We start from the raw sequence: 64,741 nt of genomic DNA on the forward strand, positions 1-64,741 counted from the left end.
TATTGTGAGACCATACACCAAGGGAGATAACCATCCAGGTAGAGAGAGATTTAACCTATCTCAATATTCCGATTTTGCATTTGATGTTAGAATCTTACAGATGAACTAGAACCTACTTTATTTTGTCTTTTCTTTGAGGCAGCCAGCGTCCAGCTGCTGCCTATATGGCCTAAGCTGGCCTGAAACTTGGGATCCTCCTGCCTCAGCCTCCCAAGTGCTGGGACCACAGGCATTTTTCTCCCCATTTAGTATAAAAGCTTATCTGAGTTGCATTTCAAGTGCAGTACAGGCACATTTACTACTTAAAAAAAAAACTTACCGGGACTTTGTGGCAAACAAAAAGAGTGGCAGCTCACCCAGACATAGGATTCCCAAAGCAGCTTTCAGCCTATCCACTGTTTTCATTTAGCGGGGCAGAGCTGTCTACAGAAACGCTTTGATTTTAGCGCCATGATTTTGCCGGGTTTTTATAAATTACCCTTCCCTCTTCTACCACCTTGGATTTATCAGTCCAATCTGATGACGCTCCAGGGTTAGGTCAAAATCACCATTTGAGACATTTATTAAAGGCTACTTTATATACGAAAGGCCTTTTCAGGGGTTCCCCCTGGGACGGGGGACAATTTAGCTTACAGTATAGGCGCTGTCTTGTCCCTATCTGAGGACAAAGTGTCCCATCGTGATGTCTAACTCTTGCCCCCCTCCCAAAGTCTGCAGGACAGCTAAGAGCGTTTGCGGGGCTCCCCCCTCCCCCACCTCCAGACGCCGGCGGCCACAGAAAGACCGGAAGCCCAGTCTCCGGGCGTCTAACCCTTTAGCACCTCGACCGTCGCCCAGCGGCGGCGCGCCCGCCCGGTGCATTGTGGGCGTTGTAGTTCCGCAGGCCGGAACCTGTTCGCCACAAGTCTGTGACACCGCTTTTCCTCAGCTCCCCCCTCCCCCCTCCACACCTCGCAGGGCCCCTCCCCGGCCTCAAGCTGGGCCTCCCCGGCTGGGGCGCGGCGTTCCGACAAGTCAGCTGTTTCTACCCTGAGCACCAAGGCGGAAGCCCGAGGGGCGCGGGGAGGAGCTTCGCGCGCCGAGTGAACGCCCGCCTTTACGTGCTCGTTCGTCTCCCGACCGCTGCGCGCGAGCCCCGTGTCCCCGCGGTGGGCGGCAGCGGCGGCCTTGGTGCAACGCGGTGGGGGTTGGAGGGAGCCCGCGGCAGCGGCTTCAGAGAAATGGCGGAGACCGTGGCGGACACCCGCCGGCTGATCACCAAGCCGCAGAACCTGAATGACGCCTACGGGCCGCCCAGCAACTTCCTCGAGATCGATGTGAGCAACCCGCAGACTGTGGGGGTCGGCCGGGGCCGCTTCACCACCTACGAAATCAGGGTCAAGGTGAGACGCCTTTCCCCTTTCGGGAGAAACCCCTTAGTGGCCACAGCCGCCCAGGCCTGGACGTCCCGCAGTCCCGCCGGGCAGCCCGGTGGTGGGCAGGGGTCGCGATCCGTTGCCCCCTCCTCGGGCTGGGCTGGTGTCCCCTTGGACCGGAGGGCGTGGGTTGAGCGCCGCCGGCCGTTCCAGCAGCGAGCTGGCAATGACATTTGAGTTGGAAAGAAGCAGATCTTTCCAGAACACGGTCCTTCCCTGCAAAGGGAGTTCAGTGTGCCTGGGGAGGGAGGTTTGCGCAAAGTCTTCTTTCCCTGGACCCTGCCTGGAGGCGGCTTGGCCAAGCTGGCCGTTCCAGACCCTTCTCGAGCCACCAGACTAACCTAGGTTGTGCAAAACTTGATGGAGTTCACCTACGCCTGGCAGGTTTGTGCTGGGAGTGAACTGAGGTTGGAAGCGGTTGACCTTAGCGTCTGGCCTTCATCCTGCTGAAAGGCCTAGGTGTGGGGACTGTCACCTCCCTCGTTATCCAGAGCTACAACTGCTCTGTTCACTTCGGGAGCTTGCCCTCTTAATTTCGAGATTTGCACTTCACTGAATGAAGGAATCAGCTGAAGTAGAAACAGACACTTACAGTTTCATAACTAGTATTTGTTGGCAATAAGTAATTCAGATGATTTGAAAGATGCTGATTGAGAATGGCGCTTCATTTTCACCCTGTAGTGAAGAATTAAAGACCTTGCCCATGTGTGGAAGTATGTTTAAAAATTAGTTGCATTAAACCAGCCGTTAAAAAAATTCTTTTATTAAAAATTCAGCACAAGATGATTTTGGCGTTAGAGTAATCCGAATTTACACAGGTTATTGCAAACAATAAAGTGTACTGGCCTAACCATTTTTAAATGTGTGGTTCCATAGGGTTAAGCATATTCACGTTGTGAAACTTAACACGCTATTTAAAAATGATTCTTATGTAGCTAGTGTTGCTGAAAAAGAAGGTTAATCATCAAACTTTAAAATATGAAACTTAGTAATGTTATAAGTCACCCTTGCCTCCCTCTGGATGTACAAACGTGACCCATACAATGTCTTTTTGTGGGCAAACTGCAAAGTTTCAGGCTCCAGTACACCTAGGGAAGTACATTCTCAAATAAGCCAAGTCAAAAAGTGAGGTGGGGTTTTTTTTGTTTGTTTGTTTAACTTTTGGAATGATTTTGAATTGTCTTTGATATATAACAAATGGGGTTCACTGAAAAGAACTTCCTCTTTTGCCTCTGTTCACCAGCACACTTTCCTTTTTTTCCCCTGTGCTAACACAAAACTTGGGATTCCTGTTTCTAAACTTCATAGCTCATACTTCCTGTCACACAATTGAGTTGGAATCGCCTGCCTACACTTCCTCCACTTAATAACCTTGTGCTTATCTTGCTGAGTACACTATTAAATAATTTCTTTTTAAAGAAATATATCTGATACCTTATTACCAAGCAGATGATGTGACTATAATGTAAATATAAGTTTCTGGCATGGTCATTTGCATGATATAGAAAACAGTCCTTTTCAAAGTGGTTAGTAAATTAAGGAATTAGCAGATTATACACCTACTTGGCTTTTTTTTTTTTTTTTTTTTTGGTGGGATGGGATTTGAACTCAGGGCTTAACACTTGCCAAGCAGGCACTCTACAGCTTGAATAACACCTCCAGTTCACTTTACTCTGGTCATTTTGGAGATGGGGTTCTCTCAAACTATTTCCCCAGGCTAGCCTCAAACTGTAATCCTCCTGACCTCAGCCTCCCAAGTAGCTAGGATTACAGGCATGAGCCACTGGCACCTGGTTTGGTTTTTATTTTTATATAAATCAGTTCATTGCATGATAATGACTGTTATAGTCAGAAATTCAGTACTCAATAATAAAACATTATTGAGTTGTTTGGTTTTTTGTTTGTTTTTTAATTTTTATTTTATTCTTATGTGCATACACTGTTTGGGCCATTTCTCCCCCCGCCCCCCAGCAGTAACTATTTTGCCCTTATCTCTAATTTTGTTGAAGAGAGAGTATAAACAATAATAGGAAGGACCAAGGGTTTTTGCTAGTTGAGACATTATTGAATTTTTAATGCTTATGAAATGCTGTTGGAGTTTCTCTTAGTATGTAATGTATTAACATAAAATTCAAGACACCATGTACTAAGACATTAGGCCTTATTTAAGTAGTAAGTGATTTTGATAGTAATTATGGTCTTCTTTAAGGTAAATAGCCATGAGATGAGTGTGTTAATCATTTTGTAATTTTATTTGTTACTACTTTTCTAAACTGACTGTTTTCTCTTTTCCCTATTGCCTGCCTTTTGCTGTTGAATTTGCCATGTGGAAAACCATTTTATGTTTCAGAGTTTTGGCCCTTAAACTATCTTATAGTTACTGTAATTCTGGTCTTGAGAAAAATGTTCAATTTGACAGGATCTGATTGAAATTACTCTCATTCACAGGGTAATTTTATTTGGATGGTGGCACTTTAGAATGCAAGTTTCCCAATCTCCATTTATCTTTTTTGGTTTGAGAATAGTGTTTAAGACTATTAGGATCACTTGATTAGTATCTCTGGGCTTTTGAAAATAATTGGCCCAGTGTTAATGTTTTTTTTAAATTGTTCTAATGGGTAGGTACAGCAGAGAGCACCATAAATGATTAAAGGTTTAGGAAAGCTAGGGAATTATTTTGGCATATTAAAGAGGAGACTGAAAGGGAAATCCAGTCACTGTATATGAAGTTTGTGTTATAACTTTAATTTTCTGGGAATTTTAAATTATTTAAGATCTACTGTTTTACCTGGAGACAACTGTTTCAAGCAGGAATTGAGGTAAGGATCTTTGTTGAGCTTTGAGGTAGTCCTGGGTTCCATTAATAGATGTATCATTTACTAACAGAGCAAGATACAAAATCAAAGTTCCACTTCCCCTCTGAAATAGGTATGCTGATAATAGTACCTCCTTCATAGAACTAAGCACGTTAGCACATAAATCCCTTTAGCACAGTGACCAGCACATGATATGTACTCAAAACCTAGCTCCTTCTAAATATAAATAACTTCTAAATGAAAAGTCAGTTGTCAGTTACATTTTCTGTGCAATTGTGACACACACACACACATTTCTAGTTGGTTTTAGAGATGGGGGTCTTTTAAGCTATTTGCCTGGGCTGGCCTCAACAGTGATCCTCCCGATCTCAACCTCCCAAGTGGCTAGGATTACAGGCGTGAGCTACGAGTGCCCACTCCCTGCTCTTTTGTATTGGGTTACTAGGGACTCGGTTCTGTATTGTTCAGTTTAATAGATTAAGGAATCGAGGAACAAAAGGGTATCTCTCACCCAAAGCATGTTATCTAGTTATTGTAAGAGCCAGGGTTAGATTTGAAGTATTCTGGTCTGGGATCAGAATTAGTCCACAGCTGCAGCTTATTTTATTAAAAGAATAGTACACTAAAACCTTTGATCTATAGCTTAGTGTTGGGGTGCCCTCAAGTACCTGAACCCTATGAAGGAAATCCCAGTGTTGGTACCCCTGATATCTAGAAATTAACATCAGAAGGTAAGATGCACTCAGGAAAAACAGTGGAAAAGATCTTAAATAAATTCTGTGCTATGATGAGGTGACCTGAAGAAAAAGTGTTAATGATTGGCTAGTGACCCTTATAAAGGACACACCTTCTGAAAAGTGGAGAGATCTATTACTTGAGTATCTTTTGTATGCAAGACATTGTGATAGATACATAAACTTCAACCTTTGAGGTAACCTAGCAGAGTAGATAATACCCTTGCTTTGCAGATTTTGAAGCTGAGATCCCCATTGATCTTCATCCTTTGTCCTTTTCTTGTTCTTCCTACCCCCAAGCACTAGCTTTCCTTATTATTTTATGCTCCAGTCCCAATTTACTATATCTACTATCTAAGCTGAATTCTGTTGTATCCAGACTTTTTTTTGGTGTGTGTTAGGTGGGGGGTGGGGGCTGGAGTTTGAACTCAGGGCTTCATGCTTGCAAAGCAGTCGTTCTACCGTTTTACTCCAGTCCATTTTACTCTGGTTATTTTGGAGATGGGAGTCTTGAGAACTATTTGCCTGGGCTGGCCTCAAACAGTAGCCCTCCTGATCTCAGCCTCCCAAGTAGCTAGGATTACAGGCATGAGTCACCAGTGCCCAGCTGTATCCAGGACTTTTGTACACTCTTCCTCTTCTGTAAGAACAGCTTTTCTTTAGCAGGCTTACTGGGCTACTGTGCCTTACCTTACAGCACTCAGCCTTAATGTTCCATTTTTAGAGATTTTGCTGATCCCTCCACACTAGACTATGTTTACTTCAGTGTGCCTAGTAGCCCTATTAGGATTGAGTTTGTTTGTGACTTCCTGTACTTCATTGCAAGCTCCTACAAACTCATAATAGCCTTCACTCAACATCTGACACTGTGCTTGGCACATAATGGACAATTAGGATTAAATGAAGTTTAGAAAAGTTAACTTGCCTAAGGTCTCAGCTATTTATGGCAAACCTGGGATTTAAATCTAGATTTTCTGACCTGCATAGTCCACACTTTTTCCTCGCTCTCACTGAACATTCAGATCACTTAGCATTTGAGACATTTGAGATTCTCTTAATTGCATAGGATGAGGTTTAGGCAGTGGTAGTTTAAAAAGCACCCCAGTTGATACTTTCTGATATGTAGCCAGAATTTTTCCTCATATGCACTGTGCTCTCTTTCCCACTAAGAAATACAGGCAGTAGAGAAGTATGAGAAAAACATATAGACCATTGTTGGTAGCTTTGAGTAGGGCTAAAAAAAAGGGGGCAGATTCTGAAATAGTAATAATAAATACATAAAAGCAAAAAATAGCAGATCCTGACAGCAAAGAGGAGCATCAGTGATACTTGTCAATGATACAAAACTGATTTCGGAGGGGAAGCAATTTAAATATGAAGAGGTTGGCTGAAAACATGCCAACCTCTCTATCTTAAGTTTTTGGGAAGAAGGAGAAGGAGGCATGGACCATATTCAGCTAAGCCAGATCTTTTTGCCCCTTTCTTATCATATCCGTGTCTGCTACATTCTTGCATGTTCATAAAAGTAAGCCAGAAGTCAAGAAAAGATATATATATATATATATATATATGTAAGCAGTTTTTCTTGGCCAGAAGTCAAATAATTATTTTTCTTTTTTATGGGGAGGGGGGACAATACTGTGGTTTGAACTCAGGGCCTCATGCTTGCTAGGCAGGAGATGGTCTACAACTTGAACCACTCCACCAGCCCAAGAATATATTTTATAAACATTGCCATCCTGTACATTCTAAAAATGCTTAACTTTTAGCTATCTAGGTGATTCTTTGTAATAGAGGTTTTCCTTTTCTGCTCACCTCCATAGTCATGCTCCCATCCCTGAAAAAGGTAACTAGACTCATGATTAGATACTTATACTGCTTCCATGTAAGCACAGCCAGCAGTTTGTTAAACATCAGATTAAGAAAGATAGTGTCCAAGGAAGTCTTCAAATGACTGCTGATTTTCTTTTCTTTTTTTATTGAGATGGGGGTCTCACTATATAGCCTAAGCTGCTGGCCTCAAACTCTTGAACTTCTGCCTCAGCCTTCCAAGTGCTGGAATTATAGGTGTGCTCCACCACATTTGTCTTAGTAGGATATTAGTGCATAGCTTTGTTGCCTTGGATTATTACTTACTCATTTATTTTTGGCTACGTTAGGGTCTGAACTCAGGGCCTCACACTTGCTAGACAGGTGCTCTTCCTGCTTTCCCTCTTGAGCCATTTCACCAGTCCTGTTTTAGTGATTTTTTTTTTTTTTTTTCCTGAGAAGGGTCTTAGGAACTGTTTGCCAGGGGCTGGCTTCAAACTGCAATCCTGCTGATCTCTGCCTCCTGTCTAGTTAGAATTACAGGTGTGAGCAACTGACACTTGAGGCTCAGTTTTTTACATGGAATTTGTGTTCTGCTATTCATTATGGACAGTCACAAAGATTTTCAATTTATCAATCTTGTTTTCTCACTTGAAGCCTTGTATGCATGCTTTGAATGCCATGTAGAGAAAATTAGTACTGATAAAATTAATAGGCAACTGATTCTGGTATTTTAGGTGAGGTTGGTCAACAAACCAGTGGCATAAATGAAGATAATGTGTGACAAAATTGATTGCAATTAGTCCTAGCTGAGGTCATTGTTTATTTTGTAGCCCACAGTTTATTTTGTATATTACCATTTACTGTTTTATGTTCTTATGTGTCAACCTCCCACATAATATGACAGTATGCCAATACAGAAATGATTTTTTAGTATTTAAATTTGTATTGGTTGAAGTATCAGCATAGATAATTTTAATGTCTGGATTGTAAAAAGTAGTTCAGTTGAAAATTGAAAAACTGCACTGAGGGAGACTGAGGCAGGAGTGTTGCAAGATTGAAGCCAGCCTGGACTACATAGTGTGACCCTGACTCCAAAAAAAAAAAAAGTTCAGTTGACTTCTTATTATGGTTGTTATTTTGAGACAGGTTCTCACTCAGGTTGGCCTTGAACTTGTTAGTCCTACTGCCTCTGCCTCTGAAGTGCTAGGATTACAGGATGGGCCACTATGTCTGACACAGTTAAGCTAAAATAAATTTCAATTATGGAGCTTTTTCTTAGACATAAGTATATGATTTTGGGGGGGGCGTACTGGGGCTTGAATTCAGAGCCACAACTTGAGCCACTACACCAGCCCTTTTTTGTGATGGGTTTTTTCCAGATAGGGTCTCATGACCTATTCGTCTGGATTGGCTTCAAACCAAGATCCTCCTTATCTCTACCTCCTTAGTAGCTAGGATTACAGGCGTGAGCCACTGGCACCACCTGGCGAAATTTTTTTTTTTTTTTTTTTGTGGTACTGGAGTTTGAACTCAAGGCCTCACTCTTGCTAGGTAGGTGCTCTACTACTTGAGTCATTCCACCAGTTCAGTACATGATTTTTTTTTTATTATTCATATGTGCATACAATGCTTGGGTCATTTCTCCCCCCTGCCCCCACCCCCTCCCTTACAACCCACTCCATCCCCTCCTTCCCCCCCCCCCAATACCTGGCAGGAACTATTTTGCCCTTATCTCTAATTTTGTTGAAGAGAGAGTATAAGCAATAATAGGAAGGAACAAGGGTTTTTGCTAGTTGAGATAAGGATAGCTATACGGAGAGTTGACTCACATTGATTTCCTGTACATGTGTGTTGCCTTCTAGGTTAATTCTTCTTGATCTAACCTATTCTCTAGTTCCTGGTCCCCTTCTCCTGTTGGCCTCAGTTGCTTTTAAGGTATCTGCTTTAGTTTCTCTGCGTTGAGGGCAACAAATGCTAACTGATTTTTTAGGTGTCTTACCTATCCTCATATCTCCCTTGTGTGCTCTCGCTTTTATCATGTGCTCAAAGTCCAATCCCCTTGTTGTGTTTGCCCTAGATCTAATGTCTGCATATGAGGGAGAACATACGATTTTTGGTCTTTTGGGCCAGGCTAACCTCACTCAAACTGATGTTCTCCAATTCCATCCATTTACCAGTGAATGATAACAATTCGTTCTTCATGGCTGCATAAAATTCCATCGTGTATAGATACCACATTTTCTTGATCCACTCGTCAGTAGTGGGGCATCTTGGCTGTTTCCATAACTTGGCTATTGTGAATAGTGCTGCAATAAACATGGGTGTGCAGGTGCCTCTGGAGTAACCTGTGTCACAGTCTTTTGGGTATATCCCCAAGAGTAATAATGCTGGATCAAATGGTAGATCAATGTTTAGCTTTTTAAGTAGCCTCCAAATTTTTTTCAAGAGAGGTTATACTAGTTTACATTCCCACCAACAGTGTAAGAGGGTTCCTTTTTCCCTGCATCCTCGCCAACACCTGTTGTTGGTGGTGTTACTATTGATGGCTTTTCTAACAGGGGTGAGGTGGAATCTTAGTGTGGTTTTAATTTGCATTTCCTTTATTGCTAGAGATGGTGAGCAATTTTTCATGTGTTTTTTGGCCATTTGAATTTCTTCTTTTGAGAAAGTTCTGTTTAGTTCACTTGCCCATTTCTTTATTGGTTCATTAGTTTTGGGAGCATTTAGTTTTTTTAAGTTCCCTATGTATTCTGGTTATTAGTCCTTTGTCTGATGTGTAGCTGGCAAATATTTTCTCCCACTCTGTGGTTGTTCTCTTCAGTTTAGAGACCATTTCTCTTGTTCAGCAGAAGCTTTTTAGTTTTATGAGGTCCCATTTATCTATGCTATCTCTTAGTTGCTGTGCTGCTGGGGTTCCATTGAGAAAGTTCTTACCTATACCTACTAATTCCAGAGTATTTCCTACTCTTTCCTGTATCAACTTTAGAGTTTGTGGTCTGTTATTAAGATCCTTGATCCATTTTGAGTTAATATTGGTGTAGGGTGATATACATGGATCTAGTTTCAGTTTTTTGCAGACTGCTAACCAGTTTTCCCAGTAGTTTTTGTTGAAGAGGCTGCTTTTTCTCCATCGTATATTTTTAGCGCCTTTGTCAAAGACAAGTTGGTTATAGTTGTATGGCTTCATATCTGGGTCCTCTATTCTGTTCCACTGGTCTTCATGTCTGTTTTTGTGCCAGTATCATGCTGTTTTTATTGTTATTGCTTTGTTATATAGTTTGAAGTCAGGTATCATGATAACCTCCAGCATTGTTCTTTTGACTAAGTATTGCTTTGGCTATTTGTGCCCTCTTGTGTTTCCATATAAATTTCACCGTAGATTTTTCAGTCTCTTTAATGAATGTCATTGGGATTTTGATGGGAATTGTGTTAAACATGTAGATTACTTTTGGGAGTATAGACATTTTTACTATGTTGATTCTACCAATCCATGAGCATGGGCGATCTCTCCACTTTCTATAGTCTTCCTCAATCTCTTTCTTCAGAAGTGTATAGTTTTCCTTGTAGAGGTCGTTCACATCCTTTGTTAGGTTTATACCTAGGTGTTTGATTTTTTTTGAGGCTATTATAAATGGAATTGTTTTCATATATTCTTTTTCAATTGTTCATTACTAGTGTATAGAAATGCTAATGATTTTTCTATGTTGATTTTATATCCTGTTACCTTGCTATAGCTATTGATGGTGTCTAGGAGCTTCTCAGTAGAGTTTTTTGGGTCTTTAAGGTATAGGATCATGTCATCTGCAAATAGGAATATTTTGACAGTTTCTTTACCTATTTGTATTCCTTTTCTTCCTTCTTCTTGCCTAATTGCTCTGGCTAGGAATTCCAGTACTATGTTGAATAGGAGTGGAGATAGTGGGCAACCTTGTCTAGTTCCTGATTTTAGAGGGAGTGGTTTCAGTTTTTCTCCATTAAGTATAATGCTGGCTGTAGGTTTGTCATATATAGCTTTCATAATGTTGAGGTACTGTCCTTCTGTTCCTAGTTTTCTTAGAGCTTTTATCATGAAATGGTGTTGGGTCTTATCAAAGGCTTTTTCTGCATCTATTGAGATGATCAAGTGGTTTTTGTCTTTGCTTCTGTTAATGTGGTTAATTATGTTGATTGATTTTCATATGTTGAACCACCCCTCCATTCCTGGGATGAAGCCTACTTGGTCGTGGTGAATGATCTTTTTGATGTGTTATTGAATTCGGTTTGCCATTAGTTTGTTGAGGATTTTTGCATCAGTGTTCATTAAGGAGATTGGCCTATAGTTCTCCTTTTTGGAGATGTCTTTGCCTGGTTTTGGGATAAGTGTAATACTGGCTTCATAAAATGTGTTAGGCAGTTTTCCTTCCCTTTCATGATTTTTTTTTTATCTGCAGTCTATCCCCCAGTTTCTCTCAAGACATCTAATCTTTTTTTTTCCTCCTAACTAAATTTCTTTTTTTTTTTTTTTTTTTGCCAGTACCGCAGTTTGAATGCACAGCCTTGAGCTTGCTAGACAGGAGCTCTTCCTCTTGAGCCACTCTGCCAGCCCTGTTTTGTGTTGAGTGTTTTCTAGATAGGGCCTCGAGAACTATTTGCCTGGGCTCGCTTTGAACCTTGATCCTCCTGATGTCTGCCTCCTGAGTAGCTAGGATTACTAAATTTCTTTTTGGATTTGCTCACTTAACTTTGGGTAGCTCTTTTGGGCCAGTTGCTTGATTGAGCACTTTGAATTATAAGTTTAATAAAACGTGGTTGCTGCGTCCATGAAGTTCACACCAACCTGAAACAGCAGTAGAAGATCTCTCTGATCAGTTTTCTCCCAAACCATCCAGTAAATGAACATTTATGAACTCTAGTTATACCAGAAGCTGTACTAGATGTTTGGCTAATAGATGAATAAGATACTCCTAGCCCTTAGAAGCTCACAGACTAAAGGTGGGGAAAGAGAGAAATTCAATTCCAATGTGGTAGTACTTGGTAAAAATATGTATAATGTACAGTGGGAAAACCTGCATCTAAGGGCTAGGACTGTACTAGGCAGAGGGAGCATGTTTCTTTTCTGTTCTTCACTGCCAGTATCTGGTGTCAAAGATCTGCAAAAGTCACACAATATAATACTAGATCCCGACTGCTTTATATCCCAGGACCCCTTGTTACTATCTGACTTAACATTTCTCTCTTCCTCTTTAATCAGTTTATACTTGTTTTAAGCATCTCCTGAGCATCTGCTATCTTTAGGCAGTATGGTGGGCAGTATTCCTTTGTGTTTTCTCTAATATGGTTATCTTATTGTCTCTTGGAAAGTATAGTGGCTCTTACTTCCAGTTGAATCTAATCATAAATGTAGGCAAGTTGCTTTTTTGTTGTTGTTTTTTGGAGCTGAAGCTCAAAACCAGGGCCTCAGAGCACCTGTTTTGCAGGCGCAAAGCCCTGAGTTCAAACCCCAAGCCCACCATAAAACAAAATAAAAACCAGGGCCTTTTCACAAAGTATGATTTATCACTGAGCTCTGTATCCCTACCCCCAGCTGAAAATTCTTTTTTTTTGAGATAGTTGTGTGTCTGATGCTGGCCTCAAACTCACAATCCTCCTGCCTCAGCCTCCCAAGTGCTAGAATTACAGCATGTACTATCATGCCCAACTCAGTTTGCAAATTCCTACTGAACTATAATCACTTCCTGTTTCAGTATAATTATACTTTATGATATAGCTTAGACACTCTGATCTGCTCCTTCTCACACTCAACTCTAATGATCTTCCCTTGTTCCTCTTGCTAAAAGCTAGTCCAAATGTATGTGCATAGTACAGGCTTATGTTCTCTATGAACAATATTGTCTCAGTTAGCAAGGTACAGCAAACCACCCTAAAACTTACTGGCTACAGCAGTGAGCCTTCTCTGTGCTGGCTGGGTAGTTTCTCTGTGGGTTGTGATCTTTGCCTACTTTCAGCTGGAGACGTTAACATGTTTGGCATTTTATGCTGTCTGCCCTCTGGGACACCTCATTCTCTTCTGTATGTCCTCTCTTTCTCCAGTAGGCTAGACTGATTTCTTTATGTGACAGTCCTTAGAATAACATTCCCAGAGGATGAAGGTGGAAGCTACAATGCCTCTTCAATTTTAGGCTCTGAAACTTCATCATTTCTGTCATATTTCATTAGCCAAAACATGTCATAAGGCTAATCTAGATTTGAAGGGTGGAATACTAGACTCCATCCTGTGTTTTTTGTTACTGTTTTTTCTTTGTGGTGCTGGGTATCAAACCCAGCCTTGAACTCACACATGCTAAGCACACTATCACTGAGCTACTTCCCCAGCTCCATAGACTTCACCTCTTGACAGAGGGACTTTCAGAGAATCTGTAGCGATGTTTATCTAACACATGGTAGAATCTCCAAATGCCACAGTTGTTCATGGCGACTATGACTTGGGTGACTATGGTTAGAAGAATAATGACTCCCCAAAAATGTTCATGTTCTTATATGCAGAAACTGTGAATGTGTTACTTACTTGGAAAACTGACTTTGCAGATGTGACAAAGTAAAGGATCTGGAGATGGGGAAATTGTCTTTAATTATCCAAGTAGGCTCAATATAATTACAAAGATCCTTAAACGTTCTCCTCTAGCCTCCAGAAGAAAAGCAGCCTCACTGCTACCTTAATTTAGGTTAATGAGACCTATTTTGGACTTCTCTAAAACTACAAGATAAAACTTGTATTATTTTAAGCTGTTAAGTCTATTATAATTTTTACAGCAGCAGTGGGAAACAACACAATGGTTATGCTTCTGTTCTAAAGGTCATTTCCAACAGAAGATACTCTAAACTCACTGCAAGAGAATAAGAGTCAGTAGGGACTGGGGGTGAACTTGACTCTGAACCTTGATCATAAGGTCACAGCTTTATTGTATAGCCTTCTCCCCATCAGTGTCTAGCACCATTGGCATTTACGCTTTTCTTCCTAGTCGACCAACATGTTTGCCCAAAGGTGAAAAAACATGTTTCCTTATGAAAAAGTTGAATTTCTTTCTTAGTAGGCAGTAGAGAATTGTTTTTCCAAAATAAAGACAAAAACTACCAAAAGACAAGACTAATTGACTCTCCAACTCAAAATTACCAATGGTAATAGAGCTGAATGAGGTGGCACATACCTGTTGGCCTGTTACTCCGGAGGCTGAGTGACCCAGGAATTGCCAACCTGGGCAATATAGCAAGACCCCCATCTCAAAATCAAAGATAAAACACTGAATATGAGAGAATCATATAATCTTTGTCTCACATACCCTTCCCCATCCCCCCCAACCAGTAATCTTTGGTAGTTTTTAATCCTTGCTGTTGAGATCTGGTACCCTTAGAGAACGAACTTCTGAAGCTGGACAAGTGTAAAATTTTGGGTATTAGGTGATGAGTACTTTAGGATAATGGCTTTCGATTAAAATTTAACTTAGAAAAGATTTCAAACTTGATTGTCATGCCTTTGAACCACCATAATTCCAAGCAAAGTTTTAAAAACAATAGTATCTTCCATTCACTGCACACATTAGGAGAAAAGAACTTTGACTTTGCTCCTTGTGATTCTAAGTCTTAAAGTCTAAAATATAAGTATTTCAGGCAGTAAATATGTAATTACACAATTTTTTCCTGAACTTTAGGCAGTCGTTTAAGATGAGTAAGTTGTTTTAAAGTGTCCACATCATGCTGTGCATGGCTGTAGTCCAGCACTTGAGAGGCTGAGGCAGGAGGATCATGAGTTCCCTACTAGCCTTGGTTACATAGTGAGACCCTGTCTCAAAACAACAAAAACACCACATTATTTGTGGCAGGATAAAATTTAAAAATCTGACTTAATGAAAAATGATGAAGTGTACAAAAAAATATGTATCAAGTGCATGAGAAGTCCAGAGTTTCTGTGTATAGAAAGTTTAAGAATGTCAAAGATGGCGGGGGGTGGGGACAATAAAGAAAACCAAAAGAATGTCAGAGCTAAGTGAGCTTTATAGAAGAATTAGAATTATATAGAATTTGATAAAATAGTCATGAAACTAAGAAAAGTTTTATAGGTGAAATAGGCCATCAGGCATAAATACAGTTAGCTCAGGTATAAACATTAGTTAGGCCTAGTACAGTACTTACTGATCACATGTAGGTATGTAAATTGAAGTGTCAGACTCAAACTACCAGATATCTGTTTGTCCAGTCTCCTTGGATTTGAAGTAGACTTGTTTGAGTTGTCTTCGTTGATTATAAGTGATGTTGGCTGTGAAACATACAGGATGGAGGGACTGATGTACACAAGATCTTTTATCCTGAGTTTCTTTGACCTAATTGCTCCAGTTTCAGTGTGTTTTTAATTATTGGTTGGTCACTGTTACCCTTGTCCCAACTTCAGGGTTGATTTCACACACACATATCCCTTTCTCTAACTGTTCAAGGTAAAGAGAAAAAAAAAAAGTTTGCTTAATCCAACCCCAGATCAGGTACTTATTTTCTCTTTTCTCTCAAGAGTTGTACTATGTAGCCTGGGTTGACCTCAAACTCCCTATCCTGCTTCAGCCTCTGAAATGCTAGGATTTAGGAGTGGGGCATGGCTCAAGTGGTAGAGCACTTGTTTAGCAATTATGAGGCCCTGAGTTCAATCCCCAGTACCACCAAAAAGAAAAAAATCCAGACCAAATGCTGGCATTACAGCTGTACGCCACCGTGCTTAGCTTGATACCTACGTGTATTTTGGGGGTGGGGTGGCAGTACTTTTTTGTGTGAGACTGGGGTTTGAACTCAGGGCTTCATGCTTGCAAAGCAGATGCTGTACTGCTTGAGTCATATCTCCAGTCCCTTTTGCTCTGGTTGTTTTAGAGGTAGAATCTCTTGAACTATTTGCCCAGGCTAGCCTCTAGCGTCAGTCCTCCTGATCTCAGCCATCTATGAAGCTAGTAATACATGTGTGAATCACCAGCACCCAGTAATACTTTTACATTCTTGATAGGAACATTTTATTACATTAGGGAAAATTACTTTATTTATTTTTGGTGGTACTGGGGTTTGAACTCAGGACTTTGAGCTTGCTAGGCAGACAGTTTTGGTAGAGTCATGCCTCCGGCTCTTTTTGCTTTGTTATTTTAGAGATAGGGTCTTCCTTTTTGCCCAGGCCAACCTGGACTGTATTCTTCCTATTTTAGGCTTCTTGCCTCACTGGGATGGCAGGCACACATCATCACACCCATCTTTTTTTCCACTGAAATGGGCTGCTGTAAACTTTTTTTGCCTGGGCTGGTCTGGAACCATAATACTCCTGATCTCAGCCTCCTGCTTAGCTTGGAATGACAGCTGTGCACTACCACACCCAGCTATGATAGTGGTTTTTTTTGGCGGTATTGGGTTTGAAGTCAGGGCTTCATGCTTGCTAGGAAGGTGCTCTACCACTCATGCCATTCTACCAGCCCTGTGTTTTTGTGTTGGGTGGTTTTGAGATAGGGTCTCATGAATGAACTATTTGCCCAGGTTGGTCTCGAATGTCGATCTTCCTGATTTCTGCCTCCTGAGTAGCTATTATTACAGGTGTGAGCCACCAGTACCCAGTGATAGTTTAATTTTAAGACAGGGTTTCACTACAGCGAAGCCAGCCTCAAACTCACCATCCTCCTATGTCCACCTTTCCAGCTGGGATTTGGGATTATTAGGCATGTGCCTCTATGCCTGGCTCAGCAATTTATTACTTTTTTTGTAGTAGTGAGGATGGAACCAGGGCCTTGTACATGCTAAGCAAGTGGTCTGCCACTAAAGTACATCCCTAGGCCCCAGAATATCTTTTTAGGAATAAAAAATGTAGCTGGGTGTGAGTATCTCATGCCTGTAATCCTAGTTACTGAAGAGGCAGAGATCAGGAGGATTATGGTTCAAGAGACAAATAGTTCAAGAGACTCTATAGAAAATACCCAACACAAAAAAGGGCTGGTAGAGTGGCTCAAGTGGTAAAGGTGCCTACCGAGTAAGTGTGAAGATCTGAGTTCAAGCCCCATTACCACCCACCACTCAAATAAAAAAGGATAAAAACGTATTGAGGTTTGGAGGCATGAGGATGAAAGCATGTTGCTGGCTGGCCAGGGCTAGGCGAAAACCATGCTCACCTTGCCCTACAAGTTTTCAGTCCCACCAGGCATCTAGCTACTGAGGAGGCTGAGATTGAGAGGATGTAAATTTAAGGTCAGCTCAAACTTTTTGGTGATGGGAGACTCCATCTCCAAAAAATAAAAAGAGCAAAGTGAACTGGAGGTGTGGCTCAAGTGGTAAAGCACCTGATTTGCAAGCATGAAGCCCTCAGTTCAGACCCCAGTTTCACTTAAAAAAAAAAAAAAAGTTTTCAGTCTCCTGGCTAACTTGTATCTGAGGGGGTCAAGGAGCAATTAGGAGCTGCCAGCTCTTTCAGAGCTTTGTTGGTCACTTCCTTCAAAGGGGTGGGTGTAGGATGCAAGAACCAGAATGCTGGAGGGACATCTTTGGCCTGGGCTGCATTAAGAACTTAAACACAAATTTATAGGCTGTAGTTCACTTAGAGTATAGCTTAACTAAAAGTGTACGGGGTGAGAGTAAATGGTGCCTTTCAGAGTGCACTGTAGCTTAATCCTTTCTCCTCAGTCCTGTCCAGGTTAGATGTTAAAGATGTGAAAGTGTCTGGTCCCAAACAGACATTAGTTGTTCTCCTTTCACTTCTGTTGAGAGTTCTGTGCCCTCCCAAGGTATTTTAGCTCAGATCCCCTAATTTTCTCTTCTGTACCTGTATTGCAAGTGGAAGAGGAAATACTTCCCAGATTCCTTTTCTGCCCTACTTCCTCAAAGGTTCTTGGTAAAAGCCTTAGAAGAATTCTGTTGTATTATAACATTGAAGTCTTACAACTTAAGTTCTTGTTGTAGTTTGAATGTTGATGTCCCTTAAAGTTTTAAAGGTTTGGTCCCTAGTGTAGTAGGACTTTGTGGGAGGTCCTTAAATAAACAGAGGCATGTTTCTAAAGGGGATTATATTTCCCTAGTCACTTCTTTTTCTCTGTTCCCTGGCTCATATGGTAAGTGGTTTGCTCAACAATGCATTCCCACCATCGTGTACCACCCTCACAAGAGGCCCAAAGCAATGGGCCACTCCATCTTGTAGTAGAATCTCTGAAACCTTGAGCCAAGCAGACCTTTTCTCTTTACAAATTAATTGCCTGAGGTTTTTCATTACAGTAATGGAAAGCTGGGTAATACAGTTTTCATAGAGGCAAATTTAAGATAATTTACCTATGGTTATAACATGCATGCGTGTGTTATTGGAGATTGAACCTAGTGCCTTGTGCATGCTGGGTAAGCACTCTACCACTGAGCTACATCCCTGGCCTTCACCAATAGATATTCAATTTGGATTTTAAATCAATTTCATGGGCTCAATTGGTAGAGTGCCTTCCTAGCAAGTGTGAGGTCCTGAGTTTAAACCCCAATACCACACACAAAAAAAACTCAAAACAATGCCGGGCATTGGTGGCTTACACCTGTAATCCTAGCTACTCAGGAGGCAGAGATCAGGAGGATCATGGCTCGAAGCCAGACCAAATAGTTCTCGAGACCCTATCGAAAAAACCATCACAAAAAAGGGCTAGTGGAGTGGCTCAAGGAGTAAGCCCTGTGTTCAAACCCCAGTACTTCAAAAACAAAAACAAAAAAGTGTATGCATATTTCTTTTTTTTTTTCTTTTTCTTCCTTTTTCTGGGGGATGGGGAATTTTCTTGATGGTACCATACCAGGGATTTGACTCCAAAGTCAATCCCTAGTACTAGTCAATGCTAGGCAATGGTATGGCAGAATATCTCTGACAAGTACTCCCTGGGAGACAGTGATAATGAGAGCTAAGCCTTAGGCTGACTTCCCCAAAAGCCATACAGTGACTTTAGTATATGCATGTTAGGGTTACCTTTATCATTTCTATAAGTTGTACTAAAACAGCCACTTAAGTTCTTTAATTTGTTCCATTCCTTCGCATTTATTATTTTCATAAACACCTTAAGTTGCCAAAGTTTTCAAGGTTGGCATCTTGAACAAGCTGTAAAGCAAAAAACAACTTCAATTGTAGGTTTGTTGAAATACCCTTGAGAACTACCATTTTTAGAAACATTTTTTTTGAGACAGTGTTTTTCTCCACAGTCCAGGCTGGTCTGGAGGTCACCATCCTCCTGCCTCAGCCTCCTTAGTGCTGAAATTGCAGATGTGTGCCACCATGTCCAGCTGCTCCTCCTTCCTTCCTTCTTTCCTCTCTCTCTCCCTCCCTCCCTCTCTCAGTACTGGGTTTTGAACTCAGGGCCTCATACTTGCCAGGCAGGTGTTCTACCACTTGAGCCACTCCACTAGCCCTTTGTGTGTGTGTGTGTGTGTGTGTGTGTGTGTGTGTGTGTGTGTGTGTGTGTGTGTGTGTTGGGTATTTATTTTCAAGATAGTATCTTGCAAGGGCTGTCCTTGAACCTCGATCCTCCTAATCTCTGCCTCCCATGTAGCTGGTTTATTTGTTTATTAAATAAATAAATATTTTTATTTACAGCCTGCAGCTGGTATTTCAGATTTTGTTTTGAAGGTTTTTTTTTTTTAAAGCCTGACTTCCTGGGATAGGGGAATTAACCCTGAATCAACTTAGCTGGTTAGGCACTGGTTAAAGGTTGTATATAAATACATTGAACCAGTAAAGCCTCTGCCTTTTGCCAATACATCTGTGTGTATAGATTGGGAAATGCATTCAGAGTTACAGATTTACAAGTTTGCCCCAGCTTTTATTTGGTGCTGTTCTTCATATGTCCATAGCTGTCCTTCCCTGTGAGATGCCTCATCTGCAACCATAGATGTGTAGATAACTAAGGTACCCTCCAGACTTTCCTGAGCTTGTACCCACCTTCCTGAGCTTGTACCCACCTTCCTGAGCTTGTACCCACCTTTGTGCAAGCATACAGCCTTTCAGATCACTGGAGATATAGGAGCTTATCAATGCCCACCATGACTGTGTAATTCTCCAAATTCCCTGCTATGTTCTGGCAAGTCTGCTTGCCTCAAGTTTTGAAGCTTTGGTTTGTTGCAATATTGCCCCACCAGTTATTGCCAGTAAGATCACTATTGTTTTCAGTCCCTGCATATGGAACATCTGTGTTCTACTCCCAACCCGTGAGTCCCTCCACTACCATTGGGGTGTGGTAATGACAGAGCATCTGTAGGCTAAAATACAAACCCACATTCTTCTTACCTGAGGTTCTGTAGCTTTTCCTGGGTTTTCTTTGTTTGCTTTTTGTCTTTGTTTTTGTTTTGAGACAAGTATTGCTGTGTAGCCCAGGCTGGCCTCAAACTACCTCCAGAGTAGTTGGGATTTCAGGAGTGTGCCACCATGCATGGCCAGTAGATTTTTTTTCCTTCCTTCCTTCCTTCCTTCCTTCCTTCCTTCCTTCCTTCCTTCCTTCCTTCCTTCCTCCCTCCCTCCCTCCCTCCCTCCCTCCCTCCCTCCTTCTCTCTTTCTTCTCTCACAAATTTTTTGCCTGGGCTGGCCTTGAACCGTGATCCTCCTCATCTCTGTCTCCTGAGTAGCTAGAATTATAGGCATGTGCCACCAGCCCCTGACTCTTAATGCCTTTCATGTTGTATACTTTTTAACATTCTAAGAAACATCAGTCTAATGTCTTGTCAGACTTACTTTAATATTTATAAATGTCATAGTTTAAAATCTTATTTTTGGGCCGGGGATTAGCTCAGTGGTAAAGTGCTTAAATTATGGGAAAAGAACCAGAATACCTTGCTGTCCAGCCCCACTTCAAACACTGATTACACTAACTGTTAAAGAGGATGTTGGCCAGAAAGTATTTTAAATCATGCTAACTTAATTATTTTTTGCTTGCTTTTGTTTTTTGCAGTGTTGGAATTGAACCCAGGGCCTTCTGCATGCTAGGCAAGTGCTCTACCACTGAGCTACAGCCTCAGCCCACTAACTTACTATGTATTGAAACCTTTGATGGCATGTTAGAATGCCTCTTTATGACCTATGCACTTAGCATGGCTTATTATGAGGATTCTTTGACAGAGTTACTTTGTGTTTCTATTGAAAAGATTTTTATGTTAGTGATTTAAGTAGTCAGTCTATTAGAACTATATAATCACTCTTTGTGGGGCTTTATGAATTTTTAATAAAGTATTTTAATGCCATTGCTGTCAATCTAAATTTAAAACATGCATATATGTATTGTGTTTGATCTAGTTACTCTTTTTCCCCAGTTTCTTTTTTAGTTTATCATTTTTACATTTACTTACATGTGTATACATTGTTTGTGCCACCTTCCCCCCACATTCCACCACCACCCCCAGCCCCCCAGTTACTCTTACCATAATCATTCTGACTAGAAGAGAAGGGAGTTTATTAATACATGTCTTACAGAAGTAGGATCTCATAAACATCCTTTTTCTTGTTTTTCCAAGTGATATTTCATGCTTCAAAAATAACCAGCTTCATTTTATATGAGGCAATCACTTTTATACTATCTGTTCTTAGAAGTTTATCGACTTATTTATTGTAGAGAAAGCATTCTGTCTTAAGTTATTTTAATTTTAGAATCTTGCCTTTGTTCAGAGTAGAAAAAATTGAATTCATTTTATCCCATTCTTATGAAGGCATACTTCCCTTGCTGAATAATCTAGGATGAATTAGCTCTTGGCTTTTCAGAGAACCTTGGCTACTCAGAATATAGTCAAGGGCTAATTAAGTTAATAGGCAGAAAAGAAGAAAGCAGTAAAGAGTTAAAAATACATAATAGGTCTATGTACTTTGGAGTTACCAAGTTTTTTAATTGTTGTTTTGGTGTTTTTTTTGTTTCTTTGTTTTTTGGTGGTCCTGGGGAGTTTGAACTCAGGGCTTCAGACTTACTAGACATTTACTCCACCAGCCCTAGAGTTACCAAGTTTTTATATATGAAATATCTTCTTATGATCTGCTCTTTTGGTTTAGCATAATTGTTTCAAAGTTAGATATGATCCATGCTATGAGACAAACAACCCCAAGAGTTGGTGGTAGCTTAAAACAGTAAGGATTAAATACTGGCTTCATCACAATTCTACAGTTTGGTCAGATCTTAAAAGGAACGACTTAGCTCTTTGCTACTGGGATATCTGCTGAGGCAATGGAACTGGGCTAGAGGATTTATTTCCAAGATGTCTCCATCATGCAGAAGGCTAGAAATCAGCTGGGGCTGCTGATCAAGGTCCTTAGTTCTAGTTACGTGGATAACTAGACTAATTACGTGGATAACTAGACTAATTACAATAATAGTGACTAGGCTCCTAGAGAGAACTTTATGAACAAATGTTCCAAGAAGACAGGCCCCACTGCACAAGTGTTTGCTACTATACCATTGAACAAACGCAGTCACATGGCCAAACTGATGTGGAAAAAGATACAGAAAAGTATTTGAGATGATTTTTTTTTTTTAAACTCAGGGCTTTGTGCTTGCAAAGCATGCACTCTGTTGCTGGAGCCACACCTATAGTCCATTTTGCTCTGGTTATTTCTGGAGGAGTCTGGAGAACTATTTGCCTGAGCTGGTCTCAAACCACAGTCCTCCTGATCTCAGTCTCCAAAGTAGCAAGGACTACAGGTGTGAGCCATTGGCACTCGGCTATAAGATGATTTTTGTCAGCATATATTAATTGCACAAAATAATGTGTTTGGTTATTTTTTTTTTTGGTGGTACTGGAGTTTGAACTCAGCACCTCATGCTTGCTAGGCAGGTGCTCTGCCAGCCCCAGTTTGTTTAGTGGTTTTTTTTTTTCAGTGGTGTGGGGTTTGATCTCAGGGCCTACACCTTGAACCACTCTACCAGCCATTTTTCATGATAAGGTTTTGCAAACTATTTGCCTGGGCTGGCTTCAAATGGAGACCCTTCTGATGTCTTGCCTCCAGAAGCTAGGATTACAGGTGTGAGCCCCTGGCGCTCGGCCATTTGTTTAGTTTTTTATGTCTTCTGGATACTCCCCTATCGAATGAATAGCTGGCAAAGATTTTTTTGCATTCCATAGGCTGTCTCTTCACTCTAGTAATTTATTTGATACAGGGTCTCGTTGTGTACCTAAAGCTGGCCTCAAACTCATAGTCTTCTTGCCTCAGCCTTTCCCTAGTGCTGAGATTATAGGCATGTGACACCTCACTCACTCTAAAAATATGTCTTTTGTTTTCAGTATAGTTCATAAGTACTGTACTACTGGTACTACTACATATGTAGACATTTAGAATATACTTACTGATTAGAGCCTCTTTTAAAAATTATTTTATTGTGTGCATTTAAAGTGTAAACATGATGTTACAGATACGTGCATATCATAAAATACTTACAGTAATAAAAGAAATTAAAATGTCTATTACTTGATCCAGATGTGTTGATACATGCCTATAGTCACAGCTACTCAGGAGGCTGAGGTAGGAGAATCACTTGAACCCAGGAGTTCAGGGCCAACTTCAGAAACTCAGTAAGATCCTATCTCAATTAAAGCAAAAAGAAATGTAGTATATCACATAGTTATTTATCACACACACACGAGCAGTTATAACCTACTTATGTAATAAAAATTCTGAATGCTGTGCACTGTTACTAACATGTTGCATGATGGATCATTCAGTTAGTTCATCCTATATATTTGCTACTTTGTATTCTTTGATCTGAATCTCATTGATTTTCCTTTCATCCTTACCCTTATAACCATTTTTTAAAAATTCTGTGTCTCTTTATATATTTTTTAGATGTCACATCTAAATGAAGTCATAACAATATTTTTCTGTATTTGGCTATGCCACTTAGCATAATACCCTCCAAAGTCAGTCTGTGTGATAGCAAACTGCAGGATGGCCTTTTTTTAAAGCCAGTACTATTTCATTGTGTATCTATCTCCTTTTTCTTTTTTAGTAAAAGTAATAGCAAACTTTATTAGGAAAGAAATGTAGTGTAACAGAATTAAAGTAGGGATAGTTGGGGAAAAGGGAGAGAAACATTTCCTGCTCCCCACGACAGGAAATGGGAGTAGAGACTCCTGCATTTTTTTTTAATACCACAGTTTCCTTATCCATTTTTCCACTAATGGACACTGTTTCTACGTCTTTTCTATTGTTAATAAATGCTGCAGTGAACATGGATATAGATATCTTTAAGGGATGGCAATTTTATTTCTGATGAGTATATGTGCAGGTGGGATGGATGGGTAGGGTAGTTCTATTTAAAAAAAATTTTTTTTATGGTACTGGAGTTTGAACTCAGGGCCTCACACTTGCTAGGCAGGCACTGTACCACTTGTGCCACTCCATCAACCCGTTTTTAATTTCTTTAGAAATCTTTATACTGTCACTCTTGCTAATACTTGTTGTGGCCTTTTTGGTAATTACTATCCTAAAAGGCATGAGTGGTTTTAATTTGCATTTCCCTGATGATTAGTGATGCTGAGTACCTTCTTATATACCTCTTGGCAATTTCTTTGGAGAAATGTCTATTCAAGGCCTATGTCTTTTCTTTTTTTCTTTCTTTTTTTTTTTTTGGTGCATGCTAGTCAGTCTGCCACTGGGCTACATCACCAGCCAACCTTTGTCTATTTTTCTAATCTGGTTATATGTATTCTCAACATTGAGCTGTACAAGTTCTTTATAAATCTTGGCTAGCCCCAAGATTTATACATTTTTTTTCCAATCAGCAGGTTGCCTTTTCATTTTTATTGATTGTTCCCCTTGCTATGCAAAAACTTCAAAGTTGGATATAGTCCTATTTATTTTTGCTTTTGTAACCTGAGCTTTTGGTGATGCCCAAGAAATCATTGCCAAGGCCAATATCAAGAAGCTTTACCCCTAGATTTCCTTCCTTCCTTCCTTTTTTTTTCTCCCTCCTTCTTTCCTTCCTTCCTCCCTCCTTATATTCCTCCCTCCCTCCGTCCCTTGACAGGATCTTGCCCAGGCTAGCCTTGAGCCCAAGATCCTCTTGCCTCATCCTCCTGAGTGCTGGGATTACAGACCTGCACTACCACACCCAGCTCCAAATTTTCTTTTAGACATTTTATAGTTTCAGGCCTTACTTGTAGATCTATCCATTTTGAGTTGGCTTTTGTGTGTGATGTAAAATGTGGGTCCAGTTTCATTCTTTTACATGTGGCAATCCAGTTTTCCTAGCATCATTTATTAAAGACACTTTTTCCCATTGTATCTTCTTTGTGCCCTTGTCAAAAATGAGTTTAGTAGTTGGCCACGTATGTTTGAATTTATTTCCATTGCACTGATTTGTCTTTTTTTTTTTTTTTGTCCTGGGGTTTGAACTCAAGGCCTCCTGCTTGCTAGGCACTACACTTTAGCTGGGACCATAGATGAGCTCTTGCTCCTGGCTGTGGGTCCATTTTTGTTGTTATTGTATTTATTTTGGTGGGACTGGGGTTTGAACTCAGGGCTGCATGCTTACAAAGCAGGTTCTCTACCACTTGAGCTATACCTCCAGTCTGTTTTGCTCCAATTATTTTGGAGGTGGAATCATGAACTATTTGCCCAGGCTGGCCTCACACTGTTCTTCCTGATCTCAGCCTCCCAAGTAGCTAGGGATATGGGCATGAGCCATTGACAGCCAGCTTTGTGTGTCTGTTTTTAATGCTAGTACCATGCTGTTTAGGAGTTTTTTGTTTTGGTGTTTGGTTTTGTTTTCTTTGTTTGTTGGAGATAGGGTCATGCTATGGAGCCCAAGCTATTCTCAACCTCAGGATCCTTTTTGCCACAGCCTCCTGAGTGCTGGGATTACAACCTTTACCACCACATCCAGTCTCATCAAGTGTTTTGCTTACTATAGCATTGTAATACATTTTATTTTTATTTTTTTGGCAGTTCTGGGATTTGAACTCAGAGCTTCATGCTTGCTAGGCCCGTGCTCTACCATTTGAGCCATTCCACCAATCTTGTAATACATTGTAAATCAGGAAGTGTTGTGCCTCCCATTCGCCTTCCTCCCTCCTTAGACTGTGTTGGCTCTTCAGGGTCTTTTGTGATTCCATATGCCTTTTAGGATTGTTAAATAGAGCTACTTAAGTAGTATTCTTTCACAGGTTTCCACACCTGTTTACTTATAATTAGTTAGCATTCCATTCCCAGATCAGTATTCTTATGGTACTAGTTCCAGCCCACTCTCTTTACCAAGGTAAAGTACTATTGCCCATATCCGTGTCAGCTAAGCTACAATAACTTGGTGACCATACAGATTCCTGAGCCCTTTCCCTGTTCACCATTTGCTAAGACTAGGGCAAATTATTCTCAGTTCTGGCTGCACTTCTTAGAATCACTTAAAAATGCTGAGTTTAGATTCTACCCTAGAGCAATTGAATGAGATTTTAGGCACTTGAGGGGTGATTCTTAGGATTAAGCAAGTTGAAAAGACATATGTTAGTTTTACACTTTTAAAATTATCCAAAAAAGCCAGGTGCCAGTGGCTCACACCTGTAATCCTAGCTACACAGGAGGCAGAGATCAGGAGGATCAAGGTTCAAAGCCAGACAGGGCAAATAGTTCATGAGACCCTATCTTAGAAATACACAACACAAAAGAAAAGAGTGCTGTAGAGTGACTCAAGTGGTAGAGTGCCTAGTTAGCAAGAATGAGGCCCTGAATTCAAACCCTAGTACTACAAATAAATAAATAAATATAAAATAAAAATATGCAAAAAAGAGCCTAGGCAATTAATAGGTATGTTAATAGGCATATTTATTTCAGCATAAGCTTATGGGATTATGTAAATGTTCATAAATTTATGAATGGATTTTCCTTTGTAATGGAATATTGTACAATGTTGTTAAAGGTTGCTCATTGAAAACCTTGAGTGAGCTCACAAATGAGTCTTGTTGCTAATTCACAAATGAAGACTATGGACAAAGTAGTAAGAGTATATGGAATTACTTGGTTTATCATTAAACTAGTCTGAATAACTTCCTTGCCTTCTGGAAATTATACCATAAAGAATACTTCTTTTAAAATAAGGAGGAATTGTATCACTGGAACACCATGTCCTTATTTTTTTTAAAAAGAAAGGAAGAAACTGTATACTTTGGCTTGGTGACAATCTACATTTCAAAGGTTCTTCAGACTAAAAGCTTATTCTTCGTTTAAATGACTTCTCCCCAGCCATATTTAGGAGTTCATCTAGGTTATAAACCATATCTCCAGTTATTCATGCTGTTTCAGATTGAGTAAAATAAGTATCAAAAGTACTGAAGGGAGCGGTAATAGCTTAAGTACTTCTCAGTTTATCCTTTATCTATAGATGTAGATATTTGGAGAAATGCAACTATTCCATGAGAACTGTAGAGGGGCATCCATTTACATCTCTTAGGATTGGTTAAATAGAGTATGGCCTATTGAGTATACTTTTGATGTTGTTGCCAGTCTCTTTTTCAAATGTACATGTGACACTATCTGAAGAAATACTAGAAACACCTAGCAAACATTCTTCTAATATCTATTGTTAGGCTATATTCAGGTGATTGCGTTTGAAGCTTGGTTTTCTGCTTGGCTCTCAGTGATAGTCAGGTTACATACAGGGTACCTGTGAGCTGCTGACTTTAATAGGTCACCCTGTGTAGTGTATAAGAACTATCTTTTTGGAGACCAAAGAGCAGAGGCTGTTTCCTCTGCTTAGACTTAAAGGGAACACTTGTTTTAGAGTTTCATATCATGGTTTCAAAAACCTCTTTTTTAGGGCTGGCAGAGTGGCTTAAGTGGTAGAGCGCCTTGCCTAGCAGTGTGAGGCCCTAAGTTTGAGCCCCAATACCATAAAAAAAAAAACCTGTTTTTAGTATATAATGTCCACTTGGATTCCTGGTGTTCTTACCCTGTGTGATTAGTATACTTTTTTGTGGAAAATGGCTGACTTCTCTTTTATATAAGTAGCAATTTAAGAGTATCAGGCATACAGACATCTCTTACAACATTTCATAAGACATTTTTCTGACTCTCCCAGGATCTTGTAATTAGTCCATCACTTTTTCATGAGCTAAGCAAAATGTAACATCTTGCAAATATAGAGGCAGGATACTGCTGGGTGTGTGCATCCCTGTAATTCCAGCACTCTGAAGGCTAAGGCAGGAGGATCTCGAGTTCAAGGCCAGACTGGGCTACATAGCAAGACTGTCTCAATGAAAGAAAGAAAAAGAGAGAGAAGAAAAGGCAAAATACACAGAAGCGTAAGGATTGACCTGAATTTTTTTCTAAGGCAAGTACAAATATCTATCCCTTCTTTGTAACCAACTAGACTATAAACCATCTTCATATTCTGTTTAATAAATTGGTAGATTGTGAATATAATACATATCTGCATATTCACACTATATTTGGTATTTAACAGCAAATGGCTTTTTTTTTTGCAAGAAACTAGTCTCTGTTAATGATTAAAATAAGGCAGATTGGGTTAGTAGTGTAATTCAGTGGTAAAACACATGCTTAGCATGCTCAAGGTCCTGGGTTCGGTCCTTAATACTAAAAAAATAAAATAAAAATAGAAGAAGCAGAAAAGAAACAAGTAAAAAGCAAAGTTCACCTACATATTTGATTTCCCCAAAAAGCAGATTTTATCTCAGTACTAGGAATTGAACCCAGGTCCTTAAGTACTCTTCAAGTGAACTGTTCCCCCAGCCCCATAAAGCAGAACTGTCCTCTGACAGTTTTGTAAGACTCTTTTAAGTCTTTTTTTTTGCGGTACTGTAGTTTGAACTCAGGGCCTCACATTTGCTAGGTAGACACTCTACCCACTTGAGCCACTTGACCAGCCCTTTTTGTGTCTCTTATTTTCAAGATAGGGTCTCTCAAACTACTACTCCAGGTTGGCTTCAAACTACAAGATTCCTGATCATTGCTTCCTGAGTAGCTAGGATTATAGGCGTGAACACTGGTGCCCTGCTGAAGGGCAGGTTTTGGAAAAAGAAAAAAGAACTACAAAGGGAAAGATGGGCTGGGAGTGTGGCTTAGAGGCAGAGTACTCGTGTAGCATGTATAAACACATCTCTCCCTCCCCCAAAAATGGGGAAAAAAAGGAGAATCTGTCAGACCATATCTTAACCAAGTGATCCAATAATGGAACAAACTGTCATCACTTGTCTTCTGCTGTGATGCTCTGAGAAGGTATTAACATTCTTGCCAAAAATGTATAATGTGGAACTACTCATGAGGAAACAAACTTAAATGCAGAATGTAGTTCAAATAGCTAACCTGGACGCAAAAAAAAAAAAAACAACAAAGTCAGCATCTTGAAGGACAGAAAGACAGAGGTCTATTCTAGATTGAGGGTGAGTAAAGAGTTGAGCAGATTTTTGTGTGTGTGTGTGAGATAGGATCCCACTGTGTAGCCCTGACTGGACTTAAAGTTTTTGTAGCTCCTGAACTCCTGATCCTCCAGCCTAGCCCTCCAGATGCTGGCATGTGCCACCAGTACTTAATTGCTTTTTTTTTCTTTTCTTCTCTTCTATTTTTCTCTCTCTCTCTCTCTCTCTCTCTCTCTCTCTCTCTCTCTCTCTCTCTCTCTCCCCCCCTCCCTCCCTCCCCCCCCTCCTTCCCTCCCTCCCTCCCCCTCCCTCCCTCCCTTGGTTTTTGGTTTGGTTTTGCAGGACTGGCTTGGACTCAGGGCCTTCACCTTGAGCCACTCCTCCAGCCCTTTTTGTGATGGGTATTTTCAAGATAGGGTCTAGTAAACTGTTTGTCCAGGCTGGCTGGCTTTGAACCGTGATCCTCCTGATCTCTGCCTCCTGAGTAGCTAGGATTACAGGTATGAGTCACTGCCACCTGGCTCTTTTTTTTTTTTTTTTGGTAAATTTAGCACTTGATTTTATTACAAAGAAGAAAACACAAATGATTTGCCTATTTATCATAATTGGCTGTTAGTCACTAGGAACTGAACCTTAAGTAGCTTAAGTTCTAGGCAGAATATTTCAATGCACACATATTTATTTATAAGTTACTAGCTTTGTTACTTGTACATCTTAGTAAAGCAGTAGGTCTTAACAAGTCACGTCCAACAGCCATTTTCCTCTTGTCCTCAGATCCAGTTCCAAAAGCAGTTAAGACAAACTGTTTTCCTATAATACAAAAATGGCAAGCCATGGCTATTGCAAAAGGCTTATCAAATATGTCATTATCTAATGTGGAGAAAGTAGAGGAAAGCAGAAATGTAGGGTGCTGATTAATGCTATAAACTTGTCTCATAGTATGTTCCCAGTTGCAGTATTTTAAAAATTGTAAGTAATCAAGTAAAACAGGGCCTTATATGTAAAAATGGAAAACAATCCAGAAGTTTTATTCTTTTGTGGTGAGGGGATCAAACCTCAGGCCTCATGAGACATCCCCAGTTCCAGAAGTCATCTATACAAAGATACATTGTCCCATCTCCTCCCATCACTTACCAGAAAGAAATGGGTACTTAGAAACCCAAATAGAAAACCATATAAAAATAAAAAAGCGAGCTGGCACCAGTGGCTCACACGTGTAATCCTACTTGGGAAACTTAGATCAGGAGGATCATGGTTCTAGGCCAGCCTGGGCAAATGGTTCACGTGACCCCCCCCATCTCCAAAATAACCAAAGCAAGAGGGACTGGAGGTGTGGCTCAAGTGGTAGAATGCCCGCTTTGCAAGCATGCAGCCCTGAGTTCAAACCCTAGTACCACAAAAAAGAAAAAAGTCAAGACAGAAAATTGTTAAAAAAATAAAACTTTATTTAAAATTGATTAACATTCTGTTTAAAGATGGATACCAAGCCTGGCACCAGTGGCTCACACCTATAATCCTAACTATTTGGGAAGCTGAGATCTGGAAGATAACAGTTGCAGGCCATCCTGGGCAAAAAGTTAGATCTCATTTCAACCAATAGCTGGGCACCTGTGGTACATACCAATTAGCCCAGCGATAGTGGGAAGTATAAGATAGGAGGTTCACAGTCCAGGCTGACCTGGGCAAAAAATGTAACCCTGTCTCCAAAATGACCAGAGCAAAAGGGGCTGGAGGTATGGCTTAAGCTGTAGAGTGCCTCCCTAACAAGTTCAAACTCCCATTACCACCACCACCAGAAAAAAAGATAAAATGCCTACTTGGGAGGGAGGCAGACATCAGGAGGATCATGGCTCAAGGCCAATCCAGGAAAAAAAGTTAGTAAGACTCCCTTCATCCCCCACCTAACCAACAAGCTGGTCATAGTGGCTTATCCCAGCTAAATGGGAGGTGTGTTGCTAGGATTACAGGCATGAGCTGTTGGTGACCAGCTAATTTAAAAGTTTTAAACACACACACACACAAAACTACATAAGAAGAAACAAAAACATATTTACACTGCAATTATGGTGTGCTAAGTATAATTCTTAGCAGTTTTTAAATGTATTATTTAATTATTACATCAGCTGTATGGAATAAGATTACAGTTTTATTTCAGTGTTACAAATTTATTTCAAAATAATTTTCATTTCACCTCAGAATAGCAGATATTAACTTCTAAAGCATATATTTCAATTCACAGTTTTATATTATTATCCCCACTTTATAAATGAACAAATGGAGAAGTAGTTACCTAATGAGGTGGCATTGCTAGGATTTGAACCTAGACAATCTGAGCACTTAGCCACCGTTCTAATACAAAGTATTAGTGTCTACTTGTATACCAAATGAGTTTCTGAGATACTTAAAGATAAGAAAGAGAAAATAAGAGAATTAGCATGACTACTGACTTTGATTTCTTCTCCTGAGAAAGATTAGTATGACTGCTTATCAAATTTTGTATTAAAAAAAGGCGGGGGGGGGTGGCTGACTGGAATGTAGCTCAGTGGTAGAGCACTTGCCTAACATGCTCGAAGCCCTGGGTTTGAATCTCAAAGATTCAGTCTTCAAAAGTGATTGAAGTTTCCCATTTCTTAAAGCAGGGAATGCTTTTCCTTTATGTTTTCTCTCTTTTTATTATTTTTTATTGTTATTTTTTTTTTGGTAGGACTGGGGTTTGAACTCAGTTCTTCACAATTGCTGAGCAGGTGTGTTACCACTTGAGCTACACCTCCCTTTTTTTTGGTGTGTGTGAGGGATTTCATTTATTTCCTCCCTTCTATTTGTATGGCTTTAGATAGTTTGTTCTTCTCTGCTTTCCTTTTTTTTTTCTGTTTTTGTTTTGTTTTGTCTTTTTTTTTTTTGGTGGTGGTACTGGGGTTTAAACTTGACCTTCAGGCTTGCTAAGCAGGCACTCTACCACTTGAGCCACTCCCCCAACCCTCTCTTCTTCTTTAATAACTATAAATTTCCCTCTAAGAACTGCTTGAGTTGCTTTGAGCCAGACATAGAAAGGTACCAGTTTCTAAACCTGCTGTGTATTAATCATGTGGGAACCTTTTAAAGAACCCATTCTTTTCAGTTTTTTATTTCATTGGTAAGGTAAGGTATAGAATTAGGGATTTGGTATTGACTTTTTTTGCTCTGACTTTCTAACATTAAGAATAGCATACTTAGATGTGATTTTAAAAGCTCTGTTCAGGCTGGGCATGATGGCGCATTCTGTACATCCCAGCACAACGGAGACTGAGGCAGGAGCAAGACTCTGTCTCAAAAAAAAAAAAGAACAAACCTCTTTTCAGTGTCAGATGTGAACTTTCTTGTATTCTTAGCTTCTGCCTCCCCTAATAATATGATCTCTTTTATAGTTTTCGAAAGAAATGGTATTAAATTTTAGTTACAAATTAGTATTTGGCACATAATAATTTAAAAAGGTAAATTGTGAATATGGAAAAATGATTTTATACAGACTTTATGCCAGGCAACTAACATTTTTTTTTCTTTTTTGGTGGCACTGGTGTTTGAAATCAGGGCCTCACACTTGCTACACAGGCACTTTTACCACCTTTACCACAGGAGCCACTCCAGCAGCCGGCACCCAACCTTGATAAGATACAAATAATTATAACTCTCTGTTTTTTTCTCCCTTTGCTGTGCTGGGAATGGAACCCAGGGGCTTGCACATGCTGGGCAAGTGTCCTACCACTGACGATGTCCCTGTGCTTTTTATTTCTTTTCTGTTTTGTTTTGAGACAGGGTCTTGCTACATAGCCTAAGCTAGCCTCCAACTCTCAAGTCTCCTACCTAAGCCTCCTAAATACCCAGCATCTCTGCTTTTTAAATTTTAATTTGGGTCCTAGCCATAATGGAGCTTAAAATTGTAGTACCAGGCTGCTTATAGAACTCCTATGGGAGCTATCAAGCTTACTGGAGTGTCTTTGCTTCAGATATACAATGAAACATGATTTGCAGAACTTTCATAACTCCATGACCAAAACTGAGAAATCTAAAGTCATCAACATTTACATATATATATAGAGAGAGAGAGTTTTTGGTTCTGCTTTAATAATGGACTTTATTTTTGCTTGGCTTTGGTGCTGCTTGTCTCTCATGACTGAGCTATTGTTATGTCCCACAAGAACTATTTCCTATAAATACTGAGTTTGACACTTCTGTACATTAGGAGATAAAAGTAACAGTGGTTGGGAAGAAAAATGTGACCTCTACTTTATACTGAGGTTAACTATATTTAAGTCCGATTTACATTTAATTTCCAAATTCAGCACTCTTTGTTCCTGGATAAACCTAAAGTATATTATGTGACACTCAACATAAAACCTCTAAGGAATTTTTGATAGAATCTACATTAGCAGTCTAATTCATCCATATACTTCAAGCATATTAAACCTAAGAACCAGCTAGGACCAACTGTTTTAATGCTGTTTCTCATACATACACAGTTATTGTCATGCTCTGTGCCTTTCACTTCTGTGGTAACTTCTCTGTTCTGTTTTTCTGTTCAAAGATACCACTTCTGGTGAGCACACAGATGCCTTCGTCAACCATTCAAGGCTCAGTTTAACCTTCTTGGCTTTATTCTCCATCATCTCCTGCAAGAGTTAATTACTAAATGCACTCTGTACTTGTGTCTTCTCTGTATTTACTAACACTGTTTTCACCATTCTCAGCTGTCTCCCTGTAGCTTTGTTAAAAATAATCCTGGCTAACCCAGATGTGGTGGCACACACCTGGAACCCAGCACTCAGAGACTGAGGCAGGAGGATTAAAAGCCAACTACACAGTGAGTTTGAGGCCAACCTGGACTGTCTGAGAAATAATAACAGTAATAATAATCCTGGCCACATCAATTGTCAAATTCCTTTATGCTTTTTTTCCCTTTGTGGTTTCAGGGATCAATCCAGGACCTTACCCTTGCTAGTCAAGCATTTTACCACTGTGCTAGACCACTAGCCTTTTTTGTGTTTTTGTTTTGTTATGTTTAGTTTTTGGTACTGGGATTTGAACTCAGGGCCTCACACTTGCTAGGCAGGCCCTCTACCACTTGAGCCTCTCCACCTTTTTTTTTTTTTGCAGATTGAGTATTTTTGAGATAGGGCTTCACTTCTTTTTTCACAGCTGACCTCGAACACAATCCTCCTATCTCTGCCTCCTGAGTAGCTAGCTAGGATTACAGGCGTGAGTCAGCAGCACCCAGTTTTTGTGTTATTTATAACCATATAAATTCAACTCTTTTTTTTTTTTTTTGATGGGGCTGGAGTTGGAACTCAGGGTTTCCTGCTTGCAAAGCAGACACTACCCTTGAGCCATACCTCCTCATCCCATTTTGCTCTGGTTATTTTTTGGAGATGGGGTCTTAGGAACTGTTTGCCCCAGCTGGCCTATAACCACAATCCTCTGGATTTCAGTCTCCGAAATAGCTAAGATTACAGGCATGAGACCCTATACCTGGCCTAAATTCAACTTTATATGCCTATCTTCTGACCTCCTTGGTATATTATAAGCTTCTTAAGGGTCAGGATTGCCTGTTAAATGTTTTCTCCCCTTATCTAGCACTGTTACCTTTTTATAGCTTCTTAGTAAATAATAGTTGAATTCTCACAAAGCCATAGGGAGAGAAAATATCCGTACTCTTTCTCCCTCAGACATTTTATAAGGGTTAAACAAATTGAAAGTGACACTGGCCAATCTCAAGAGTTTGTAACAATGGTGATACCTCAGTGATTGAAACAAACAGTAACAAAAAAGCTCAGCAGTTTTTTGTTTGCTTATTTTGATCAAGTAAGTTAAAGTGACCTTGTAATGGTCAGGAACAAGTTTAATAGGTAGACTTACTACTCTGAATGTAATGGGTAAGTAGTATTAGGAGTTTCTTTTTTCTTTTTTTCTCTTTTCTTCCTTTTTCTGTGGTGCTAGAAATTGGATTCAGCCTCATGCATGCTAAGCAAGCACTCTACCACTGACTTTTTGTTTTGTTTTTTTGTTTTGGTGGAACTGGGGTTTGAACTCAGGTCATTATGCTTGCAAAGCAGGTACTTTACCACTTGAGCCATACCTCCAGTCCACCACTGATTTCTTGAAATGACTTTATCAAAACTCCAATGTAGTCCTTGTATCAAAGGAGAAATCCTAAGCAGCTGAGAAAACTAAATGAATTTTCTTAAACTAACCATGATTTTTTTAAAAATATGTAATTAGTCAAACTACTAGATAATTGAAGGGAAAGGACTTCCCACTTCACTCCTTAGTTCATTAGAGCAAATCAGATATAATTATGATTGTGTCAAAAGTTCAAAAGGGAAAATGGAAGGTAAAAGAACTGAATTGGTACTTTTCCCTCAACATTGTACCTGTAAGCCTGATATGTTGTTTCAGAGATTAACTTTATAGACTTCCGTACCCAGAAGTATGAAAATTCTTTGGGACCTCTTTTCACAAACTTGATCTTAACATATTGAATAAAGAGAGCAGTTAATCCCTTTTGTAAAGTAATTTGAGAGGAGGGAATTCAAAATGTAAAATCTCACCTGCAGAAAATACTCAACTCTAAAGACCTTTCTATCTTTAGACACTTACAAAGACTTAATATTTTAATGCGGAAGGGTGAACTTGGTTAAAAAGCCAATGGGTGAAATTAGAGAAAAATAATCCAGTGCTTTCTTTCTGAGAATTATCATTCCGCTCTCCAGGGGACCTCATTTTATTCCTTGTGAGGAATGAGAATACCCCTCTGTATAGCAAGCCAGCATCTCTAAATACAAGCTTGACTTTTAGTATAATAAGAGTCTTGTTAGGTGCAATTTTGCTCTTAGTCATTAATACAATGAACAAATGTTGTGGTTACCTGGGAAGGAAAATTCAAGTGCTTTTAAACCTCTTGTGAGATTTGGTTTCATGCTTGAAACCTATACAGTTATGCCCAACAGCATCTGTGGAAGATTTCAAGCTACACAACACAGAGAGAAGTTAATACACTTTGGAAAAAATTGACACCACTATGAAATGGATTTAAGGTCCTGAGCAAAAAGCTTTTCTGCTGCTGAATGACAACTCTTTGCTAGTGGTATTCAGTTTAACAAGTAAGTGAATTTTAGAAGATGATGGGGGCATGGTCTACAAAGTAGGAAGTCAGTCTTTCCTTTAGGTAAAACTAAAACAGTTTATAGTTCTACAAATGCAAAGACTGAATTAAGTATAAAATATATCTAAAGGAATATATAGTATTAAGTGGTAGTTTTAGTAGGGCATGGCATGCATTAAATCATTTCTGTCTCCTATAAACTTTGTGATACATACTTTTTTCCTTTTTTCTTTTCCTGAGACAGGGTCTTACTATGTCACCCAGGTTGACCTTAAACTCAAGATTCTCCTACCTTAACCTCCCAGGTGCTAGAATTGGTTGTAGGGCATATACCACCATTCCTGTCTGTGATATGCACATTAAAAGTCAATTATTTGCTGGGTGCTATGGCTCAAGGCTGTAATCCTAACTACTCAGGAGACGAAGATAAGGGGATCATAGCTTGAGGCCAAACCCAGGCAAAAAGTTCATGGGACCCCATCTCAACCAATAAAAAGCTGGGCCTAGTGGTGTGTGCCTATTGTCCCAGCTACTCAGGAAACATAAATAGGAAGATCATGGTCCAAGCCACCCTAAGTATAAAAAGCAAGACCCTATTCATGAAACAACTGAAGCAAAAGTGCTGGTTGGTATGGTTTGAGTGGTAGAACACCTACTTAGCAAGTGCAAGATTCTGAGTTCAAACTCTAGTACTCTCCCTGACCCCCTCCCCCGCCAGAAAAAATCTACTCTTGATGACAAAATACAGTATCACACCACTTCTGCTAATAGTCCTTGATGGGCTTGGGGGCATAACTCAAGTGGTAGGGTGCTTTCCTGGCAATGTATAAGGGGCTGGGTTTGAAACCCAGTACTATTAAAAAAAAATTCCTTCATCATAAACCATTTTTTATTGAATTTGGTAGCACTTCTTTCTTTTTTTTTCTTCTGTGCTAGAATCGAACCCAGGGTTTCCTACATACTAGCAAACACCAAACACTGTACCACTGAGCTACATCCCCCAGCCTGATATATTTTTTTCCCACAAAGAGAAAGATAATAAAAATCTTTCTTGTTACATTGAACCTTATGGTTGGTTGGTCCCCCCACTCTGCCCCAAGTGCTGGAGACTGGACCCAGGGCCTTGCACATGTTAGGCAAGCAGAGTACTAGACATCATATTTTCAGTTCTTAAACATGTTCTCACCAGGCACCAGTTGCCTACGTCTGTTATCCTAACTACTTAGTAGGCAGAGATCAGGAGGATTGCAGTTCAAAGCTACTCCAGGCAAGTAGTTGGTGAATCTCTATCTCAAAAATGCCCAATACAAAAAGGGCTGGTAGAGTGGCTCAAGTAGTAGAGTGCCTGCCTAGCAAGTGCAAGGCCCTGAGTTCAAACCCCATTACTACCAAAAAACCAAAAAACAGAAAAACATGTTCTCTACCTGTAAAGCTCTTTATCTAGGAGGCTGGCCTACTGAACAGAACTATAATTTTAGCCTAATGCAAACTAAGAACATATTCTACAGAAGAACTATACTTCCAGCCTTTATTGCCTTCTTATGTTTTTTTCAAGATTATTTTGATTTAATTTCCTATTAGTGGTAAGAGTACAGAAATTGCAACACTATCCCTGCCCTTTTTAGCATTTTTTGAAAGTCTATTAAGAATAATGTTTGGCTGGTCATGGTCACTGGTGGGGAATAAATAGGCTGTAGAATGAAACTCAGAGAAATAGATAGTAGATGGTAGTTACCAGAGGCTGGGAAGTGGGCTACTAGTCATCAGGTAGAGTTAGATGAGAGGAATAAGTCCAGGAGGAATAAGCAGGGAGTTATAGTTAATAATTAAAATAACTAACAGAAGATTTTAAGTGATCTCATGATAAAAAATGATAAATATGTGAAGCAATGGATAAAGTAATTTTTCTGATTCAGTCATGTCACTATATGTACATACATGTATTGAAATACCACTTTGAGCTGAGTGTGGTGCACATACCTGTAATCCCAGCAGTCTGGAGGCTAACTCAGGAGGATCATGAGTTTGAGGATAGCCTGTGTTACATATAGAGACTGTATCTCAAGAAAAATTATAGGTAAAAGAAGAAAAATTGTGTGGGGTGCTGGTGGCTCATGCCTGTAATCCTAGCTACTCAGGAGGCAGAGATCAGAAGGATTGCATTTTGAAGCCAGCCTGGGCAAATAGTTCTGCGAGACCCCATCTCAAAAAACCCTTCACAAAAATAGGGCTGGTGGTGTGGCTTAAGGTGAAGGCCCTGAGTTCAAGCCCTAGTACTGCAAAAAAAAAAAAAAAATTATAGTCCTACCATATTAGGACTGTCAACTGAGGTATTAGTTAAACTTGGTAGCAGCCAGAGATAGCCTTTCTTATCTCTGCTCAATTGATATTTTTACCAAAATAATAGGGAAAAAATGACCTATCCTTATTATGGAAATAACCTCAGGCAAAATGATATTCAAAAGCATACATGTAAAGGTGTAGTTGTTTGCTTGCTTGCTCACTTGTTTGCTTGTGTGTTTGTGACAGGATCTTGCTATGTAGCCCAGGCTGGCCTCAAACTTGGAATCCTCCTGTCTCTGCCTCCTGCATGCTGGTATTATAGGCATGTAATAACATGCCTGGCTTTAAAGATGCATTTAAAAGTTGTATTCTAGTGTAAATAACTTTTAACAACCTACCTAAGTTTTGTTTTAGGAAAATGTCTTAATAGCCTCATGATTTTCTTGAGGTAGCCATACTTGTCAGTTTGACAAACATAGATTCTGCATACTTCCTTGCCACTTTCTCAAGTCTCTTTAATGCACTTCAACTAAAGAGTGACTTTTGGTTTCAGACAAATCTTCCTATTTTCAAGCTGAAGGAATCTACTGTGAGAAGAAGATACAGTGACTTTGAATGGCTTCGAAGTGAATTGGAAAGAGAGAGCAAGGTAAGAATTATTTGTAACACAACTTGAAAGCAGAACATTCCAAGTTTTAAGGTAACACCTTTCAGGAAGATTAACTTACATAAAGTAATAAAAGTAAATAGGATTTCTTTTTTCAAATGCTCAATTTCATGGGAGATAGTGGAAGAGTCAGAATTTTCCCTTAGAAATCTTCCCTTGTCTACTTTAATGGCCTTTGCTGACTGACATTTGAATAGTACTTCTTCAGTCCTTTTGCTATTACTTCCTTCCTTTCCCTTATCCTCCTCCTCCACCTTTCAACTCCATATCCTTTACCAAGTTTCTTCCTCAACGTATCTCGTGTCAATGTATTTCCGGTTTTATCATCCTACATATATAAACCATACACAAATCATAGCTTTGTAGCAGAACTGTACAAGAAGACAGTCTTACTCTAAAGAATATCAAAATATAAAATACTTATGTGACTAAAACTAGAAATATAAACCCAGCTAAAGAAAACTCTGAAACTTCACAGAAAAACAAAAGAAGAACCTTAATAGCCAGGCCTAGAGGTATACTCCTGTAATCTAATCTACTCCAGAGTCAGAGGCAGGAGGATCACTACTTGAGCTCAGGAGTTTGAGATCAACCTGGGCAACATGGCAAGACCCCATCTCAAACACACACATACACACACGCACACGCACACACACACAGAGACAACCACCAAAAAAAATAGAGAAGTGGAGGGGCGGAAGGGGGCACAGTGGCCTCAGGCCACCTTAGATAGGAGGATTGAAGTCCAAGTCCAGCCTGGGTAAAAAGTTAGCAAGATCCCATCCCAACAAACAAACCAGGTGTTGTGGTACAAGTCTGTAATAGGTCAAAGGATCGTGGTCTAAGGCTTTGCTTCCGGCAAAAATGTGAGACCCTATTGGAAACAAACAAATAAAAAAAACTCTAAGTCAAAAAGAGGTGGGAGCATGGCTTCCATGATAGAGTACCTGCTTAGCAAGCATGAGGGCGAGTTTGAACCCCAGTACCACCAAAAAATTAGTAAATAAAATAAAGACCTGCCAGAAATCATACTTTTCTGGTTTGAAATATTTACTTTTGGAGATTCATTTAGATTGCACACATTTGAGAACCCATTCTGTTTGTATGTTTTGGTACTTACAGATGGAACTCTGAATAAATTAAGGTCCCTTCTTTAATCGCACCTACATGCTATTGAGCAGGTTGGGATGGTAGGGAAGAGAAGGCAGAAAAGGCTGGGAAGATATTTAGTATGTCAGATGATGATAAGCTCTAAAAACCAAAGTTAAACTAAGAGAAATAGAAAGTGCCAGGGGAGTTCCTCTCATACAGGTTGAGCAAAGAAAGGCCTCACTTACAGGTGCCATTTTAGCAGAGACCTGAAGGAAAAAAAGTAGAATCTCCTAACTTACTTATAAATGAATAAAATTCTGATAGAAATCACATTGGCAGTGTGTTGGGGGGTGTCTTTATAAACTGACAAGCATATGAGCTTTAGAATTAAGAAAGCTCAAGAATAGCCAAAAATGTTTTCATCTTATGTTGAGCAGGCATTTGATTTTACCAGACACCGAGACCATATTTTAAGGATGTAATGATTAACACTTCAGAGGCTGGGAATATAACTCAGTGGCAGGGCACTTGTTTAGCCTTCTCAAGGCCCTAGGTTTAATCTCTGGCACCAGAAAAGCAAAACATTAAATGTGATACTACTTTAGAGTTGGCCGTATAAATTAGCAGACTACAATAGAGTTTAACAGCTGACTTGTATTTTTGTAGGGGACTTTAGTTCATAACAAAAATAAGGTTATTGGAGGCTAGGGGTGTAATTCAGTGGCAGAGCATATGTTAAGCATGTACCAGGCCCTAGGTTTAATCCCCAGCATGTAATATTGATAATACCCACCTGTGGGAAAAGGCATTCAGTAAATGGTGTTAATATCTGGCTGTGTTTAGGGAATAAAAATTTACAACTCAGCTTTGTACTAATTGCAGACAGTTAAAAGATCTTGTACAGATTTTGGGGTTTGAACTCAGGGCCTCATGCTTGCTAGGCAGGTGCTCTACCACTTGAGCCATTCCACCAGCTGAAAGATCTAAATGTATGAAACAAGTTAGGATAATTTGGGGTAATGAAGAAATCTTTAATGACCATGGGGAGGAGGAAGTGTCTTGATAGACTTTGGGTTTTGCTTAACATAAAATGTGGCACACTGGAAAGCTTAATAAACATTTTCTGAACATACACTTCACCTTTTTTTTTTGTCAGCAATAGTTTTATTGAGATATATAATTCACCTAAAGTATACAATTTTGTGTTTTTTAAATATATTCAAAGAGTTGTACAATTTTAGAACATTTATTACCCTATACAAGAAACTCTGTCCCCAGTGCCACCAAAAAAAAGATAAAAAAAGAAACCCTATATCCATTAGTAGTTACTACTAGTTTCTTCCAACCCCTCCTCATACAGCCCTAAGCAGCCATTAATCTGCTTTCTCAGTGGACTTGCCTATTCTGGACATCTGGATATGTAAATGGAAGCATAGAATATGTGATCTTTGTGTCTGGCTTCTTTCACTTTGCATGTTTTTTAGATTTATCTTATGTAACATGTATCAGTACTTGATTTCTATTTATTGCTAAAAAACCATATTATACAGCTATAACATGTTTTCTTTATCCGTTGATCTTTTTTTGCTTGTTTGCTGTGCCTAGGGATTAAACATAGGGCCTCACACATTAGGCGAGAGCTCTTCCACTCAGATACATCCCCAGTTCTGTCAGTTCATCATTTGATAGACATTTGTGTTTGTTGTTACTAGTTTTGGCTATTATGAAAAATTTATATACATGTTTTTGTCTGGGCCTGTGTTTTCATTTCTCTTGAGTATGTGCCTAGGATTGTGTTGCTGGGTCACATAACTTTTGAGGCAAGGCTTTCCTATGTAGCCCATAGCACCCTTAAGCTCCTGGGCTCAAGTGATTCTCCTGCCTCAGCTTCCTCATGAGCAGCTGGGGCTATAGGCATGTACTACTTCACCTTGTACAGTTAGGACCATTTCACATTCCCACCAGCAGGGTATAAGTGTTCTCCCTCTCTCCACATCCTCTTTATAGTTTATTATTCCTAGTGTTTATGAAGTGGTATCTCATTGTGGTTGTGATTTTCATTTGGATCATCTTTTCATGTACATACTGGCCATGTATATATCTTCTTTGGAGAAATGTTTTCTGAAATCCTTTATCTTTTTATTAAAGAGTGCTGTCTAGGATGTAAAAAAAAGAAAAAGAAAAAATTCCCAATCCTTTATCATGTATCTGATTTGCAAAAAATCTGCCAATCTGTGGGTTATTTTACTTTACATTTAATAGACTAGTTAAATGTTAGAAGTTCAGCCCCTGTGAGTTTTACTCATAAGAGCAATGTAGTCAGATTGTTACATATTTGTACTTTTAATTAAGATCTGTTGTGCTTGGCTAGAAACTAAGTAATGTTTTTGTTTACTTGTCATTACAGTTGATAGCATTTATCCTAATATGTTTTGGCTTTCAATACATTATATTCACTGGGTATCCTGTCTACTTCTCATACATGCACATACATATCCTTGGATTCATGAATTTTTTTTTTTTTCACAAAAAGCCTATTCCAACTCAGAATGATCAGCCAATTTGACTAGTCATTAGAACATTCAGCATTTCCTATTTTTGGCCATGTCTGTCACACTCAAATTTTGGTAAATCTGTCCTATATTTCCAATATCACAACATGCATGGTCCCAGGCAGCCACTGCAGAAAAGAGATGATCTAACATTACCTGTTCTTAATTTTATCTAACAAGTTTACAAATTTTTCTCTACTTCCAAAGAATCATAAATAAAAGTTTCACTCTTCTTATGTAAAAAGCTGACATCTCATATAATGGTCATCTGTTGATTTAGAAACAAGGACAGGCTTGTACTACAGTCTGTTCATCACATAGTGTAATTCTAAAGAAAAAAGGAAAATCCATTGTTTCTTATTCGAACTGTTTCTTGAGTTTTTTTCAGGTTCTGAATTTCTTCTAAACCTACAAGGTCCACATTATTGGAACTGTTTTTTTGTTTTGTATTGTTTTGTTTGAGTTTTTTTTCAGATCCTGAATTCCTTCTTAATCTATAGACTGAAGCATAGGATTGGGAACATTACTTTGGAGGCCATTCATCCTCTGATGAGACGTTCACCTCCAGCTGGGAAAAGTTACTGAGTCCCAGCCTACTCAGCCTAAAAACACTTATTGCCTAGAAAAATCAAGCAAATATCCCAGGACCATGGGCCAAAGGAAAAGAGTTATTTATGCTTTTATGGATGGAACTATATAATGTATAATGCCAAAAAAGTCAGCTGATGCTACATAAAACATTTTTGCTTCCTTTTCTTAGGAAAATGAACTTATGTGGAAAGTTTTCTCATTTTTTTCCTCTATTCCTCTGTGTTCAAAGTTGAAGGTCCATTACATGGTCTTTTTTTTTTTTTTCCCCACAGTACTGGGGTTTGAACTCAAGGCCTACACCTTGATCCACTCTGCCAGCCCTTTTTTTGTGATAGGTATTTTCAAGATAGAGTCTTCTGAACTATTTGCCTGGGCTGGCTTCAAACCATGATACACCTGATCTCTGCCTCCTGAGTAGCTAGGATTACAGGCATGAGCCACCAGCACCCTGCCCCCATTATATCTTAACTGAAAACCACATATGCCACTTTCCTTCCAGTGTTAGCCACATGAAAAGTCTTACATGCTACATTTGACTCCACAAAAGAGAATGAAAAAATGTTGTAATACTGTAGCCTCATCTTGGGAAGGTGAACAGGGTTCCATCACTGTACTCAAAGCTGTGTTTTCTTTTCCTTTTTTTACTTTTCATTTAATTTTTTATTTTGGACACAGGGTCTCATTAGGTAGCCCAGGTTGGCCATGAACTCACATGTTCCTGCCTTTACCTCCCAAGTGCTGGGATTGCAGATATGCTCCACCACGCCTGACCTGTGTTATTTCATTATCACTCTTACAATGAAATGCAAGCATACAGTTCACGGGGTTAGCTGCTGCACAATCTTTGTCCTTCCTTAGAAAGAACGAAAAACATTTAAAAATAGCCTTTGTCTAAAGCCTTCTGAGAAAGTCAGCAGTAACTTTCTTCACCAAGAGAAAAATCCCTCCTTTCAAATCCCTCCAAAAATATAGATTTATACATGTCAAAATGTGTATGTGTATAGAAACTGTGGTGGTTTATTCCCATATGAAGTCAGTCTTGGTATCTTGTCTTTATGCTTCTTTATCACATCAAAGTTTTAACTGCAAAATCAGACCTTTGTTTTTTTGTCCAATAAATTATGTCATAGAATAAGCCAGTATTTAGAAATATGGAACTTTTACTGTCTCTTTCATTTCAAATTATAAGGAATATTTGGCATGCATTGCTGCAGTCTCAACTGTGCTTATCATAAAAGTAGGCAAAACTGGAAGACATTTAAAAAAACCCTAAAATCATCCATACTCCTAGTTACTTATTCTTCTTTTTGCAACAAAAAGGAAAGAATTCACAAATACCACAACCTATATACCTGCTTCCAGTTAAACCTCATCCTTCCACTTGCAAAATAACTTCTTTATAATTAATCAAACTATAGCAAAAGATCCATATCAGCAGGCACTAGTGGCTCATACCTACAATCCTAGCTACTTGGGAGTCATAGATCAGGAAGACTGAGGTTTGAGGCCAGCCCAGGCAAATAGTTCTTGAGAACTTATTGGGATGAAAATACATATCCAAAAAAGGACTGGTGAAGTGGCTCAAATGATAGAGCACCTGCCTAGCAAGTGTGAGGCCCTGAGTTCAAACCCCAGTGTTCCCCAAAAAATCCATGTTAGTTGCTTTTTTCTTTGTGGAGAAGTCAATAGGAATTGCATTCTAACGGCTTCTCTTATGTTGAATCTGAGAGTTGGCTCCCAACTGTGGAGGTAATGTGTGGAAAGATATCCGTGTTTCAGTAGGGAAAGTGGCTGAATAAAAGAAGCAGGACTTTACCCACTCTAGAAGACAGCAGAGAAATTCTTGCCAATTCCAATATTCAGCATTTTGTTTGGAGATGAATATAAAAGCATCTGTGGTCAGGAAAATGTTCCTCCTGTGTGATAAGGTTCTTTTAAAAGTTCAGCAGATGCACTTGGCGTCTCACAGGCCAGCTGGTCTCAGGGTGCCTCTCTACAACATCTTCCTACTTCTCAGGCTTACCAACCCTGCGGTGGGCTGCTCCCACAAGCCCCCTGGAGTCATAATTTTTAAATTGATGTAAGAATTGTAATTAGATCTTTTTAGACTGCTTAGCAAAAATAATTAGATGTTGAAGAGAATCTTTGGAATCTTAGCTGGACAAGTCATTTATTACTTTGTAGGTCATTAATACTGTTGCATACAATCTTACCATCAATTTGAATGACTGTTTTGAATATTCCATTAAGATTGTATCTCTACAGAAAATAAGATAATCTTCCTCATAAATTTCATGTTAAATTCTATCCTGAAGTAAGGGTAGTCATTTACTTAATATACTGGTTCTAGATTTCTTTTTTTAATAATACATTTTTAGTTACATGTGTTCTTCCCTGCTGACCTGATAGCCATTCTGCTAGATCTCATTGATCAGGATCTCTTCTCAATTGAAAGGTCCATGTAGGTTTTAACATTTCAACTTGACAAATACTGATACAAGGGGAGAGATTCATGAATGCTAAAGCAAACTTGAAGTAAATCCTCATGTCTTAATCATTAGAGAGTAAATCTAGGGAGGCCTTGGAAAGTTTATGTTGGGCATTTGGTTTCTTGGGGTTTTTTGGGTTTTTTTTTTTTTTTTTTTTTTTTTTTTTAGTTTTTTTTTCTGTTACTTTGGTTTTTGCTGATCTGTATGAAGTTGAATTGATCTTTTACTCTACCGAATTACTGTCTTAGGATAAATCCTTCAGTGAAGAAATTATGAGTCATATGTAGTGACACATGCCTGTAATCCCACTATTTGGGAGGCTAAAACAGTTCCATGGCAGCCTGAACTATGTAATGAGACCCTCTTTCAAAAAAAAACAAAAAAACACCCAAGAAAGAAAAGAAGCTATATACATCAAGGACTTACAGTTTTAACTTGGGCTGGAGACATAGCTCAGCGGTAGAGTGCTTGCCTAGCATGTATGAGGCCCTGGGTTGTTGCACTGCCGCAACAAAAACATTTCAGCATTTGTAAAATATGTATGTAATACGTGTTAGGAAGGAATAATTACACATATATTACATAATTACTGTTTATATTTCTCTGTATTCTCTGTTTTGGTGTAAGATAAGGATCTTGCTAAATGATTGATCATTTAAGAAATATTTGAGCTTCTTCTGTTAATATGCCCATAAGAAGCCAAAGATTGGGCCTTTGATTTGAAGAATCAATAAGATAGAACTATTCTCCATCAGGAATAGTTTTGTCCCCTAGAAGACTTTGACAGTGTGTGGAGATTTTTTTAATTATCTCAACTAGGGATGCTGCTAGTATCCATTGGACAGAAGCCAGGGATGCTGCTAAATATTACACAGTGCACAAGAAAGCCTCATACACAAAGCATTAGCTGGCTTAAATGCCATTAGTGGAGCTGGAGGTGTAGCCCAGTGTAAGAACATTTGCCTAGCATGTGCAGGGCCCTGTGTTTGATCCCTACCACTACAAAACAAACAGACAAAAAAAAGATTGAGAAGCCCTAGGATAGATAAGCCATACTAACTTGTGAAATACATAGGTAGGTGCTATCTCATCAAAAAAGATATTTTAGCTTCACATAGTTCCCCAAAGGGGGGAGATGGGCATGAGCTTACCCTAGGTAAGGCTTGAAGGGAAAACTTTGAGATCTTCTGATAGTGTGGGAAGGAAGAAATGACACATTTTTGTGGAAAGACAGCAAAATAGGAAATTTGGGAAGAAAGTTGATGCTTCTTAGCTTAGTAAATAGGATAGTGGCAACAGATAAATACTGATTCTGTCATCACCTTAAACAGAAGTAGAAAACAATGAAAAATACATATTCTTATCTACCTTGTCAGAGGGAGAACGTTAACATTTGATTCCTTTGAGACTTGATTTTGGTTTCTATGGTTTCCATTGCAGTGTGGCATTATCTTCCCCAGGTAGCATCAGAAGTATCTGAGAGAGCTGAGAGAGGTGGTAACCTTGTATTTTGGTATTGAATAATTGAATGTTGTCCTTTTATACCCATTCTTTGATAAGTCCACGAGAAATACTACCTCCAAGAAAAACTGTGGGCCCTGCCTTTGAGAAGCTTTGGTCTCATGGGCTTTTCTGCATTTGGTTATCTTGCCTCCAAAACACTGAGTCTTTTTTCAGTGTTTTTTTTTTTCCCCCGAATTGTCATTTATATTGAAACAAGTTTGAGACTGAGGTGACTCTCATGCAGGGTGAATTTATACTTTGTCTTCCTGTTGAGCTTTATACATTTTCACAACCCAGTCAGCATCATCACAAACTTACTTTCTTCATGTCGTTTTAGGTTGTAGTTCCCCCACTCCCTGGAAAAGCATTTTTGCGTCAACTTCCTTTTAGAGGAGATGATGGAATATTTGATGACAATTTTATTGAGGAAAGGAAGCAAGGGCTGGAGCAGTTTATAAACAAGTAAGTGCTCTCTACTCCTCAAGGGTGTGGGTAAACACAATGTCTTAAGATGACTTTAAGTGACTTAAGAGTAATTTAGATGTTAAGTTGAATTATGATACTACTTTTCCTTTTGACCATTTCCTGGCTTTTTGTATCGTTTAAATAAAGTATCTGACAAGTTGAACACCATGTGATAAATATTAACACACTTGAGTGATTAAAATGAGTAGCGTTGACCTAAGTTTTATTATTTATTTTTCTTGGTTAATTTATGCAAAGTATATTTTAAATTATAGCATTTAGAAAATAGTTTGTGATTCTTTCTGATTTAAGGTATGTTCTAGTATGAACAATAAAATATACAATATATTTGCAGTCATTTTGTTTGATTGCAGATGGGGGTGTTACTGGCATGTTTTATATAAAAAGTTTGTGTATGTTTTTATTTTTATGGCAAAATGTTTTCTTTTGAAAATGTAAGAAGACTTAGGATTGCTTATCTTTTAGAAATGGTTGATAAGTTCCAAACCAATATTTCTAGCATTTAATTTTAGTTCCATTTGAGATACAGCTTTTTATGTAATTTTATTTTTTAAGAGTTGTGAGTTTGCTTGTTGCCTAGACTGGCCCTGAACTCCTGGGCTCAAGTGATCCTCCTGCTTCTGCCTCCTAGTAGCTGCAATGTGTGCTTCTGCACACAGCTCAAATATAGCTATTTTCAAAAAGCCAAAGTAAGAGAAAAGGTTATGCCAGAAAGGCCTCTACAATTATGCATTGGCCACATTGGCCTTGTGTAACGAATTAAGTCAAATCCTTGAGAATATGGTTGTGTAAGCTTCCACATTAACTTTTAACTAGTAATTTGAAAATCTGTGAGAGGTAAAGAAAAGGTACACAAAGCCCTTTTTGGCTATCTACCAGAGCAAGTAACCTTCATTTGTCTTTTTATGAGCACTCTGTCTTTTGGGAGAAGATAATGCTGTGCTCGATGTTTCTGATTCTGAAATAGAAGAAGTCTGGTTCCCAGTAGTTTTGTGTTTAACCAGTGCTGGAAAAATTTAAAAGCAGGCACATAAACACACCAAAATAAAAATAAGGGCTGGGATGTAGCTCAGTGGTACAGTGCTCACCTAGCATGCGTGAGGCCCTGGGTTCGATCCCAGCACCAAAAAAGAAAAGACAAAAAAAAAAAAACCTGTCCCCAAAATAAAAATAAAATCGAATAAAAACAAAAGAAAGAAAAGCCTGGATATTTGTGTTTATTGGTATCAGGACCTCTGTTGAGCTGCTTCTGTTTCTAACTCAGATCGTGCATCTGTTTTGTTTTGAGACAGGATCTCACTATGTAGCCCAGGCTGACCTCAAACTTAAGCTCCTGCTGCCTCAGTCTCCCAAATATTGGGATTATAGGCATGTACCACTGTGTAGAGCTCAGATCCTATATCTTTAAAATGGATCCTTAGAATCCAATGATGTTTTTCACTTTTAACATTAAAGTTAATTTAAGTTTCTTATGAATGCACCAACTAATGTTTAAGCAGCTAATTGGATACATCTTCCAGAAGCAGGGCAAAATTAATCTGGTGCAAAATTGTGTTTTGCAGTACTGTTTTTTAAAATCACTCTGTGAACCAAAGGAAAGGAAGTATACTATTAGTTGACAGAGAATAGTTTTATGGGTAGTCCAGAATAATACTTGTTTTTAATAAATTGCACATACTTCCTAATCTTAAACTATGTATGTCTTGACCTCTACCACCACCAGTTTTATAAAACACTGTGCTAAATTTTTACTTTTTTATTCCCAGGGTCGCTGGTCATCCTCTGGCACAGAATGAACGTTGTCTTCACATGTTTTTACAAGATGAAATAATAGATAAAAGCTATACTCCTTCTAAAATAAGACATGCCTGAACTTTGGCAAGAAGAAGCAAAAAACATGACCATTAATGATTCATATGCACCAGTGAAGAAGTTGTAACTAACTTAGCATGCTGCACCAAGACTGGTATAACTTGCCTTCGGTATACTAACACTCATATGCTCAGTTTTGTTTTGTTTTGGCAGTTGACAAGAAGTTAATTTGCTTTAGTGAGAATCCCTCATTCCAGCCTTTCTCTATGAATAGCTTTTCCTTGCTGTTTTAATGTGGCGCACACTGTAGCCTCACGAGCCGTCCCATATAATCTGCAGTGTCCTGACTAAAGTTACTGACTTGGTCTTATTCGCACAGTTTTTGTGTCATGTTTGCTTCTTGCATCTGATTAACTAGAATATTTCTCTTTCCCTTTTTAATGTGTGATGTCACTTGATCTAATTTATGTGTAGGAGCACTACACCATTCGTTTCCAGTGCCGCACACATAAGATACACACTTGTGTGCAGAACATATCTTCCTTCTGGCCTGTAATACCCTTCACATGGAAGATTAATGAGGGAAATCTTTATATTCTGTATAAAAACAAAATCAAATTTATATACTAAAATCATTTGTCTAAAAATTTAAGTTGTTTTCAAATAAAAATTAAAATGCATTTCTGATATGCACTGATTGTATTGTCTCCAGCTTGTCTTTTCTCCCTTCTAGCTTTACTACTTAAGTCACTTGTTGAGAGGGATTATTTACTAATTATATACTTCTCATTCCTGTAACTCCATTCCTCTTTAAACAGTGGTGATACCAAATATGCTGCCACCTTTTGAATGGGGGTATTTTCTTTTTAAACAATAAAAAAGCAATGCACTAAAAAAGCATTCCTTAAAGCTTATTGAGTTGTTATGAAGGACTTTGTGTACTTGAGAAATGCTTTACAATCTTAAGTCATTCTTTAAGAGGCCTTTTAAGATAAGTCAATACCATGCCTCCTATTTCTCCAAAGAATTTTTCTCCTCATCCAACTGAGTGACTTGTTTAAACTCAGCAAGGGTATAATAAGTCATCAGTTGCATGCTTTCTCTTTAATTAGGTTTAGGCTAGTGGGACACTTTATCCTTCCTAAGGGAGAAGAGCTCACTGTTGTAGCCTGAATCGTACAAATGATAAGAAACCAGAAAACACATAACTACTTGCTGCCTAACTTGTATTGTAGCCAGACCTTTGCAGCTGGAATGTGGTTTCTAGTTTGAGTCTATACAACCTCTGATGTTTTGGGGACCTATTGTGACCTGGAGTTAAAATTTCAAGATAAGGAATGATTGTCTTTCCATCCCAGAGCCATCTCCTCTGGAAATGAGTCAGAGCTTTTGGTTGATTTTGTTTTTTGGTTTCGGTTTTTTTTTGTTTTGTTTTTTTTTAGAGACAGAGTCTTGCCATTTAGCCCAGATTGACCTTAAATTTAGGATTCTTCTGCCTCCGCCCCTCCCCAGATTCTGGGATTACAGGTATGTACCACCATATCTGGCTTGAGTCAGTGCATTTGGAAGGAAACAAGCTTGGGTTTGGGCCAAACTAGGATGTTCATCAAGCAGACTGGAAATCAGAGGAAGAAGTAGAGCTGCTATAAAAGGCCAATTGTTGTTCAAATAATATTTCACAATCCCATAAAACTGGCTATTTCAATCACCCAACATGGTGGTACTTCTGTAATCCTAGGAGGATCAAGAGTTAAAGCCAGCCAGGCTCCAGTGACTCACAACTCTAATCCTAACTCCTTGGGAGGCTGAGATGGGAAGGATAGAGGTTCTTGAAACCCTCATCCCCTGAATAACCAGAGCAAAATGAACTGTAGGTATGGCTCAAGTGGTAAAGTGCCTGCTTTGCAAGAGTGCAGCCCTGAGTTCAGTGCAGGCCCAGTTCCACCAAAAGAAAAAAGAAAAGGTTTGAAACCAGTCTGGGCTACATGAGACCCTGACCCTACCTCCCCCCCCCCAAAAAAAAGGGAAGGTATAAGGCTGAACATGTAAGTTTTATTTTAATGAATTAGTAAAGTAAAATCAAAAGCTTTCAGCTTTTTTCTGTTTTTCTTTTTGCTGTACTGGAGTTTGAACTCAGGGCCTACCTATACCTTGAGCCGTTCCACCAGCCCTTTTTTGTGATGGGTTTTTGTCGAGATAGGGTCTCACAAAACTACTTCTCTAGACTGGCTTCAAATCCTCGATCCTCCTGATCGCTGCTTCCTGAGTAGCTAGGATTACAGGTGTGAGCCACCGGCAGCTGTCAGCTTTTGCTATACAGAATAGAGTAATGGTAGCTCTGCTAAACTGGATAATTTCTGTAAAGCAGTAGTTCTCAACCCCTCTTCATGCCTTCACCATCCTGGGGATATTTGTCAATGTCTGGAGATATTTTTGGTTTTCACAACTGGGAAGTGCTACTGGAATCTTAACAGTAGAAGTCAGAGTTGCAGCCAATGCACAGGACAGCCTCCCACAACAGGAAAATGTCAGTAGTACTGAAGTTTCCACTCACAGTGGAGGTTTTTTGATTTTGATCTATACAGACAAGGGAATAATATGATTTAGGATGGCTTATACTGCTCTGCTTACTTTTAGTATCTACAATAGTTTCCTAGGGATAGGCATGTTCTGAAAAGCTCAATGTTTTTACCCAGGCAAAAAGTTGCTTATTCCAGGTGTAATGTTTTTGCCTAGTGCAAGATGGTACTTTTCAGTGTTGACTTTTAGGGATCTGAGACCATGGTCTAGTAAAACTACACTTTTAACCCTCTGAAGTAAAAATGCAAGTGCTTTTAATTCTAACCACATACAAAAGGGTTCTAAAAGCCATTAGAGTCTCAACAGAATTTTATTTGCCAATGAGTTAGGAAGCAATGGGTGAATAATTGTAAGGAGGTTCACACTCTGTGTCTATTCAGCAATTAACTTGTCTCAGCTTCTGCCAGTTGTAAAGAGCCAACATCAGTGGTACCTTTAATAACTTGGAGGTGTTGAGGATAAGTATAAAATTTGTAGAACAGCATGTTTGATATGTAAAAGCTTCTTAATAGTTAACTAATGGTAGCATTGTCTAATGGCAGTTAAACCCTGTTAAGTGGCTTCTTGCCCATTTGTCATGGAAGTTCCAGGATAGGTTTATCTAGTGTTTAGTTCCCCGCTTGGACATTGTCCCCCCTCAGTAGTGGTTATGACCTGGAGGAAGGGAAAAGAGGCTAGTGAGGAGCTTCTCCTTTTTTATTACATCTGTGGTTTTTCAGGTTAGTCATTTTGATATATGGACCACTGGAGGAAAAGCCCTTCCACTTTGTAGGAGTAGGAGTGAATAGGCCCAATGAAAGGAGGAGGCTGCTTGCACCTGAGCCATTACAGACAAAATGTATTGGCGCCTTGATGGACAGATAGCTTATATACTCAGTGGGTACTGGCAGTGATTAGTACAGTATAGAAATGTTTGGACCACAAAAGAAGTTTGAAACTGTTTTAGGGGGATAGAGTGTCTCAGCTTTCAGGATTTCTGCTGTGATCTCTTGTAACAACTCTTGTGAAGTAGGTGGTATTTTCTTTTACAGATGAAAAAATAGGCTTTAACAGCTTGAGAAATGTGTTCAGTTACACAGGATGGGGATGCATTGGATTTAGATATGAGAATGTCTGACTCAAAGGTCGTGCATTGGCATACTTCCTCCCATGAGCAGGGCCTGTGGCCTTCAGTGCAGTGTTTGAACGAATGAAAAGGTGAGTTTTCAGTAGCATTTCCTGTAGCAAGACTGAACACGAGTAAGTTTGGATAGGTTTTGTTTTGCTTTTAAGTTTTGTTGCAAGTAGGTCCTTAGACATGAAGAGTTTACATACTGGAAATAAAATCTTATTTTCCTAAGCATAGTACAATTACCCTCTAAGACTGAATCAAGGACTTTGGGGGTTTTTTGTTTAATTTAAGCTTCCTAGGTAATTGAGCCAGGTTTGGGCACTGAACCTGGATACCATTTGATTTCCTAGAACTCCTAGAATATAAGTTCAGATTTGAACTTATATTAACTTATGTTTGACTACGTTAGTCTTTACAGAAAAAAAAAATCAGGAAATTGAGAAAAATGTTTATAAAATCTTGAGAAATTACTTTTGTTAATCTTGACTTATAGTAAGTGGACTTTCCTTTATTCTAGCCTTGCAAGGAAAATAAGACCTTGATTTGGTGACTAGGAAATCTCAGAAGCAGGAAGTTTTGAGATGTTCTTTGCTATCAGAGTGTCATGAACAGAAATGACCCAGTAAGCTCAGCCAACACCACTACTAAACACTTTAGATGTGCAAAGTGCTAACAGGCAAGGGATATTAAATACCGGCCCTTTCCTTAGTCTTGTTGGCACACTGCAATGAAAGAGACTCACTAATAGTATAACCAGAGTAGAATGGCAATTGTGAAAACAAGAAAGAACAGGGGAGTTTGGATGGGGGGAAGGGAATGGCTATTCAAAGTCAAGTAAACCACTCTGTTTTCAGCTCCTACGTGTAAAGAGCTTAAAAAGCTTAATAGTTGGCATCCTTGTCCTTAACAGCAAGAAAAAGGTGAACTGGGTATGTGTGGTGGTGGGGGGTGGGGAGGGTGGGAGAGGGATGTAGGCTGGTGGCGCACGCCTGTAATCCTAGCTACTCAGGAGGCAGAGATCAGGAGGATCACGGTTCAAAGCCAGCCTGGGCAAATAGTTCTCAAGACCCTGTCTTGAAAAGAAACATCACAAAAGGGGGCTGGTGGAGTGGCTCAAGGTGTAGGCTAATTTCAAACCCCAGCATCGCAAAAAAAAGTAAACTGGGCAAACAAAATCAATGACTTCTTGCACCTGTCAAAATAGAGTCTGCAGGGTAAACCACCACCCCAAAATTTGGAGGAATAAGCTCATCTAGATAGAGACACCATCTTACTGGGAGGAGAAGTGACTGCAGCTATAACCTGGTTAGGAATGCGTCCAGGGTAATGCTGATGATTGCTGGAGGCTGAGTGTGGGCTAACACAAAAGTAAGAAATTCCTGGGGATTTCTGCCTTAGAGAGATCCTTACATGTTTGTGGATTTTACCTCCAGAGACCCCATCAGATTGTCACAGTAAAGATCTAGAACAATCTTCTTGTGACTCTGACAAGGGGATAGGATGAATAATCATTGTGAAATAGTGGCCAGAACCTTATTTGTTACAAAGGCCTACTTTCCAAGGTAAAAGAATGCCAGAGCCTTATCCCAGGTGGGACAGCATTCTCCTCCCTCCAGTCTTCCTGTATTCCCTAAGGAAAAGAACAGTCAACAGGCCCAGGACTTTAAGGAAATAGATCGGAAATGCTGCAGCCAAGGAAGGACTAAAAGTTATACCACTGAGATACACTTTTGTATATCACAAGCCCACTGAAATGCTGAGATTTAATCAAGAATAGAGAGTGTCCCCTCCCACACCTTCCACTACACCAGTGGAGCTCTAGTATAATTGTTATTATGGCTGACAGTCCTTCTCTGAGGAGTAATTAGGGAAACCCAAACTTGAAAGGCTGAAACAAAGAGACTAGAAAAAGGTGAAGCCAATGACACCTAAAACTATCATAAACATTAAATAGTCCCACTCCCTAGCCAAATTGCCACACATCTTCCCACTTAAGGCCTGTTTCCTTCAGTTTGTATTACTTGGTGCAACATATCTAGCTTTCAACAAAAAATTACCAAGTCATGCCAAAAAGCAAGGAAAAACTTTTATAGAGAAAGCAGTAGAAACAGATGTGTCACAGATGTTGGAATGATCGAACAATTAAAAATAACTGATTGATATGTTAAATTTCTAATGGAAAAAGTAGGCAACATGTAAGAATAGGTGGATAATACAGAGAGATGGAAACTTAGAATTAAGAAGGAAATGGAAAAATCAAAGCCACTGTGATAAAAATGAAGAATGCCTTTGGTGAACCCATAAGTAGACTCAACATACTTTAGGAAAGAATCTGTGAATTTAAATAGAAGGCAACAAAAACTTCCCAAACTGAAATGCAAACAGGTAGAAAACAAAACATCCAAAAACGAATTGTTTTAAAAGGTACAACACACATGTAACTGAAATCCCAAAAGAGAGAGCAAAATACATTTAATGATTACATCATCAAATGCCTGAGACCTCTGATAACAAACCACAGATCCAGATCCAGGAAACTAAAAGAACACTTTTGGTTTTTTTTAAAGATGGTTTTTCACTGTTTCCCCAGGCTGGGTTCAAGAACTCCTGGACTCAAGTTGTCACCCTCCTGAGTAGCTTGGGTAGCTAGGGACTAAAGGCACATACCACCACTGCCAGCTTTAAGAAGAAGTTCTGAAAGAAGTCTGAGAAAAAAGTAAAGGAGTGCTGGCTTGATAGTTTTCAAATACCTTTCATCAGTATTCTTGAACCCAGAGGTGGTAATATTTTGTGATACCTTAACCTGAAGCTCTAATTTAAATGGAGGAAAAATTGTATTTTTATGCTTAATTTCTCTAACTGAAATTTAAGTGTTTTTTTCCATTATGAATGTAGGAGCAAACCATGGTAGAAGTATAAGCAGAACTTCCGACTGTTCACCAATTAAAAACCACAGATGGATTTGTGATACCACATTTGTTGTAGAGCTGCTTGAAAATTATTGTAGCTATCTATCAGAAAAACCCCAAGATCTTGTTTAACTTGTTAAAGAGAAGCACATATTTTAACACATGAAAAAAAATACTTTAATAAATGTGTTTCAATAAATCAGTTTGTTTTGTAATCTTACGTGTTGTATCCTTCTATGAACAGATATTTGAGTGGGATCTTTAACACACAAAAAAAGTTAAGCTGGGTGCTTGGCTCATGTCTGTAATCCTAGCTACTCAGGAGGATCCAGGTCTGAAGCTCACCTAGGCAAATAATTTGTGAGAACCTAGCTCGAAAAAACCCATCACAAGAAAGGGCTGGTGGAGTGGCTCAAGGTGTAGGCCCTGAGTTCAAACCCCAGTATGGAAAAAAATAAAGGTTAAACCCTGATGACAAAGCCCTGAACCTGGGCTGGAGGCATGGCTCAAGCAGTAGAGTGCTTATCTAGTAAGTGCAAAGCCACCAAAAAAAAAATCCCTGAACCTGCAAAGCAAAGTGGGAAAGCTCACATTTGTAATCCTAGCTACTTGGGAGGCTGAGTCACCAGGAGGATTGAAGACCAGCCCAGAAAGACCCCATCTCAAAAACAAAAGGGTTTGGGGTCATAACTCAAGTGATAGAGCACTTGCCTAGTAAGCATGAAGCCCTGGGTTAATCCCCAGTACCACCGGGAAAAAAAAACAACCCTGAATCCTGCTATGCCAGATTGAGATTGGGATGTGCTCTGAGTGGGCTGGTTGTGGAGCAGGTTCGCTTGGTGTTCAGGGCATGTGTGTTTGAGAGGAAGAGGGGGAGGAGAGTCAGAAATCGCACCGAAAGCAACCAGCCTAAGGTCTACCGAATGGCTGGCTTCAGCCTAGGCTCTTTACACGTGTTATGATGTCATTTAATTCAAAACAACCCAACCGGATAGGTACTATTCTCATTTTACCAAGAGAAGAGGTAGGACAAAGTTTACTTGTTGCTCAAGATCACAGCCAGGAAAAAGTGGGAGCCGGTCCCTAGTCCTTGTGATCCTAAAACCTGCATCTGTGCCATGGATGCTGCTCCCATACGGATGCACAGACTGCAATTCAGCCAGGGCCCAGGCCAGAGCATCTGCCCTACAGCTGAGCCTCCAGCCTCCTGGGCATGAATGCCCCTGGTGCTCGCCCAGTTGCCTTGATGCCAGGGTTGTTATCAAAGAGACCACCCTGAACAGACACTCATTAGCTTGAGCTAAAAGAAAATTGGACATTGAGGTGAATTTGGTTGTAAGACAGGAGTGGTTGTTTGCATGTTCGGTAAATCCAAACCACGTTTAACCGGTTTATTCATTGCAGTGTCTCTGAGGTGAAGAAAGTTTTCTCCTTTCAACTGCACTGGGGATTTGCTGTCTTCTTTCTGCAAAGGGATTTTCCTGGGCCTGTAATCTGAACACTTTGACCTGTGGGGTTTTTTCCCACTAGGCACAAATCTGTGAGGCTTTGACCCTTTGTGTGCTATGGAGCAGAGACAATGGCCTTCTCCTCTAGAGGACAGTAGTAATTGATGTCAGGAATTTTAATCATTTGGTTGTCACTTCCTAAGATCTTGTTGCTGTTTGCCACTGCAACCAACTCCTCAACTTGCCTCTGCTTGCTCCTTGAGAACAGACCCACCATTTGGGATTGTATTCTAGAGAAGTTTTGCTTAAGCGCATTTGAAGTTGGCAGCCTTACTTAAATGGAAGGAAGTAAGTTGGTCTCAGACAAGAGTCTGAGTTGGTGAAGTGACATTGGTAGGAGTATAAATTGGTATAGCCTCCATGGCAGGCAATTTGGCAATAACTTAAAAAAAAAAAAAACCTATACAACCAGGCACCTGGTGGCTCACCCCTGTAATCCTAGTTACTCAGGAGGCAGAGATCGGGAAGACTGAGGTTCAAAGCCAGCCCAGGCAAATAGTTCGAGAGACTGTATCTTAAAAAAAATACACAACACAAAAAAGGGGCTGTCGGAATGACTCAAGTGGTAGAGCACCTGCCTAGCAAATTTGAGGCCCTGAGTTTAAGCCCTAGCACTACCAAAAAAAAAAAAAAAAACCCAAAAAACTATAGGCCAAAGAAATCCTCTTCTAGGACTTTTTCTCACAGACATACTTTCTGTTTTGAGAAATGTTTATAGGATATAAAAATTTTTCTTTGAGATTAGTTGACTATCTGGAAGATGATGTAAAAGCCAGTAACTGGTTCCTGGTTCTGGTAGAGAGAACTTCGTGGCCCAAGGAAAGAGGTGAGAGGAAAGCATTTTACTGTATGTCCTTTAAAAAGCAAACACAAAATCCCTCTCTATTTTGGAATGATTTTAGATTTACTTTTCTGTACATCTAAAATTAAAGCTATTACAGAGAGTTCCCATACACCCCTTTACCCAGTTTCTTTTCATGCATAATCTTAGGTGCCTGTTGTGCAGTTGTTAAAACCAGGAAACCTATATTGGTACATTATTATTAACTAACTCCAAACTTGGATTTTCACTAGTTTTTCTACTACTATCTTTTCTCATTCCAGAGTCTGTCCCATGTCACATTAAGTTTAGCTGACATGTCTCTATAATGTCTTGAGGTCTGTGACATGTATACCTTTTTGCGATTTGTCATGTGAATAGTAACTTCAAAAGATTAGTAAAATTTTTAAAAAGAAGTAGACTTGTAGAGTCATAGGACATTAGAACTGTAATGAAGCTTAGAAGAAATCAAATGTAAGCCTGCTTTTCAGACATAGAGAAGGACTTGTCCAAGGACTTCCCCTAACAGCCAGCCTACCCAGAACCAGACAAGAAACCAAGGGGAGGAGCTGGGAACTAGAGGTTCCTAGGGGATAAGTGAAAGCACAGCCTTTGGTCACCCAGACTTGAGTTCAAATCCCAACTCTCTCCTTTGAGCCAGTCAGTACTCTTTTTTTGGTTTGGCTTCTTACACTCAGCATAATGGTTTGTTTGTTTGCTTGTTTTAACATAGCGTTTTAAGATCCATCCATGTTGTTGCATGTGTTGGTAATTTGCTTAAAAGATCAAACAAAAAGCAGTCCCTTAGGGCACAGCTTGCCAAGCAGAGGAAGGCCCTGGGTTCAATCCCCAGCACTGAAAAAAAAAAAGTGTGTTTTCCCACTCATGATTTGCACTTACACAGAAATATAACACCATTCATTGGACTCTCTTCTCGTTGATTTGGAGAAACACGCCAGGACATTTCAACACCAAATAAAAACTTGCTTCCTACCCCTAGTCCTCAATCCCAGGCATTACTGCTCAGGAGAGCAGTGGGGAGGAGCACCATGAGAGGACATCTTCGTTCCTTCCTCAGATGGAGAGGCAAGATAGCTCCAAATGGTAGCACTAAGTGAGAGATAACTTCCACATGAAGAAGCCAGGGATTGACTGTTTATGTGGATCCTTCTCTGACTCACACTTCCACCCCCCTATAGACCCATCTCTTCAGCTGCTGGACCCTTGTTTTTTTCCATAGGTATTAATGAGACACTGAACTGTAAGATTTTCCCTACACTTGCATGGGGATTTCCAAGAAGGACCTTCTGGGGTCCCCACAGACCTTCCAGTGCCTTGAAATTTTCTGTAGGCAAGACTAAATCAGCCAATGCTCCAGCCTTGGAAATTGTCAATGAATTCATTTTAAACTAATATAAATAAATAACTCAAGTATAATAAGCAAATAGTAAGCTATTAAACTAATAAAAATAAAACATGATAGGTTGTTTGGAAAAGAGATGAAAAAATAACTTACCCATGATTCCACCATTTCTTTCCTATACAGATTTTCATCTGCAGATCTGTATTTTAACCTGTCACTTCACAATTCAAATGACTTGCCCAGCAATCTACAGCTATATACGAGGGCTGGAATGACACCCTCCCTATAAATTACAGAATTCATGTTTCTGGTTTTTTGTTAATTTATCTACAGTTCACACAGTCTTCACAAACTCAGACCTGCTTAAAGATGAAAGCATCCTGTCTTGTGAGGTCGATTGAAACAGCACTTAAGGTAGTATACAATCTTCCATTGCTCTCCACTTCCCTAAGTGGTCTCCCTGGAATGGGGACTCATGCAGCAGACCTGCACTGCCTGTAGGAAAAACTGGAGGTGCTCAGGCATGGTGCCCCTACCCCAATGTCTCTGGGAAGATGTCTCTCTGTCTGCTGAGGTACTGTTCACCAGCAGGCCTTGACACTGAACTTCAAAGTAGGGTTAAGTGGTGGTCTGTCTCCAGGTTTCATCAGAGCCTATGGGGCCCAGATAACAAGGACCCATTTCAGCTCTTGTTGACTGGTGACTCCTGAACTTCTGCCAAGTTCTTCAGATAGTCATAGAGCTAATAGCCACCCCTACTCTCTGCTGAGGGGCCTGTCATTTTGCCCTGCCCTAGTGAACCCCTAGCTCCTGGGTCAGCTTCCAGGTCACAGGATACTGCAAGAAAGCTAATCCTTAGGACGTTTGTCTTTCCACATGGTGTGACCACCCCAAGAGCATTGTGGGTTGGCAGAAGCCAAACAGGTGTAGGGGCAGAAAGTTCCTTCCCTCCAAGTGATCCTCACTGTCATTGTCCTTCCACCACCCAGATCAAAGGCCTGAGAATTGGGATGTTTGATTGACTCTGCTGCCCTCACCCTGCTTTTCCTGATTCCGTCACACAAGGGTGAGAAAGGAAAGAGCTTTCTTTCACTTCCTCCCCTATGCTTCAACCATTCAACAACAAGCCTCACTGTCCTAGGCCACAGTACTGCCTTTTTTCCATCACAGGAGAATTCTGGGAGCTTGAGTCTCTAGATACTGCCTGTGAAAATGAGAGATTAAAGGAATTTGGAATATTCAATATAATAGCCTGATTTCATAATATTATTATATTGTTCAGATCAACTTTTTTTTTTTTTTGAGGGGACAGGAGGGTGAGGGTGATTGAACCCAGGGCCCTCCTGGATGCTAGGCTAGTACTTTACATTCCCTTAACCAATTTGTAATAACTGGAGCAAATACCCCTCCTCCTCCTCCTCCTTTTTCTTCTCTCCTCCTCTCCTTTCATTCTTTTTATAATCAATCCTAATATTTCTCTTAGGCAAATGAATACCTCAGCCAGACAAGGACAAATGCTCAAAAAAGTATGCAAACACATCATTTTCAAAAGACTACCCATAGCCATCAGGGTTCTACCTAGCCACTTGGATTCAAATCATTTAAGTTGATGAGAGTTTGAGAAAAGGACTCTACAAAGATAAGGGCAAGATACAGAGAAGCCACAGGGAATGTGCAGCTCTCTGAGGCTGGTTGGGGGACCACTGCCCCTGGGATGGACATCTGGGTGAGATCTGTGGAGAGGACCAGGCCTACAGTTAAGAAATGCCACAACCCCTAAGAAAAGCACCAGCCCCACTCCCCTGCCTGACAATCTTCTCTGGTTTTTGCGTTAGTCCAACCCCCAACTAAACACACCTGCTGAAGGCAGAGAATGACTGAGAAGGGCAGAGAGTGGCTCCCAAGTGACCACCCAAAGTAACCTAATCCAATATAGTTTACCCTATTAGTGGGAAAAGTTTACTAATTCAAATGAAACTGTAATTGACAAATTACAAGGACAAGTGTGTGAATCTCTTCCTACCTAGTTCTTAAGAGAAAAGGAGAGCCAGGTAACAGTGGCTTGCACAGTTCAAAGCCAGCCAGGGCAAATAGTTCACAAGAACCTATCTTAAAACAACCTTCACTAAAAAGGGCTGGTGGAGTAGCTCAAGGTGTAGGCCTGGAATTCAAACCCCAATACTGCAAAGAGAGAGAGAAAAGTAGGTTGAAATTCAAATTGGCAAACCTTGTCTTCTGGCTTACTGACTTCCCTGCCTGCATCTCCTGCAAGAAAGGAGGTTCAAAGGGCAAGACCCAGTCTCCATGGGTCCAGGGCTTCCTCATTATACTTCCTCTTGCTTTTTTACCTCTCTTTCTCCAGAGAATGGCAGAGCTTCTTAGAAAGAGTGGATGTGGTGCCAGGCATGGTGGCTCTTGCCTGTAATATCAGCTACTCAGGAGGTGGAGGTAGGAGGACTGCAGTCTGAGGCCCACCCGGGCAAAAGCACAAGATTCTATCTGAAAAACAAGCTAAAGCAAAAGGGCTGGGGGTATGTCTCAATCAGTAGAGTGCTTCAGGCCCTGGTTTCCAACCCCATTCTGCCAAAAAAAAAAAAAAAAAAAGTATGTGAACAATGTGGAGCTCAATTCGAAGTGGAGATTTTAGTAAAATTACTAGTTCCTCTAAAATATGCATGTGAGAATCCTTTTTGAAATTAATAAACCAAAGCCCTGGAGAAAAAGCCATTCACTTTCCAGAGATGATATATCTAGTTATAGGCTCTCAAGTTTTATGGTATATTTTGTCATTGTACCAGTACACTTAGTGCTTTGAAGTTGCAATAAATGAGACAATTAAGGAAAGAGAAAACTAAAATTAGGTAAAAAAATAAGACAATAAAAGGATATGAAGCTGATTTGAAAATGTAAATGGGTTTCATATCTTTGGAAACCAGGTGATAAATACATATACATCTTTTCACAGAAGAGGTTTGAACTCAGGGCCTCATGCTTGCTAGGCTGGTGCTCCACCACTTGAGCCACTCCACCAGCCCAATGTAATTTCTAAAGTATGAATAAAACAATTGTTTTATTCATCATTTATAAGTCTTTTCATGACTTATACTTAAAAGGAAAGCAAGGCCAAGAATTAGCCTATAACCATGGCCCTGAAACAAAACTCAGGGTATTTTGAAGGGTGGCTGACCTGGCAACTCACTTGATTTTCCAGAAATTATAAGTGGGGTAGAGGGATATCATCTCCTTTTCTGAAAGCTGTAGCTGGATTATAGATGTAATCACATAGCAATTACGCCAAGTAATTACCAATTTATTCATGGTACATCTTAGTGGTTTCTGGAACCTGTTTTTGAACCCCAGCCTCATTCCAGGGTCCTTCTGCTCAGTCTCTTTGTTTACACCTGGGCCAAACCCAGACCTGGGGATGTTATGGGTTAAATATGAAATGTTCCCTACAGACTTGTGTGTTGAATGCCATAAGTGCCAGCTGTGGCACTATTTTGGGTATGACTTTATTTATTTTAAGTAGAAATGTTACGAAGTGGGGCCTAGCTGGAGGAAAAAGGTCACTAGAGCATGCCTACACCTTCCCATTTCTTTGCTTCCTGTCCGCCATGGGTCAAGAAGCCTCTACCACAGGCTCCCACCCCGAGGTTCTGCCTCACCACAGGCCCACAGGACGAGAACCACAGACCGAAACCTCTGAAACAATGAGCGAATTTTAAAACATAAAATTGCCTGTTTATGTCAGGTAATTTCTCACAGCCATAAAAAGCCTAACACAGACATTTTAATGCAAACAATGGGAAGCAGGGCGGAAATTTTCCTTGGATCTCCAAAATCCAATAGTGAGGAAAGTCCAGATGCAGGAGACCATCAGACTCCTCAGCTTGGGAGTCAAGGGAGGCTGGTGTGAGGAGCTTGTGTGTGCATGGAGAGAGGGTCCAAACCATGGCAACCCCAGCAGTGAGCCAAACCTCCTGCACTGACCCCCTTCGCAGGCTGGCAACTCAGATCTCCTACCCTTCCCCCACGCAGACAGGAGAAGCAGACCCCATCCACTGGCCCACCACTGGAATACTGAGTTCCTAGAACAAGGCCTCAAGAGCAAGGCTCAGTTCCTGTTGTGACTGGAACTCACACAGTGTTGACACATTATCCAATGGTACCATCTTCCAGGACAGCCAAAGTGCAGCCAATACCACTGAACAACCAGGGGTGGGAGAAGCTCCAGTGTGCCCACACTTTTTGAAGAGCCGTTTACTCCAATCTGGTGGCCAGCCTTGGTGCTAATTGGAAGAGCTCGAGATGAAAACAATTTTCCATGATGTCTCTTGGTGTCAAATTTAGGGGAAGCCTCAAGCAGTGTTTCAGGGAAGTATGGAACTGGGAGCAACTGTATCAGGCCCCACCTCCTACTCGAGTCCCAGTCTCAGGAGAGGAACCAGAGGCCTACATTTTATATTTTTATTTATTTGTTTTTCGGTGGCACTGAGGTTTGAACTCACAGCCTCATGCTTGCTAGGCAGGCACTCTAAACTTGATCAATTCTGCCAGCCCTTTTTTCTGTGATGGGTATTTCCGAGATAGGGTCTTGTGAACTATGCCTGGACTGGGTTTGAGCTGCGATCCTCCTGATCACTGCCTCCTAAGTAGCTAGGATTCCAAGCATGAGCCAGTGGTGCCTGGCCCAGAACCTACATTTTAAACTACCTTCAGGGAAGGCCTTAT

The 64,741-nt window shown here is 39.8% G+C and overlaps 1 protein-coding gene across 1 annotated transcript; it reads left to right on the plus strand.

Annotated features, from left to right (window-relative positions):
- Nucleotides 1–969: 969 nt before the first annotated feature.
- On the plus strand, nt 970–50,416 carry Snx3 (sorting nexin 3). The gene is made up of 4 exons (XM_020164551.2): nt 970–1,382; nt 39,081–39,176; nt 47,759–47,883; nt 49,674–50,416. The coding sequence occupies exons 1-4, from the start codon at nt 1,221–1,223 to the stop codon at nt 49,777–49,779; spliced, it is 489 nt and encodes a 162-aa protein (XP_020020140.1). The 5' UTR covers nt 970–1,220; the 3' UTR covers nt 49,780–50,416.
- Nucleotides 50,417–64,741: the final 14,325 nt, after the last annotated feature.

The sequence above is a fragment of the Castor canadensis genome, chromosome 1 (assembly GCF_047511655.1).
Source record: "Castor canadensis chromosome 1, mCasCan1.hap1v2, whole genome shotgun sequence".
NCBI classification, from domain to species: Eukaryota; Metazoa; Chordata; class Mammalia; order Rodentia; family Castoridae; genus Castor; species Castor canadensis.

Excerpts from the sequence above, each read along its gene's own strand:
- Snx3 (XM_020164551.2), top strand. The coding sequence starts at position 1,221 with ATGGCGGAGACCGTGGCGGACACCCGCCGGCTGATCACCAAGCCGCAG. Across the intron at positions 39,177-47,758 it reads AATTGGAAAGAGAGAGCAAG|GTTGTAGTTCCCCCACTCCC; the intron begins GTAAGAATTATT and ends ATGTCGTTTTAG. Across the intron at positions 47,884-49,673 it reads CTGGAGCAGTTTATAAACAA|GGTCGCTGGTCATCCTCTGG; the intron begins GTAAGTGCTCTC and ends TTTTATTCCCAG.